Source organism: Musca domestica, unplaced genomic scaffold (assembly GCF_030504385.1).
Source record: "Musca domestica strain aabys unplaced genomic scaffold, Musca_domestica.polishedcontigs.V.1.1 6, whole genome shotgun sequence".
Lineage (NCBI taxonomy): Eukaryota > Metazoa > Arthropoda > Insecta > Diptera > Muscidae > Musca > Musca domestica.
Window position 1 is genome coordinate 23,760,693 of NW_026712363.1, and position 72,089 is coordinate 23,832,781.

Genomic DNA, 72,089 nt, shown 5'->3' on the forward strand with positions numbered 1-72,089 from the left:
ATTTGTATTTTTAATATAACCGAGGAAGATATAAATAAATAAAAAAGCTGAATGAATTTCAATTGTTTTTTTTTTTTAATTTTTTCATTTGAAACATTTCACTGAATAATTGTCCAACATTGAAAGACATCTTAATGTATTTCGTATCTATTTTTAAGGCGATACACAATTCACAATTTAATAAACAAGATTCATGTAATCCATGAAACAATTGTTTCCATATTTATTGCGGCAGTGAATAACTTATTTAAATACTTTAACTTGTTACATATTTTATTCCCTCATGCCTTCGCCTTAAATCCCCTTCCAAGAAATATCCTACAATTATAAATTTCCCTGAAAAGTTATAAAATTTTAAATACTCTCCAATTGAAAATGATCAAAATTGTCCTTAACGACCGAGCCGCACTACCTTACTAACTTTTCCGTATGTTGAATGGTTGTAGGCAATAACCACTGGCCTGTTATGATTGGTCCTTTAAAAGTTCTAGGTTTCTAATTGCACAAAATACTCGGAAAAGTTGCTGCCATCCATGAAATCTTGTAAATGGCATCTTCCCGGAGTGGTGTGAGTTGGCAATACGAAATTCTAGGCTATTACTGTGGTTATTCTCCATTTATCGCAATGGAATATTTGTCTACATCGAAAATAGAATTTGTTGTATAATTGGTTGCTGTCGCAGCAGACAAGAGCTTAACCGGATGGATGTACAGGAAAACATTTTATTATAACAATTTTGGGAGATTATGGTCAGTGATCTTTAAACGACTTTCTGAGGAAAATTTTCCAGATTGATTGGTAGGAAAATTGAGAAATTATTGATTTATTTTAATAATTGAAATGTAAGTAATATTTAATTTAATGATTTAGGTACTGGTTCATTTATGTCAGATATAAAAATAAATCATAAATCCATCTCATGATAAAAAGTTAAGGGCTCTAACTGTGTGAAATAAAAAAATCTTATAATAAAATACACATTTTTCTAGATAATAAATAAGGTTTGTGTTATCTATTATAAAATGGATTTCCTTTATAAAAATCACGATTTTTTTAATAATAATAATAATAATAATAATAATAATAATAATAATAATAATAACAATAATAATAATAATAATAATAATAATAATAATAATAATAATAATAATAATAATAATAATAATATAATAATAATAATAATAATAATAATAATAATAATAATAATAATAATAATAATAATAATATAATAATAATAATAATAATATAATAATAATAATAATAATAATAATATAATAATAATAATAATAATAATAATAATAATAATAATATAATAATAATATAATAATAATAATAATAATAATAATAATATAATAATAATAATAATAATAATAATAATAATAATAATAATAATAATAATATAATAATAATAATAATAATATAATAATAATAATATAATAATAATAATAATAATATATAATAATAATAATAATAATAATAATAATAATAATAATAATAATAATAATAATAATAATAATAATAATAATATAATAATAATAATAATAATAATAATAATAATAATAATAATAATATAATAATAATAATAATAATATAATAATAATAATAATACATAATAATAATAATAACAATAATAATAATAATAATAATAATAATAATAATAATAATAATAATAATAATAATAATAATAATAATAATAATATAATAATAATAATAATAATAATAATAATAATAATAATAATAATAATAATAATATAATAATAATAATAATAATAATAATAATAATAATAATAATAATATAATAATAATAATATAATAATAATAATAATAATAATAATAATAATAATAATAATAATAATAATAAATAAATATAATAATAATATAATAATAATAATAATAATAATAATAAATAATAATAATACAATAATATAATATATAATAATATAATAATATAATAATAATAATAATAATAATAATAATAAAATAATAATAATAATATATAATAATATATAATAATAATAATATAATAATAATATATAATAATAATAATAATAATAATAATAAAAAATAATAATAATAATAATAAATAATAATATAATAATAATATAATAATAATAATATAATAATAATAATAATAATAATAATAATATAATAATAATAAATAATAATAATAATAATAATAATAATAATAATAAAATAATAATAATAATAATAATAATAATAATAATAATAATAATAATAATAATAATAATAATAATAATAATAATAATAATAATAATAATAATAATAATAATAATAATAATAAAATATCTAAATATTTTTATCAAGGAATTTTTGAATAGAATGCCCTAAAACTTGTTAACCTTCAAAAGCCGAGCATTTTATGTTATGAAATCTTTAATAAATATTTAAATATATATTCATACAGAATCCACGATTTTAGGGCATAAAGTACCTTAAAATAGGTACCTGAATATCCAAAATTTTTAAAACATGATTTTTCTTTGGAAAAATCATAGGATTTTTTGGCCTGGAAATGTTTAGTATAATCTTGGAAACCCAAAATATTTACGAAAATTTCACCATCTTCGTCTTGGAGTCGTCTCCAGGGTTGTCCATATTCGACGGACCCATCTGGCAATGCCATAACTTTTGACAGAGATGTCGCATCGTTTGAAGCGTCAGTCCAAGCAGATTTTTACCCTGAACCAATACACGCCACGCGAAATAGTTGAAATTTACATTCAACAGAAGAAGTCAATTGTGAAAACTCAACGTGCTTTTAAAACATTAAAAAATGTGAGAAGTGCGCCTTCTAAGAACACCATTAAGCATTTATACGAAAAATTTTCGACTGGTAAGGCTCTTTCTAATCCGAAGAGGCCATATAAAAGTCGACCAAGGCGATCGGCTGAGAATATCGCTGCCGTACGAGCCAGTGTTGAGAGGTCCCCAAGAACATCCCAAAAACGCCGTTCTCAGCAGTTGGGCATGGCTCGGTCCACTTTACAACGGATTATTCGCATTGATTTGCATTTGTTCCCGTACAAAATTCAATTGGCGCAAAGAATTTTGCCTGCGGACAAGCCTCGTCGATTGGAATGGGCCCAAAGAGTCATGGGTCCGTCGAATATTGGCAACCCTATATTCTTAAAATATACACGACACTGATCACTGATCAGGAGGTCTTTATATTTATAATACAAACAGATTTCTCTCTACCCAATTTTGAACTTATTTTACTCAAAGTATATCCGAATTTTAAATATTAGGACGAGTCTTTCCTCTAAATCTCCTAAGCAAAATTCAGGATTTTATAAACAAGAATTAAGTTTCTTATAAAAACCAACGATCCACAACTTTTTGGCAAGAAATTTGAGAAGAACAGCAGACAGGTTTTTTGGAATTTGGAAATCCTATTTTTCTATATACCCTTACACCGCATAGTGGTTCAAATTAGATATACATAGCCCCCATATATATCTTCAACTGATTTCAGATTAATTGTGCACCAAACGGCCAATATTAGTCCAAATGACCTGAATTTTGGCACATCCCACCGAATTCAGCCTAGAAGCAAGAACAACAAATTTGGTGAAACATATATATAGCTATACACCCCATACATATGCTTCATCCGACTTGGTTTTTAAGTCTCTCACATGCGTAATATGCACTCTACAATAATGATATTTGGTACAAAGTATTAGATACAACAGAGAAGTACCTTTGTCAAATTTTATCGAGATCGGTTCAGATTAGGATATGGCACCCATATACAAGTTGAGACGAATAAACTGCAACCAACATCAGACTGCTGTTATTTTTAAGCCACAGCTCATTATATAATTTGCAGGGGTTCAAAAGCATTCTGGTGAGAATTTTCCGAAAAAAAGTTACTCGTGATGGAATTCAAGCGTGATTTTTTATATTTGGCTGGAAAGCCACAAGTGACTATCGTTAGAGCGGGAGTGCTGTTAAATGTAAATAAACCTTTTGTGTCTCGTAACATCGCTCGTTATAGTGTTACTTTTAGCGCAGCAACATCAGCAAAAATGGTTCGAGAAGTAAGGAAGCGACTTGATCGAAACCCGCGTTGCATTTGCCGAAAAATGGCTCGTGAGCTGAACATATCGCAATATTCCATTCCGCAAATATTAAAAAATGAGCTCGGGGTAAAGCCAATGAAATTTGCGAAAAGTGCAAGAACTTACACCGCAACAGAAAGAAAATAGACTCAAAAGAGCTAAAGAGTTGCTTCGCTTGGCCAAAAGTGGTGAACTGCAGAATTTGGTTTTCTCCGATGAGAAAACATTCGTTGTCCAGCAGTTACTTGCCAAGTTCAGCTGAAAATGGGCACCTTCGGTTGGCCCCAAGAACTCAAGCGCCGTTTGGGACAAGTGAATATTTGGGACGCCATAACAGCCAATGGTCGCTCTCTTCTCGTATTAGTCGACCGTGGCATCAGAATAAATGCCGAATATTATAGCGGAAATATTCTGGAGGGTGTATTGAAGCCATGGACACGCAAACATTTTTGTCGCAGACCCTGGACATTCCAAGAGGACTCATCACCATCGCACTCAGCACGTGCCACACAAGAATGGTTACAAAATTAGGTTCCTCGCTTCATATCCAGCGCACAATGGCCACCTAAATCTCCGGATACCAATCTGTTGGACTATTGTGTCTGGAGTTTTTTGGAAAGCAAGGTTGGCACCGAAAAATACCAAAGTGTCGATCACCTCAAGCAAGCGCTTTGCCGGGAATGGACCAAAAGACCGCAGAGCAAAATTCGGGCAACGTTTTCATTGGCCGTTTGAAGGCCATAATTCGTGCAAAAGGTGACCAATTCGAACAAATCTAAACTTATTCCAAAATTTGATGCAATATCTTTATGAGATTGAGGTATTGTGCTTCAAATGGCTAATATCAGGCCAAATCGAATTTTGTCCATTACGAGTTTTGACAATTACGACTAAATTCATCCTAAAAACCAGTACTTCAAATTTGATGTAAATCGGTTCAAATATAGCTATAGCTCCCATGTATATGTTTTATCCGATATGGGTTTTGAAGTCCCTTATAAGAAATACCTCGGGTTGATTGTGCACCAAATGGCCAATATCTGTCCAAAAGTCCTAAATCGACCGAATTCAGTCTAAAAGCAAGTACATCGAATTCGGAGGAAATCGCTTCAGATATAGCTATAGCTTCCATGTATATGTTTGATCCGATTTAGTGTTTCAGTCAGTCAAATTCGTAATTTTAGTCAGTCAAGTTCACATTCGACAATAATACAAATATTAGATATTTTCTAAAGCTCGGAATTACCTTTGCCAAATTTTGTTGAGAACGGCTAAGATTTGGATATAGCTCCCGTATATATCCATAATCCGATTTCAGGTTTATTGTGCAACTAATGGCTTATATCAGCCCAAATGGCAGCCCATTTTGTGCATCTCGGCTCCGTTATATATTTTTACCCTACAACACTATGTGTGGGGGGTATTATACATTTGATTGGGCCAAAAATTATGTAACACCTCGAAATATTGGTTTCCCACATAGGAAAGTATACATGGATCTTCCTATCTCGCCAAGCTGAGACGATTAAGCTCTGTCCATGTTAATTTGTAATCACGCTACAGTACGCAATTATTCACGAAATTTAGAATGGAGGTGGGACTAGGGCCACGATAGAAACCTATTGCCCTTGGAGATGATCGCATAATATTTAGCCCCGCACGACTATAGCCTTTGCTTACTTGTTTTTATACCCTACACCACAAGGTGGTCAGGGTATTATGTCTTTGTGCATTTGTTTGTAACAGGCAAAAGGAAACGATATAGACCCATACTTCCTTTTGATGATCTGCATAGAATCACATTCTGAGTCGATTTATGCATGTCCGTCTGTCCGTCCGTCCGTCCGTCTGTCCATGTATCTTTGTAAACAAAGTACAGTTCACATTTATTGTCCTAATCAGATGAAATTTTGCACAAAGCACTTGTTTTGCCCAAGGACGAACCCTATTGAAATTGGAGATAATCGGTCAAAATTTAGATATAGCTCCCATATATAACTTCGTCCGATTTTCCTTTTATTGGGCACCAAACGTGTAATATCATTCCGAATAGTATGGAATTTTGCACGTACGATCAGATTGGACCTGAAAATAAGTATGCCAAATTTGATCGAAATCGGTTTAGATATAGCTATAGCTCCCATATATATTGTTCATCCGATTTGCTATTTTTGTCCTCCGCAGCCGTAATATGCACTCTGTAACAACAATATTTGGGGAAATATATCAAATACAGCTCAGAAATACATTTGCTATATTTTATCGAGATCGGTTCAGATTTGGATATAGCTCCCATATATAACTTCGTCCGATTTACCTTTTATTGTGCACCAAACATATAATATTTGTCCAAATGGGATGGAATTTGGCACTTACGACCGAATTGAGTCTAGAAGCTAGTAAGTCAAATTTGGTGAAGATCGGTTTAGATATAGCTATAGCTCCCATATATAATGTTCATCCGATTTGTTAAATTTGTTACCCACAACCGTAATATGTACCCCGTAACAACGATATTCAGGGAAATATATGAAATACAGCTCAGAAATATCTTTGCCAAATTTTATCAAGATCGGTTCAGATTTGGATATAGCTCCCATATATATCTTTATCCGATTTCAAATTAATTGTGCACCAAATGGACAATACAAGTTCGAATTTAAAAGATACAAATGCTTCGACGTATTTAGTCCTTTGAACTTTAAAATATAATTATAATCATAGGGTGTATGATTTAATTCTCCCGTAAAAACATTTAATTGTTATGCGGAGCTCTACTGAATTAGCAAAGTGGTGTAGGGTATTACAAAGTCGGCCCCGCCCGACTTTAAGACTTTCTTTACTGGTTTTAATATAATCCTTCCCCAAGTTAAATCATGTACTCTATAGCACACTATAACTACTCTAAAACCAATTTGTCGGTGTCAATGACGTTGTTGCCTGTTTTCTACGTCAGCGCTATACATTTACTTTGATTTAACATAAACACTGTATTTACTTTCCTTTAGCTTTAACAACGCATTCATCAACCACACATATCTGAGTTTTCACAAAACACAAACCACGGAGCCTTAGGGTCCGTTCGATTCTCTTTACGAAATCTCTGGGAAAGGCATAATTTACGTTGTCACCCTCGAGCAATATTCAGCTATGGTATTTTTTTGGGAAAATTCTTTATCTTCCATTTCGTTAGGCACTTTTTCTTTCCGCCTTTATCACTTTTCCTTAACACAGCATCCGTCTATGTTCGGACCCCTATAATAAAATTCTCGAGTTTTTAATTAAATAAAAACCCCTAGAATTCTGCAGGGACAGTCCTAATATTATTTTTTCTTTTTCATATAAAGAAATCAAATATTGAAATATATTCAAATGTTTTGTTGTAGTTATTTCTTTTTCTTTGATTATTTGCCCAATGGTTAAAAAACATGGTCTTTAGTAATATGTGTGAGTTTGGCAAAAAAAAAAATCGGCTACATCCCCCATATACCTCAGAGGCATATTTATGCTCATTTAAACAAATTTCCCCTTGGCTTCGTTGACTTGTCGTTGAAAACACAAATTTTCCATTGAATATTCAATTAAGTATTGGGAAATATGATTTTACACATGACTAGCTCTGTCCACCCCTCCAGCTGGCTGACAGGCTGATGGTGATTACGCGAAGTTTATATTTTCGATTTTCGTTCACAATTTTTCCTTTTTTCTTAGATTTTATTTGTTACTGATTGCCTCGGGCTGAAGGCCGTCTTTTTGCAAGTCAACGAATTTCGGGCGTCGCAAAAAAAAAACATCATAAATTAAATGATTCGTTAATGTTGTGCTAGCAAATGAATCTGACACGCTATTGTAATTGTATCTGGTTTACTGAGAATTGGAATTTTCAAAAAAAAAAAAAAAAAAAAAAAAAAAAAAAAAAAAAACAGTAAAAAAAAGTCCTAAAGTCGGGCGAGGCCGACTTTTTTATACCTTACACCACTTTGCTAATTTAGTAGAGCTCCACATAACAATTAAAAGTTTTTATAGGAGAACTTAATCATACACGCGATGATTATAATTATAATTTAAAGTTCAAAGGACTAAATATGCCGAAGCATTTGTATATTTTTAAATTCGGACTTGTATTGCCCATTTGGTGCACAATTAATTTAAAATCGGATAAAGATATATAAAGATATATATAACCATATATATGGGAGCTATAGCTATATCTGAACCGATTTCGATCATATGTGGCATACTTATTTTTAGGCTTAATTTGATATATTTCCCTGAATATCGTTGTTACGGTGTGCATATTTCGGCTGTGGGTAACAAATACTACAAATCGTATGATCAATATATATATAGGAGCTATAGCTATATCTGAACCGATCTTCACCAAATTTGACATACTAGCTTCTATACTCAATTCGGTCGTAAGTACAAAATTTCATCCAATTTGGGCAAATATTAGACGTTTGGTGCACAATAAAAGGTAAATCGGACGAAGTTATATATGGGAGCTATATCCAAATCTGAACCGATCTCGATAAAATTTAGCAAAGGTATTTCTGAGCTGTATTTGATATATTTCCTCAAATATTGTTGTTACAGAGTGCATATTACGACTGCGGAGGACAAAAATAACTAATCGGATGAACAATATATATGGGAGCTATAGCTATATCTGAACCGATTTCGATCAAATTTGGCATACATATTTTCAGGCCTAATTTGGGTGTATATGCAAAAATCCATACAATTCGGGCTGATATTACGCGTTTGGTGCACAATAAAAGGCAAATCGGACGAAGATATATATGGGAGCTATATCTAAATTTTTACCGATTATCTCCAATTTCAATAGGGTTCGTCCTTGGGCCAAACAAATGATTTGTGCAAAATTTCATCTGGATCGGGCAATAAATGCGAACTGTACTTTGTTTACAAAAATACAGGACAGACGGACGGACGGACATGCAGAAATCGACTCAGAATGCGATTCTATGCAGATCATCAAAAGGAACTATGGGTCTATCTCGTTTCCTTCTGCCTGTTACAAACAAATGCACAAAGACATAATACCCTGACCACCTTGTGGTGTAGGGTATAAATAGACGGTATTTTACATAGAACTAGAGTTTAGGGCAGACCAGACAAATACAAATACCGATGTTTTAATTTTTAAAATCTTAACAGCTGCTCGTAGGTTTTTAGAAAACATTGGCTTCGGGTCTACAAGGATTATTCGAACTGTAATAACGGTTTTAGAGCCTAGGTCTCTTTGGATCAAATCCGTTTCAGGGCATTTTGAATAACTTTTATTCTTATAAAAGGTGATGTAAGTGTCCGATTATCTTCAAATCACACATATCGCAATATGTTTATTAATCCAAGGTCTGGTGTGAACATAGAATATTGTGGTACCACCCCCACTAAGGATCAACATTTTGAATATTCATGAAGCTCATAAAACACGAAATTAACATCCGATATCTTGGCACACATCAATATTTGGATCAACACAAAATTACCAGTTTGAATAACCATAACTCAAGGCTGGTGGTATACATGTGTCGGAAAAAACGACTGATACTTTTTTACTTGTTAAATTGATAAGCTTTAAACCGTATAAATCGAAAAATAGAGAAGGAGCCTTGATATTTTCGAATTACACCAATTATGTGTCAAAATTTGGAATTCGGTCGTTCTATTTCCAGGGTATCACAACTACAGAAGCGGTTCGGATATAGTTATAGCTCGCATACATGCAAGGTGAGATAAAAAAACTGCAACAAAGTCAAACGTCATCATTTTTACATTTTTTTTTTTAATTTTTTTTTTTTTTGAATGAATGAAAAATGTCGGAGATAGCATCACATTTTAGAATAATTTTAGATTTGTTCGAATTGGTCACCTTTGGTTCAAACGGTCAATGAAACCGTAACTCGCAGTCCAAATGTTGCTTTGCGGTATTTTGGCCCATTTCCGGCGAAGCGCTTGTTTGAGGTGATCTACACTTTGGTATTTTTTAGTGACAACCTTGCTTTCCAAAATACTCTAGAACCAATAGTACAACGGATTGGTATCCGGAGATTTTGGTGGCCATTGTGCGCTGCAAATGAAGCGAGGAACCTCATTTTGTACCCATTCTTGGATGGCGCGTGCCGAGTGCGTGGTGCTGAGTCCTGTTGGAATATCCAAGGTCTGCGGCCAAAATGTTTGTGTACCCAAGGCTCTAATGCACCCTCCAGAATATTTTCGCGATATTATTCGGCATTTATTCTTATCCCACGGTCGATTAATACGAGCGGAGAGCGACCATCGGCTGTTATGGCGGCCCACACCATAACCATGGACGACGCTTGAGTTCTGGCGGCCAACCGAAGGTGCATTTTTATACCCTACACCACAAGGTGGTCAGGGTATTATGTCTTTGTGCAAAAGGAAACGAGATAGACCCATAGTTCCTTTTGATGATCTGCAAAGAAACACTTTCTGAGTTGATTTATGCATGTCAGTCCGTCTGTCCGTCCGTCCGTCCGTCTGTCCATTTATTCTTGTGAACAAAATGCAGGTCGCATTTATTATACGATTGAGATGAAATTTTCCAAACAACATTTGTTTGGCCCAAGGACGAACCCTATTGAAATTGGAGATAATCGGTAAAAATTTAGATATAGCTCCCATATATATCTTCGCCCGATTTGCTTTTTATTGTGTACCAAACGGGTAATATCAGCCCGAATAGTATGGAAATTTGCTCATACAACCAAATTAGGCCTGAAAATAAGTATGTCAAATTTTATCGAAATCGGTTCAGATATAGCTATAGCAACCATATATATTGTTCATCCGATTTGTTATTTTTGTCCTCCGCAGCCGTAATATGCACTCTGTAACAACAATATTTGGGGAAATATATCAAATGCAGCTCAAAAATACCTTTGCTAAATTTTATCGAGATCGGTATAGATTTGGATATAGCTCCCATATATAACTTCGTCCGATTTACCATTTATTGTGCACCAAACGTCTAATATTTGTCCTAATCGGATGGAATTTGGCACATACGACCGAATTTAGTCTAGAAGGTAGTATGCCAAATTTGGTGAAGATCGGTTCAGATATAGTTATAGCTCCCATATATATTGTTCATCCGATTTATTGTATTTGTTACCCACAGCCGTAATATGCACTCCGTAACAACGATATTCAGGGAAATATATCAAATTCAGCTCAGAAATATCTTTGCAAAATGTTATCGAGATCGGTTCAGATTTGAATATAGTTCCCATATATATTTTTATCCGATTTCAAATTAATTTCGCACCAAATGGGCAATACAAGTCCGAATTTAAAAGATACAAATGCTTCGGCATATTTAGTCCTTTGAATTTTAAATTATAATCAAAGGGTGTATGATTGAATTCTCCCATAAAAACTTTTAATTATTAAGTGGAGCTCAACTAAATTAGCAAAGTGGTGTAGGGTATCATAAAATCGGCCCCGCCCGACTTTAGGACTTTCTTTACTGGTTTAAAAATAATTCTCAATCGATATGTTTTTTTAACCAATTTTCCAATGGTCATCAGATAGTGGTTTGTTAATTTTTTTCAATTATTTAATTTTTAAGCCTCGCTATGCTAATTTCTTAAATCCATCTTAATGAGCGCGAACATCTGACCCCCAGTTGTGCTCTACTTCGAAGAAAGTAAATCATGATGAACTTAATCTCTCGCTGGCGCATATGTTAAACTACCAACAGTTTAGCTTGTCGTGGTTTTTCTCGCACCACCGCAGAAATGGAGATCTTTCATGCTGTTTCTAGTTGTTGCTATTGTTGTTGTTGTTATGGTCGCCCCATTATGCCTATGCGTTGCGTTTTAACTTTCAACCAATTTTTATTATGACCAGAATTGTAGCATACCGCATTGTGGTCGAGATTCTACTGCAGCTGTTGTGGTTTTATGGCCGCAATAAGACCGGCCCCATCGCTGCTACTTGAAATTTAACATAAATTTTCACAGCTTTAGCTGCTGCTGTTTTTTATGACCAATTGTTCGTTAGTTTAGTAATCCTAGTACAGCTGGCCAGCCGGTTGTAAATTTTCTGAAGCGATGGGGATATTTTATATCTTTGCTTAGGCAATGGAGAAAAGAAAAAGAGGGGGGGGGGAGAGGGAAGGTTTGAAGGCTATTGGTCACAGAAGGAAAGTAAAAGTGTATTCATAAATCCAAGGCAAGCAAATCTAATGAGGTTTGCTAGAATTTAACTTATGACTTTTAAAATCATTTGGGACATTTCCCTCTTCTCAACCACTAAATCGTTAATGAATGACAATTTAAATGTTGCAATGTTAACAAAAAAAATTTTTTTTTGATAAATTGCCCTGCATCACTAGAGCTCCCGTAACAAAAGAATTTATTTGAAGTATATCGTACCACCTATCACCATTTGGTTTTAGAGCGGTCACAATTTGGTTTCACAAGAAGGCATATCCAAGTCTGAACCGATTTTCACTACATCTTACGGAGACATATTCGTCTTTTATAACAAATAAGATTGCCATAGAGTGCATAATACCACTTCGAGAAGGATAATATTAAAACAAGAAGGCAAAGGCTAGTCGTGCGGGGCCAACCATGAGATGCCTTACAACAATACAATTTGTTGAAATCGAAAATCAAAATGTCAAAATCGAATTTAGAAGATTACGAAGAATGATGTTATACATCCATGGCCAGATGCTACCCTTAGCTTTTTAACGGGGACATTTGCAAAACATTTACGCACTCCCTCGTGTTGTTATATTATTATTCAAAAGAATTTTACACAAAAGTTGTGGTCCTTTTTACAGCTAAATGTTATGCTGTACTTCTTCTTTGTCCTTAACTCTCTTCTCATGTAAAATCCGTGTCGATTGGTTTCCAATGGTGACCTGTAGAGCGACTGCAATTCAGGAAAATTTTATTATTCCATTTCTCCCCATTTTCCATTTCATGAGGATCGGGTCAACTTTCTGAGTCTGTTTTTTTTTTTGTGAACTAAGTGCAGGTCGCATTTATTATCCGACTGAAATGAAATTTTCCAAGCAATATTTGTTTGACCCAAAGACGAGTCCTACTGAAATCGGTCCAAATTTCAGGTTAATTGTGTCAATATCAGCCCAAACGACGCGGGGTTTGGCACATTCGACTGAATTTGGTTTAGAACCAAGTATAAAAAAATTTGGTGAAAATCTGCTCAGATATAACTGTAGCTCCCATAAATATGTTTCATCTGATTTGGGGATTTAAGCCCTCACATGCGTAATATGCACTCCACAATAATGATTTTTGGTATAACATAGCAGGTTTAGAGATCGGTTCAGATTTTTATGTAGCTTCGATGCATTCGATTTTATCCGATTTCATTCGGTTTTACGATTATTGCTTAACAAATAAATAATATCAGCCCAAATTGAATAGATTTTTATTTATTCGAGAGGAGGGTATATTAACTTTGCCATTCCGTTTGTATCATCCCTAAATATTCATTGTAGACCCCATAAAGTATATATACAGGGTGAGATGAAAAAACAGCAATCAACTACACACTGCTGCTATTTCCACACCACTCTTCCGACAGCTGTTAAAATTATTCCAGTGACAGCTCATTATATTGTATACAAGCGTACAAAAGCATTTTGGTGAGAATTTTCCAGAAAAAAGTTAATCGTGATAGAATTCAAGCGTGATAGTGTGATTTCATAATATTTGGCTGGAAAACCACAAGTGGCTATGGTGAGAGCACTCCAGCATTCAAATGTGAATAAATCTTTTGTGTATCGTACCATCGCTCGTTACCGTGAAACTGGTAGCGTAGCCCGACATCAAGGAAGTGGACGGAAGAAATAGCAACATCAGCAGAAATGGTTCGAAAATAAAGAAGCGACTTGATCTAAATCCCGTTCGCAGTGGCCGAAAAATGGCTCGTGACCTGAACATATCGCAATAGTCCATTCGGCAAATATTAAAAAGTGAACTCGGGGTAAAGCCATTAAAATTCTAAAAAGTGCAAGAACTTACACCGCCACAGAAAGAAAACAGACTCAAAAGAGCTAAAGAGTTGCTTTGCTTGGCCGAAAGTGGTGAACTGCCGAATTTGGTTTACTCCGATGAGAAAACATTCGTTGTCCAACAGTTTGTAAACAAACAAAATGATCGTGTTTACTTGCCATGATCGGTTGGCCACCAGAATTCAAACGCCGGCCATGCTGAGGATATAGGCCACCATAAAAGCCTATGGTCGCTCTCCGCTCGTATTAGTCGACCGTGGAATTAGAATAAAGGTCGAATATTATTGCGAAAATATTCTGGAAGGTGTATTAAAGCCTTGGAACGCAACCATTTTGGCCGCAGACCTTGCACATTCCAACAGGACTCAGCACGTCCCACCCAAGAATGGTTACAAAAAGAGATTCCTCACTTCATTTCCAGCGCACAATGGCCACCAAAATATCCGGATACCAATCCTAATGCAGACTATTGTGTCTGGAGTATTTTGGAAAGAACGGTTAGCACTAAAAAATACGAAAGTGTTGATCACCTCAAGCAAGAGCTTAGCCGGAATTGTGACGTAATACCGCAGAGCAACATTCGGGCAGCGTGTGACGGTTTCATTGGCCGTTTGAAGGCCATAATTCAAGCCAAAGGTGACCAATTCAAAAAAATCTAAATTTGATGATGCTATTTCCGACATTTTTGCGTTCATTCGAAAAAATTTAAAAAAAAAAAATGTAAAAATTATGGAGTTTGACTTTGTTGTAGTTTTTTTTTATCTCACCCTGTATATGCTTTATGCGATTTGGGTTTTAAAGTCGTAATATGCATTCCACAACAATGATCTTTGATATCAAATATCAGACACAGCTCTGAAATAAGTGTATTAAATTTTTTTCAAGGTCGGTTCAGATTTGGATTTAGGTCCCATATATATCCCCAACCGATTTCGGGTTAGTTATACACCAAATAGCCAACATTGTGGCATATCCGACCGAATCCAGTCCAGAAGCAAGTACATCAAATTTCTGGTCAGATATAGTCCCTCACATGCGTAATATGCAATCCACAACGATGATATTTGATACCGGGCATCAGATACTGCTCGAAAATACCTTTGACAAATTTATCGAAATCGGTTCAGATTTTGGTATAGCTTCGATATATTCTACATTCATCCGATTTTTCGTTTATTGCTCACTATATATGTAATATTATCCAAAATTGAATAGATTTCTTCATATTCAACCTAATTTTACCGTTTGATGAAACTCGGTTCGGTATATCTATTGTTCCAATAAATATTTTTATACCCTACAACACTATGTGTTGGGGGTATTATAAGTTTGATTGGGCCAAAAATTATGTAACACCTCGAAATATTGGTTCCCACATAGGAAAGTATATATGGATCTTCCTATCTCGCCGAGCTCGAGTGTATCTAGCTATGTATGTCCGTCCGTCCGCCTGTCCGTCTATCCATGTTAATTTGTAATCACTCTACAGGTCGCAATTATGGCCCGATATTCACGAAATTGAGAATGGAGTTGGGGCTAGGGTCAGAATAGAACCCTATTTATTTTGGAGATGATCGCATAATATTTAGGGCTTGAAATGGACCAAAAACTGAAAAAATCCTGATTTTGCAGTTGCTCTACAGGTCGCAATTATAGACCAATCAAAGCGGAAGTTAACATGTGGCTAGTGCTTAGGGCTGGGCAGAAGCCTTCCAATTTTGATGGTCATCGGGTGATATTTAGTGGGTGAAATAGGCCACAACATTTGTGTTAAATAAAAGTCAAATTTTATTAACCGTGAATATTTTTAATCCCGGCGAATTCACAAATAGACGAACAGGTCAATTCTGACCGTTACGTAGATACCGGATATATATATAGCGAAATATATACAATGTGTATATACAAAGGAAGGGGATGTTAGTTAGAATGCTTATATCTCAAGAATGGCTGGGCCGATTTTGGCAAATTTTGTCAATTCAGAATGCCTTCTTGTTATAAAAGTATAAAATCTAAAAAAATCGCAGAAAAAATGCCAATAATGATGTTAGTATAGATTTTTTAATATTTTGTGACATTTTTTTATCGCATGCGATTTTTTCAATTTCCTTATAACATTTTTTACCATGCAACACAGGTAGGATTTATTATATAAGGATTGCAAATATCGTCCGATCCTCACGAAAATTTTCACAAGGGTAGGGTTGGGCTCAGACGGGCTAGGCCTATTGTTTTCAAAGATGTCCGGGGGTTGAAATGGACCAACAACTAAAAATTTTCATGATTTTGTCACAAATAGAAAATAGAGGACACGAAATCTCGCATAAAGTTAGAGTTTAGGACAGCGGGTACAATAAACCACTAATTTTATGTGAAAAAATACCAGCATTACTTGAAGGCGATATCCGAAATACACAAATATAGCCAAATATCGTAGACTAGCAAATCATATAGATGAGTGTAAATTTGGAGATACAGAGAGGCTTCTTGCTTTTGGAGATGATTGCAAAATATTTAGGGGTTTAAATTAACCAAAAACAGAAATGTTTTTCCGATCACACAATTGAAGCCAATCGGCACGCCTGTGAAGAGAGCTAAGGACAGGGAAGAATTTTAGCATTTTGGATGAACATTGGATTATATTTAGCTGTAAAATGGATTACAACAACTAACAGCCCGACGTAGTGCAGAAATATTGGGCAAATGTCCCTAGTCAAAATCCTAATTTTAGAAGCGAAATCTTCCAAAATGGATTTGGACATAAGGGGGCTTCTAACATATTGTAGTGTTGTAGGGTATAACATAGCCGCACGACTATAGCCTTTGCATAATTGTTTTAAATAAAAATGTTTTTTTACCAAATAAAAATTAGGCCCGGCCGGACTTAATGTTTTTTTTTTTTTAATTATTTCATATAATCCTTATCAAAGTCATATAATACTCTACACAGCAATGCAATTTGGTTCATAGTTGGTATGATCTACTTCACATAGATTCCCAATATGTACAAACATTTTTCTTACGGGAGGTCTACTAGAGGTGTAGGGTATCATATAGTCGGCATCGCCCATTTTTTAAATTTTCTTAATGTTTTTTTATTGTACATTTTGATTGATTTTTGTGCATTGATTTAATCTAGCCTTCAATATCAGATTATTTCAATTTCCTCTATTAATCCTCCTCTATCGTATATAAGAAGATTGATTTTTTTTCATTCTGATAAGTTGCACTGTTCTCAGATAAAATATATATAACATATAACTGCCGTCTGATAACATGTATTAAAAATTATATTTAGAAGTTCTTTGGAATTGTCTTAAGTAACGAAATTTTTAAAAAAGAATTACAAGGGCCATCCAGCTTACATTGTGTTTTTTTTTTCTTTTTTCTAATCCCACAACCCATTCCCTCCTTCTTGTGATTTATTTTCAGCCGGTGATTAACATTTCATTTCGCAGAATTCCCTCATAATTCATAAATGTTTTATAACTACGTCTACTCCTAAAAAAGGAGCGGCTTTTTAAATCACCATGGCCTACCACGCGGCGTTCTTTCTTTTCCATCACTAAGGGTGAATGGAATTTTTATTTATTCCATATTGTAGAATAAAGCATTCATGGATATTTTTTTTTTTTCAAACGGCAATTTTATTTTATTTTCTACTCCTTCTTCTGCTTCTTCGTTGTCGGTTTTTTTTCTCTCTCTCTCTCTCTCTCTCTCTCTCTCTCTCTCTCTCAATTGCCTATAAAGGCATTTAGACTGCCATCATCGAAGGAATATAATGTTGACTGCTGCAAAAGGAATTAATTGGTGCTCAAGCATTTGCAAGTACTCGAGAATTGGAGCATTTAAATATATCCTTGGCAACAAATCAAAATGGCTTTAGGTTGTTATAAAGTGCTTTTGCTAAATATTAAAGGTGCATTGTTATTAATATTGCTCTTGCTCTCTTGAGAGAAAATTTTGTTTGGTAGAAGAACAAAGGAAATTGGAAACAAAGGCCCACAACAGAGAGTTGGAAAAGTGGAGTAAAGAGGTATTGATTTTGTTTGTTGAAAATGTTTGAATTAATAGAGAAGTTTAAAGGGTTAGGATAACTTCAAGCTAAATACATAGAAGATTTTTGAAGGAAATCAACGCCCAGACAAAATGGCCAAAGTCAGAATATTAAAAATTTTCAGGAGGGTGCAAAAGTACTGAAATTTATTAAAAATGTAATACTTTGTATTTGACAAACGGAATGAAATCTGAAATGAGAGTCACTGATGGACTGCAGGATAGATGTACCAAAGGGTTTTTGAAAATTCAACCTTTAGGGTTACCAAAATATCTAAAATGGCACTTAATATCTAAAATGGTACCATTTGGTATTATGTGAACGGATAGAGGTAAAAATCTGAAATTTGGTATGAGAATCAAGATTTCATGTGTGGCCTTAATAAATGGGGGTAGGTTTGGAAGTGTTATTTTAATTGTACGAAAAGTACTATATGGTACTAAATTTTTTGTTGGTTGAAGGGATAGAGATAAAATTCTGAAAATTGATATTAACATAATTTTTGGCATGTAAGGTTATGATTTGATGGTCGGCTTGGAAATGTGTCCAATGTTTGTACGAAAAGTACAAAATGGTACTAAATTTGGTATTGGGTGAAGAGATACGGTGGAAACCACAAATTTGATATAAAAGTCTCTGTTGGTGTCTGGAGGTGGTTTTGGAAATATGTAGTATAATTGTACAAAAGTACTAACTGGTACCATTTCTTTTTTTTTTGGTTGAAGGGATAGAGATCAAATTCTGAAATTTGATATTTGGATAACTGTTGGTATCTAAGGTTGAAATTTTGAGGTGAGTTTGGAAATGCGTCCCATATTTGAACGAAAAGTACTAAATGGTACTAAATTGGGATTAAGCTGAAATCCTCAAATTTAAAATTGTGGTTGGTGTCTGGAATTGAGGTATGGAGGTGGTTTTGGAAATATGTACTATAATTGTACAAAAAATACTAAATGGTACTATTTATTTATTTATTTATTTATTATTTTTTTTTTTTTGGTTGAAGGGATAGAGATAAAATTCGGAAATTTGATATTTAGACAACTGTTAGTATCTAAGGTTGAAATTTTGAGGTGAGTTTGGAAATGAGTCCCAAATTTGAACGAAAAGTACTAAATGGTATCAATTTAGGATAGAGCTGAAATCCTCAAATTTGTAATTGTGGTCTCTGTTGGTGTCTGGAATTGAGGTATGGAGGAGGCTTTGGTTTTGGTATTACGTAAAGGAATAGAGTAGAAATTCTGAAATGTGACATATATGTCATTGTTGATGTCTGTTGTTGATATATGAAGCTGGTTTTGGAAATATGTACTATAATTGTACAAAAAGTACTAAATGGTACCAAATTCAGTATTGGGTGAAGGGATGGAGCTGGAATCCTAAAATTTAATTTTGATCTCTTTGTTAGTTTCCGGAATTAAGGTATAGAGTTTGTTTTGGAAATGCGTCCTACATATATTTGTACGAAGAGTACTAAATGGTACTAAATTTGGTACTAGGTGAAGGGATAGAGTCCAAATCCTAAAATTTGAGATTGAACTCTTTGTTGGTATCTAGAATTAAGGTATGGAGGTGGTTTTGGAAATGTGTACTATAATTAATGGAAAAGTACTAAATAGTACTAAATTAGATATTGTGTGAAGTGGTTAAGGTGGAATCCTCAAATTTGTTATTGAGGTCTCTGTTGGTATCTGAATTTGAGCTGTGGAGGTGGTTTTGGAAATATATACTATAATTGTACGAAAAGCACCAAATATTAATATGCTTGGTATTGGGTGAAAAACAGAGCTGAAGTCCTGAAATTTCACATGAATGTCACTGTTGTTGTTAGGAGGATAGAGTTAAGTACCGTTTTGGCCATTTTATATGGCTATCGAATAATATACAGGGTGCGATGAAAAAACTGCAACCAACTTCAGACTGCTGTCATTTCTAAGCCACTCGTCCAGCAGCTGTTAAAATCATTCCAGTGACAGTTCATTATATTCTTTACAAGCATACAAAAGCATTGTAGTGAGAATATTTTAGAAAAAAAATTATTCGTGATGGAATTCAAGCGTGATAGTGTGATTTCTTTATATTTGTCTGGAAAACCACATGTTTTCGTTACAGCACTCCAGCCCGACGTCAAGGAAGTGGACGGAAGAAAACAGCAACAGCAACAGAAATGGTTCGAAAAGTAAAGAACCGACTTGATCGAAACCCGTGTCGCAGTGGCCGAAAAATGGCTCGTGAGCTGAATATATCGTAATATTACATTCGACAAATATTGAAAAATGAGTTCGGGGTAAAGCCATTGAAATTCCAAAAGGTGCAAGAACTTACACCGCAACAGAAGGAGAATAGACTCAAAAGAGCTAAAGAGTTGCTTCGCCTGGCCGGACGTGGTGAACTGCCTAATTTGGTTTTCTCCGATGAGAAAAACATTCGTTGTCCAGCAGTTTGTAAACACACAAAATGATCGTGTTTACTTGCCAAAGAGGTCAGCTGAAAATGTGAACCTTCGGTTGGCAACCAGAACTCAAGCGCCGGCCATGGTGATCATGTGAGCCGCCATAACAGCCGATGATCGCTCTCCGTTCGTATTAATCGGCCGTGGCATCAAAATAAATTCCGATTATTATTGCGAAAACATTCAGCACTCGCCACCCAGGAAGGTGGTTCTCCGATTCATTTCCAACGCACAATGGCCACCGAAATCTCCAGATACCAATCCGTTGGACTATTGTGCCTGGAGTATTTTGGAAAGCAAGGTTTGCACAAAAAAATACCAAAGTGTCGATCACCTCAAGCAAGCGCTTCGCCGGGAATGGGCCAAGATATCGTAGAGTAACATTCGGGCAGCGTGTGACGGTTTATTTGGCCGTTTGAAGGCCATAATTCGTGCCAAAGGTGGCCATTTCGGACAAATCTAAACTTCTTCTAAAATTCGATGCTATTTCCGACATTTTCTGCTTTCATTCAATAAAATTAAAAAATGTGTAAATTATTTGTTGTTTTTTATCTCACCCTGTATACCCTACAACACTATGTGTTGGGGGTATTATAAGTTTGTTTGGATCAAACATTTTGTAACACCTCGAAATATTAGTTTCTTACATAGGAATGCATATATGAAACTTCCTACCTCGCCAAGCTGAGTCGATCTAGCTATGTATGTCCGTCCGTCTGCCCGTGTTATTTTGTATTCACGCTACAGGTGGCAATTATGACCCGATCCGCACGAAATTGAAAATAGAGGTGGGGTTAGGGTCAGAATAGAACCCTATTGTTTGTGGAGATGATCACAAAATATTAAATGGACCAAAAACCGAAAATTTTCCTGATGTTGCTGTTGCTCTATAGGCCATAATTATAAACCAATCAATGCGGAACTTTGCTTGGAGTAAGTATTTAGGGCTGGGCAGGTGCCTACCAATTTGGACGGTTATCGCATAATATTAAATGGATAAAATATTATCTTATTCCAATTTTCTCCAAAATTATTTTTCTTTTTTGTCAAAAAAGAATTTAGGATGAATATAAAATATATTATTTCATTTCTCGCAATATCTCCCCCGCCCTCAAGAAAATCAATTTTTTTAAAGTAGCCCCGGTTGTCCAACCTTGAAATCGAATATGTCACTCTTAAGTCAGGTGCAAATTTGTACTTTCTTCTTTTTTCTATTAGATGAACATCTCCTTGGAAAGATTGTGAAGGCACAACTTCCTACTGTCTATATTATATTACAACTCCCACTCACCTTTAGCCCCACTTTATTTTCGACATAGTCTACCACAAACAAAAAGGGAAGAAATTCCAAAGAATTTCTTCTTTTGTAACTTTTTCGAGAACATTAATTATATCTGCACTAAATTAATAAGAAATTTAGAATAGTTTCTTATTCAGAGTTTTCTTAGCGTTCTGTTTTTCTTTTCCCCGGTTATTTATGTTACAAATAGTTTCCAACGCGCAAAGAACAAATGAAAGATGAAAAAAAAAAAACTGAACTGAAAACAAAAATGGAAAGAAAAACGCATTTCATAATTTATGTATAACTTGTAGCGGAATTCCAAGTAACACTTTGCCATGTTCAAATATTTTTCTCTTCCATTTCTGCTCATCCTCCATATCTCGTTCGTTGGAGGGTTAAGGGTTTTATGCCTAAACTAAGTAAAATTTGATTTGCCACCGAGAGAACTCACACTCAAGCAATTACTTGTTTTTTGTTGTTGTTGCTGAAGTTTGTTGAGGATATTTGCGGCAGTGCTATTTGTATAAATAAATTATTTGAAAAAATATTTTTCTTTGCCTGCTTCTGGCAGTTTGTTTCAGTTTTTTTTTTTTTCTGTTTGAGTTTCGATTCCTTCTTTTTTTGGGATTAAGAAAAATTTTTTATTTCTTCTTTGAGTTGGACTTAGTTGGTTTTTTTTCTTTCCATGGCATCTTTTTTCATTTTTTTATCTGGTGGATACCATAATTTGGTTTGAACATTAATGAATATTTAATAAAAAGAAATATGGTCCTGCTAAAAGTTAACCAAAATTTGATTAGTTTAACAATAATTTAATTTTGAATAATATACGAATATAATGTAGGCTTGTGGAGGTATTAATTTCAGTTTAATTTTAATCAATACAGGGGTCAAAGCAGTGTCAAAAATTTCCACCGTGGGTAATTAATAAATCTATTTAAAAAAGTAAAAGGAAAATCCATGATATTTTTAATGAAAGTTCTCCGGAAAATTTTTAAATAACAAAGGCTTAATTACCAATTGATACCTTGTACAAGTTATATGTAAGTTACACTGTAAACTTCTTTTAAAATCAATGACTTGGGTACTAAAATGTCTTAAAAATCTTTAAAAAGATAAATAGAAACCAATATTTCGCAGTGCTACTAACATTTGTCCCAATCAAACCTAAAATGTACATATCAATGATATAAGTCAAAATAATAAATTGCATGCAATACTAAATATATGAAAATATAAAAATGTGGCCAGAGAGGGTATATATCATTTGATACGACCAAAACGGGTCTCATTGAACTAAATTGGGACCAAATCAATTTCAGGATATTTGGAGTCGATCCAGCGATGTCCGTCCGTCTGTCTATCCGGCTGGCGGGTGTGCACGAAAACTCTCGAAGAGAGTATTCGATTTGGTCCAAATCGATTATGTATCAAACTTCGATCGAGTTCGGAGATGGGAAATATCAGTCCACTCCCTTTGGTACCTTCCCCAAAAAAGGTCAAAATTTTGTAAAAAAAAAGATATATATATATATATTTTACTGCACATAAAGAGAAAGGATAATCCTAAAATAACCATTAGTGCTACGTCAAGTGCGAAAATGAACAATATTGGTCCACTCCATCGAATACCTCCCCCACAAAGGGTCAACATTTTGAATAGTTATAACTCTTACAAAATGTGATATAAGAATCCTATTGTCTTCAAGATACACACATCACAATATTTTTATTAACCCAAGATCTGGTGTGAAGACAGAATATATCGGCCGACTCTTTCTAGTACCTCCTCTAGAAAGGCTCAAAATTTTGAATATCCATGAAGCTCATAAAACGCGAAATTAACATTCGATTCCATTCAGGCTTGGTACATCTCAATACTTCAATCAACACATGATCTGTTATGAAAAGGTAGAGATCAGACCATTCCTTCTGGTACCTCCCACACAAAGGGTCAAATTTTTGGATAACCAAATCGATCATAAAATCCGAAATATGCATCCGGTTCTCTTCGAATTACACACATCACAATGTTTTTATTAAACTCAAGATCTGGTGTGAAGATGGAATATATCGGCCCACTCTTTCTAGTAACTCCTTTACAAAGGCTCAAAATTTTGAATATCCATGAAGCTCATAAAACGCAAAATTAACATTCGATTCCATTCAGGCTTGGTACATCTCAATGCTTCCATCAACACAAGATCTGTTATAAAGATGGTAGAGATTGGAGCATATCTTCTGGTACCTCCCCACATAGGGTTCAAGATTTTGAAAAACAAAACGCTCACGAACATTTTCATAAGGGTAGAGAAAGGCTCAGAAGAGCTAGGCCCATTAATTTTAAAGATGTCCTTAAATAGGGGTTGGAATGGACCGACATCAAAAAAGGTTCATGATTTTGCAGCCGTTTTAAAGATCACAAATCTCGCATGAAGTTAGAGTTTACGATAGCGGGTAGAATGGACCACTGCTTTTGTCTGAAAAAAAACACTTCCATTCTACCGAAACGCTGAAAGTAACTTACAGGTGAAATCCAAAATACATAAAAGGCGAATTTCTGTTTTTTATGACGAAAATAGCCAATTATCGTAGACATGCCAATTATACAGATGAGTTTAAATTTAATGGTACAGAGGGGCCTCTTACATTTGGAGATGATCGCAAAATATTTAGGGGTTCAAATGAATCAAAAACAGATAAATTTTCCTGATCACGCAATTGCAATGGAATTTTGTATGAGAAGAGAGTGGAGGACAGCGAAAACGTCCAGCATTTTGAATGACCATTGGATTATATTTAGCTTTAAAATGGACCAGAACAACTAACAGCAGGGCGGAGTGCGTAAATATTGGGTAAATGTGCCTGGTCAGAAAGCTAAGGGTAATATGTGGGCAGTGCTCCATGAAAAAAAAATTGTAAAGTGAAATATTCCAAAATAGATTTGGACATAAGGGGGCTTCTAACATATTGTAGACGCGAACGACTGTAGCCTTTGCTTACTTGCTATTTAAAAGGATTAAAAATATTTCTGATATTTTTTAAAAATTCAGATTTTTTTACCGTATTAAAAAGCTGATGTCTTTGTACTTATAGCTGTGCTGAAAAATAATCTAAAAAGGATGTAAAATCTGGGGAAAACATTTTACAAATCACAATTTCAAATTTTCAATGGTCCATATTAAAAACCCAAAAATTTATATGGCATGAATAAATTACGTTTCACATTTTAAAACACGGTGGAAACCTGACTTTTTAATAACGCTTCCAGAAATCAGCTTTGATGGCAAAAAGTAGCTTATTCTTATTTCTAAACAAGTAAGCAAAGGCTATAGACGTGCGGGGCCGACCGTGTGATACCCTACAACGCTACAATATGTTGGAAGCACCCTTATGTCCAAATTCAATTTGGAAGATCTCGATATTAAATAATGTCATAGAGGCCTGCCCAGATGTTACCCATATTTACGCACGCCGCTTATTGTTATGTATTCGAAAAAAAAATTCACAAAAGTCATGCTCCATTTTACAACTAAATATAATGCAATGGTCATCCAATATGCTCGACTTTTTTCCTCCTTCAGGAAATTTATTTTTTTTGTCCATTTGAATCCCTGAATTTAAATCTCCATAACAAAATTTCGTGAGGATCGGACGATAATTGCGACCTGTATATAACACCTTCAACCATAGTGTTGGAGGTGTAGAAAAACTTTATAAATTTACAATTCAAAATTGAAACAAGTAAGCAAAGGCTATAGTCGTGCGGGGCCGACCATGTGATACCCTACAACACTACAATATGTTAGAAGCCCCCTTATGTCCAAATCCATTTTGGAAGATTTTGCTTTTGAAATGATGTGACAGAGCACTGCCCAGATATTACCCTTAGCATTTTGACCAGGGACATTTGCCCAATATTTACGCACTCCGTCGTATTTTGCGATCATCTCTGAAAGCAAGAGGCTCTATATCTCCTCTCCTATACGATCTTCTCTTAGACTCTCCTATACGATCTTCTTGTCTACGAAATTTGGCTATATTCGTCCAAGAAATCAGCAAAATAAGACAGAACTTCGCATTTTGTGTATTTCGGCTATCGTCTGTAAGTATGTTGGTATTTTTCAGACAAAAGTAGTAGTCCATTATACCCGCTGTCCTAAACTCTAACTTCATGCGAGATTTCGTGTCCTTTGGTTTCTATTTATGACCTTTATAACGGCTGCAAAATCAGGAAAATTTTTAGTTGTTGGTCCATTTTAACCCCTAAATATATTGCGGACATCTTTGAAAACAATAGGCCTAGCCCTTCTGAGCCTAACCCTACCCTTTTCGTGAGAATCGGATGATAATTGCAATCTGTATATAATATCCTAAACCTGTGTTGTAAAGTGGAAAAATATTACAAAATGAACACCTTAATTATAAGTCAAATTGAAAAAAATCGCATGCGATAAAATATATGAAATAATAAAAATATGTCACAAAATGCTATAACATCTATATTAAGATCATTTTTGACTTATTTTTATGCGATTTTTTTAGATTTTATACTTTTATGTCAAGAGGGCATTCTGAATTGACAAAATTTGTCAAAATCGGTCCAGCCATTCTTGAGATATAAGCATTCTAGCCAACATCTCCTTCCTTTGTATATACACATTGTATATATTTCGTTACATATATCCGATATATTTACTATCGGCATCTACGTAACGATCAGAATTGACTTGTTCGTCTATTTGTGATTTCACCGGGATTAAAAATATTCGCGGTTTAATGGAAATTTGACTTATTTATCACAAATATTATTGTCTTTTTCACCCACTAAATATAATCCGATGACCATCAAAATTGGAAGACTTCTGCCCAGCCTGAAGCTTTAGCCCCATGCTAATTTCCGTGTCGATTGGTCCATAATTGCGACCTGTAGAGCAACTGCAAAATCAGGATTTATTGTGCGACCATCTCCAAAAGAAATAGGGTTCTATTCTGACCTTATCCCACCTCCATTCTAAATTTCGTGAAGATCGGGCCATAATTGCGACCTGTAGAGTGATTACAAATTAACATGGACAGACGGACAGACGGACGGACGGACGGACTTACATAGCTAGATCGACTCATCTCGGCGAGATAGGAAGATCCATATATACTTTCCTATGTGGGAAACCAATATTTCGTGGTGTTCATAATTTTTGACCCAATCAAACTTATAATACCCCCAACACATAGTGTTATAGGGTATAAAAATCGCATTCGATAAAAAATGTGACAAAAATTTAAAATAAAAGTGACAAAAGCTATTCACTTTTTATTGATATATTTTTACGCGATTTTCTTTGATGTTATCCTTTTCTGGCAAGAGACCATTCCAAAATGATGAGAATTGTGAAAATCAATCCAGCGGTTCTTGGCGATCTCACTAACATTTCCTTCTTTGATATATGAGATTGTATATATTTTGTTATATATGCGAGATTTTGTCAATGTAACGGTCAGAAGTGATATTTCCGTGTATTTTTAATTTCGCCAGGATTAAAAATAATCGCGGTTTAGTGAAAATTTTCGTATTTTTTACATAAAAGTTATGAACTACTTTTTTCCGATGACCATCCAAATTTGTACGCTTCTGCCCAGTCCTAAACTCTAACTCCATGCAAAGTGGCCTGTAGAGCAACAGAAAAATCAAGTGTTTTTTTCTGTTTTTGGTCCATTTCAACCCCCAAAATATTTTGCGAGCATCTCCAAAAACAAAAGGGGTCTATTCTGACCCTAAACCCACCTCCATTTTTAATTTCATAAGGATCGGGCCATAATTGCGACCTGTAGCGTGATTACAAATTAACATGGACAGACGGACAGACGGACGGTCGGACATACATAGCTAGATCGACTCAGCTCGGCGAGCTAGGAAGATCCATATATACTTTCCTATATGGGAAACCAATATTTCGAGATGTTACATAAATTCTGGCCCAATCAAACTTATAACAACACTATGTGTTGGGGGTATAAACATTTCAACTCAAAACAAGTAAGCAAAGGCTATAGTCGTGCGGGGCCGACCATGTGATACCCTACAACACTACCATATGTTAGAAGCCCCTTTATGTCCAAATCCTTTTTGGAAGATTTCGCTTTTGAAATTATGTCACGGAGCAGCTAAATATGATCTAATAGTTATCCAAAATGATAGAATTCTCCCCTGTCCTTAACTTTCTTCTTAACTTTCTTCTCAGGCGTGTCGATTGGCTTAAATTTTTTCGGTTTTTGGTTCATTTGAACCCCTAAATATTGTGCGATCACCTCCAAGTGCAAGAGGCCTCTCTGTATCTCCAAATTTAGACTCATCTATATGATTTGCTTGTCTACGATGTTTGGCTATTGTCGTCAACGAAATCAGCAAAAAAGCCAGAAGTTCGCCTTTTTGTGTATTTCGGAGATCGCCTGTAAGTAATGCTGATATTTTTTCACACAAAAGTAGTGGTCCATTCTACCCGCTCTTCTGAACTCTAACTTCATGCGAGATTTCGTGTCCTTTGGTTTTTATTTGTGGCCTTTATAACGGCTGTAAAATCAGGAACATTTTAAGTTGTTGGTTCATTCCAACCCCTAAATATATGGCGGGCATATTTAAAAAGAATTGGCCTAGCCCTTCTAAGCCTAACCCTACCCCTATGAAAATTTTCATAAGGATTGGACGATAATTGCAATATTAATATTGTTTAGGGGGAGAGGGAATGAAACGATGTTGTTGAGTGTTTGACGAGAACTGATTCTTTATTCAATCGAAAAACTAAATCTAGCCTTAACATCTAACATAAAAATACACATGAGCTTATTTACTAATGCACGCTGTCCCAAAATACATAATGCACTCCACGCACACAATACGTTGCGGGAGAAACGAAACATACCTACTGTGTGATCGACCCTTTCTTATCTTCTATTTGTGGCCGTGCCATTAATTACATTATTTATTACCGACGATAAACATAGCATATAGAAAGCACATGCATCTTTAAGTGTTTTCTTTATTTAACTAATTTACATTCTTCGGAAAAGACAAATAAGAATGAGATAAGAATCTAAAGAAGTATATTAAACATACAAAACTATTTATACAACAAGTACAGTTTCTACAAAACTAAACATACTCCCGGCCTTAAAAGATCCTAATCTTTTAACAAACTGAGATCGATCACCTTTTAACATTTCAATTGCGTGCTTCATAAATTTCATTATTATTTATTTAAAGTAAATGGTGCAAATCTAAATTAATTCTGAAATCATTTCTCAAATTACACTAATTCATATTGAAATATAATTAACGTATTCTATTGTTACGGATTTACCTACATACCTTAAAAATACCCTAACTAAAGTCGAGGAGGTGCGATGGCTATCGGCAGGTAGCGGCTGGACAGATGGTAGAGTCTTCGGAGAACCAAGTATAACACTGTGATTATACCAACGATGAAAACACAAGTCGTAAGGCTCAGGCTGTAATGCGTAAGGTGATGCGTGTCTAGGTGAATAGGGAAACCCAGAAATCGTTTAGCTTGCGGGATATCTGGCTACTTGTAGACTTCGACTTCGTTCTTCAGACTTAGATGGGTGAGAGGTGGCAGGGATGCGGAAATGTTGAATTGCGGGAATTTGTAGCTTATCTCGCTGTTGTAGTTCTCGTGCGCCCATAACTTCATCTCTTCAGTTTCTAGCGTACAACCCGGCTGCATGCGTAATATTCCTTGATCTCGGATTCTGACGTTTTGACGTTTACCATCACATTTGACTTCAGTGACAGTACCTTTTTCAACCGAAAATACCCATGTATTCGGTGTGTGAAGTTGCTTCCAGACGTTGCGGAATTTTGAAATGGCGAATTCGCAACTATCTGGTATCGTATTAGGTTTCAAGTATAGCCTTACTTCACAGTCAGCCGGTTCTCTAGTGTTGTAAATGGGGTGCGTCTGCTGGCATATCAATAGTTTCTCCATTTTCTGACATCTAGCAAATTCATCTTCCTTGAGGGTGTAGAATGACGTCTTTCCCTCATCTATCAGAAGATACTCGCTTTTTGCTTTGAACTGTATTGACAATCCATTCTGTTTGATTGGATAAGACTGGATTGCATAAGCAGCAAACAGGTCAGTATTAATCAGAGGTATGCGAATGTTAAATAACATATATTCTTCCGTTGTTCGGGTCGTTACCTCAGCAATCTTGGCGAGTTCTATTGGAGATTCTGCTGGTAGATGCAATCTTTTTGCCACTGCAGCATTTATCATCTGGATCTGCTTCTTGAAGACCTTCACGGGAAGAATTTCGTGAAGGAAGCTACCCCGAATGTTGACCATTGCGCCAATTAAATCTCTTTGGACTACTTCCGCCTCTTGTACTGTAGCAAGAAGCTCTGAACTCTTTAACGTCATCGCGCCTCGATCTTTCATTGCGTTAATCTCAGACTGCACCACGCCTAAGGAATCACTTAGATTGGAAATGCTTTTAAATACCGCTTTGTTTTGTTCCTTGATTACTTGCGCGGTAATGTCCTGGAGAGATGTCTGGTTATTTAGCAACTCTACCAAGGAATCCTGGTTTTCTTCAACCTTAGTGATCCTCTTCACTAACTCTTCAGCGTGCTCCTCGTCCATTAAACCAAATAGAGAACGAAACAGACCACCGACGAACGGCAATGCAGACCTTCTCACCCTTGCAGCTGGAGCTGATGCCATTATCAGTTCATGTTGATTCCTCATGCGGTCATGGGCTTCTTGCAACCGCTGAATTAACCTCAATTCTTTCATCTCGGGCACCGTTGCTACGTCCATGTTGAATTTCTCCACGGCTTCATCAAGCGCCTTCATCCCCGACACATATTCCGCCATCTTCACGTGCGCCACAATATTCCATGATGTCTTAGTCAGCCCAACAGCAGCCACTTCTTCGAAAAACACGCCAGCCCTATCTTCAAATTTTATTACATTTACCTGGGCTTTCCCAGGTCTGCTTATTACAAGAATAAATAATATATGGAAAAATACATTTTTTGACTTAAATCTACTTTTCACATTATCCTTAATCATTATATCTTTTTTTACTATTGGAGTCGATTGGACCGACCCCTCATCGTGATTTTCATCATCCTCATTATCGTCGATAGGAAAGGGACAAACATTGTGGACCGATCTTTTGGTTTCACCATTGCTTGTCCTTACGTCTATCATCCGACATAATCCATCCGAACCCATTATAGTTCGGATGACCCTCCCCCGCCTCCAGCAAAGCGGAGGAAGGTTGTCTTCTTTTAATAAAACCAGAGTGCCTGGTTTAATATTAGCACATTTTTTAGCCCACTTGTACCTCTTTTGAAGTTCGGACAAATATTCGTTAGACCATCTTTCCCAAAATTCTTTCGTTATTGCCTGCACATCTTTCCAATGTCCCCGCAGCCCTACATAACTTTTATTTTTCTCGGTATCAGTAAATGTAGAAAAGCATTCCCCTATCAGAAAATGAGCTGGCGTCAGAACACTGAAATCATTTGGATCGTCTGACAATGGCGTTAACGGACGTGAATTCAAAACGGACTCTATTTGCGCCATGAGTGTGCACATTTCCTCAAACGTCATGATCCCACTTGCGACCCTATTCATATGCCGTTTTACAGATTTCACACAGCTTTCCCATAATCCTCCTACATGAGGAGACCTAGCTGGAATATTAATCCACTCAATGTCTCGTTGTGTGCAATAGCTGTCTAGTTCTTTTGTTAGATCTCTGCTACGAAACAACTCATATACCTCATGCAAACTATTGGCAGCTCCGACAAAATTTGTGCCGTTATCAGAATAAATTTTCAGTGGACAACCCCTTCTGGCCACAAATCTTTTCAAAGCCCCAATAAATGCTGCTGCTGTTAAGTCTGCTACAACTTCCAAATGAACAGCTTTTGTCGCAAAGCATACAAAAACGCAGACGTAGGCTTTGTCCGTTCGTTTTCCCCTGATTTTGTGATGAATCATAAGCGGTCCCAGAAAATCAACACCTGTATTTAAGAAAGGGCGAGTCCTTATTACCCTATCCTGTGGAAGATCACCCATTTGTTGATACAAATTCCTGGGCTCCGCTCTGAAACATCTATAACACTTGCTAATTACTTTCTTGGCGAGTTGCCTACCGCGAAGAGGCCAGAATTGCTGCCTGAATATCGCTAGCAATCCTTGAGCTCCGATATGTAGTTTCTCTTGATGTATTTGTTCCATCATTAACTCGACTATTTTATTTTTGTATGGTAGTAAAATAGGATGTTTGGCCTCAAATGATAAATGACTATTTTTCAGTCTCCCACCTACTCTTAAAGTTCCCTTTTCGTCCACAAATGGGCACAACGTTCTGATTTGTGAAGATTTTGTTACATTCCCACCTTTTTTCAGAACTGAGATCTCCTCTGCAAAATTATCTCTTTGGATGTCTTGCACTAATACTATCAGAGCTTCTTTTCTGTAAGTCATTAATGACTTAGAAGGACCTTTCCTTGTTATATTGACAAACTTCAACACCCAAGCCATAACATTTTGTAAAAATCTAAATTTATTTCGGTGATTTATTTTTTCCCATACAGATGTTAGTTTTACCCCGACGCTCACTTTTACTAACTTTTTAATTTCTGGTATAAAAACCAAAGGTTCCGCTTCCCTCACCATTGGTGAATTCTCTCTTAAGAAGTCTGGTCCTTCAAACCAATGCTTATTTTTTATTATTTCTTGGGGAAGTACACCTCTAGACAACAAGTCTGCCGGATTCTGGCTTGAGGGCACATGTCTCCAGTTCTCTATTATACTCTTGGTTTGTATTTCATTTACTCGATTCGAGACAAATATCTGCAGTCTACCCGGATCCATTTTTATCCAACTCAGCACAATTGCAGAATCGGTATAATAATGCACTACGTCAACTTCCATCTTTAAACCTTCCCTAACTTTTTCCACTAGGTCAACTAACAGCACTGCTGCACACAACTCTAATCTTGGAAGTGTGACTATCTTGGTTGGTGCTACCCTTGACTTGGAACACACTAACCGTACTGTAATATCCCCTGTTACATTCTTCGATCGCAAATATACCACCGCTCCATATGCTCTCATTGAGGCGTCAGCGAAACCTACTAGTTCCACTCGCGTTGGATCGTTACAGATGATATAACGATCTACTTTTACGTCGTTGAGCTTACCTAGCTCTTGCCGTATTCTTGTCCAGGTGGAACATATATCCTGGGGAACTTCGTCATCCCAGTCTATCTTCTGTTTCCATAGATCCTGAAGCAACATTTTTGCAGTCACTGTGACTGGACCAACGAACCCTAAAGGATCAAATAACTTCGCGATCTCGCTCAATATTGATCGTTTCGAAATTCTTGTATCCTCTGTTGCTTTGTACCTAAGAGAAAACACATCCTTCCGTGGATACCATACAACCCCCAGTGTTTTCACCGAAACTTCTTCCTTTTCAATATCAAGGCTCTCTTCTATATTTTCCTTCTCCACACCTTCTAAAATTGTACTATTATTTGCACACCACTTTCTTAGTGGCATGCCAAACTCGTCCAATATTCTTTCAATATTTCTCCTCATTTGTATGACATGCTGCAGAGTATCTCCACCCGTCATTAGATCATCCATGTAGAAGTCACTTCTTATCGCCAGTGACTCCAATGGATACGACATTTCCTCTATATCTGCTATTCTTTGCAGACATTTTACTGCTAAATATGGAGCAGATGCAGTTCCGTATGTAACTGTGTTTAATGCATACGTTTTAATTTCACTATTTGTATTAAACCTCCAGTAAATCAACTGGAACTTCCTGTCAGCATCTGCCACCCATATTTGCCGATACATTTTTTCAATATCGGCAGAAAACACATACCTGTGCTTCCTAAATCTGAGCAAAATGCTAAACAGCTCATCTTGGATCCTAGGCCCAGTATGTAGTATGTCGTTTAATGACGAACCTGTGGACGTCTTACACGATGCGTCAAATACTACCCTCAATTTTGTTGTTGAGCTGTCTGGTCTGAGGACGCAATGATGAGGTAAATAATACCCACCTTCTCCATCTTGTAGATTCCTCACCAGACTCATGTGTCCCAACTTTAAATACTGACTAAGAAACTCATCGTATTGCATTTTTAGGTCACTATTTTTATTAAGCTTCCTCTCCAATGCCATGAACCTTCTCCTTGCAACTATTTTAGAGTCGCCTAATGTTTCCACATTTTGTTTGAATGGCAATTGAACTTCGAATTTACCATCAGGTGTCCTTTTTATACCTTCTTCAAACAACTCCTCACATCTTTTTTCATCTAATGTGAGCTTTACTTTTTTAGGGATCTCTTCAATCTCCCAAAACTTTTGCAACAACTCATCGCACGGAGTTTGCACTGCTGCTACAACTTTTCTGTCATTGGTAGATGTATCAATAATCGCAGGACCGCTGACTATCCATCCCAGCTTTGTATTCTGTATAATCGTAGTCCCTGATTTGATTTTCCCATCTACCAATATGTCATAAAAAATTTCAGCCCCCAACAGCATATCTATTCCACTTGGAATATTGTACCTGGGGTCCGCTAGTGCGATTTCTTGTGGAACTTTTTCCGCTATGACTTTTGTCTCTGGCACATTTGATAATATGGTTGGTATTACTAACACTTCCATATTCGTATTATATTTTGAAGTTGTTGACTTCATCTTTACCTCTACCTTTTCTTGGCAAAGGGACTTATTTCTGGACAAACCCTCAATTTCTACTTCAGATTTCGTCCCAGTCAATTTCAATTTGTCCATGAACATTTTCGTCATTAGACAAACCTGAGAGCCGCTATCTAGCAAGGCTCTGCAACTAGTCCATTTATTCTCCCTGTTCTTAACTAAAACAGTGGCTGTTGATAACAATACGCATGCTTTCTCACTCTGCCTATTGTTTATAACTGTAATTTTTGAGCAACCTTTTCTTTGTGTAACAAAGAGTTGTGCTCGCCTTGACAAGTTCTACAACTTACCGCACTAGTGCACATTTTTTTATAGTGCCCACTAGCTAGACACTTAGAACATATGTTATTTTCTACTACTATGTTCCATTTCTTATCCACGGGAAGGATACGAAATTTGGTACATCTATTTAAATGATGACCAATAGAGCAACCAAGGGGACATTTTTCCTTTTGTATATATTGCCCTTTTGTATTTCTATCAGATCGCCATTCTTTCACATCTTGTGATTGCGATCTTGACTGACCTCCCCGTGAGCATGGGCCAACGGAGTTTTGCTTACCGTTATACCCTGAAAATTGTTGACTCGCCTCTAATGAAAATTGCATTTGCTTTAGGAATTTCATGAGGTCGTCAACTTTCGGAAGCTTTTTCTGCGCTCCTACAGACTGCTCAAACTGGATTCTTAACTGTTCATCCAGTTTTCTTTGCAGTAAATAGCACACGAATCCTTGATACATTTCTTCTGTATCAATTCGTGTTGCTTCTAAGGCTTGTAAGCTTTCCCCTACAGTATCTACAAATTTTTTCACACTTTGTGAATTGTAGTATACATTTGGGGCATCTAAAATCGACCTGAAGTATATTGACGTCGTAGCCCTCTTATTTGAGTAGTGCTCTTTCAATATATTCCAAGCCGTTTCTAAATATTCCTCAGTGGCTGGCAATTTAGAAATTTTTCTACGCGCCTCGCCACTTACCTTTGCCTTTAACATACACATTTTTTGTGTTTTTGTTATTGGCTGATCGAGTACAAGCTGCTCGAATAGTTCCCGAAATGATTCCCATTCTTCCATCTTTCCATTGAACACTGGGATTTCAATGGATGGAAGTTTAAATGGAAAAGACGTAGCCTTTGCCTCTGTCCTAGGAATCATTACGTACCTATCTTTTAAATTGAAGAAGAGACCGGTTAGCTCATCTTCCCCGAATTCCTTAGAATATTCGAAATAGAATCTTTCGGCTGTGTTAAACCGATCTCGTATCTCTTCACGAGAAATTTTCTTTTCGTTTGCCTCGTTGATGTTGTATTCTAGATCGTCGAGAGCGTACTGGAAATGTCCTATCAAATAAGACGAATCCTTCCCTGTTTTTCTCTCTGACGACGACTTATTTTCTCCACCTATCATATTCGTGTTCTCAACTAATTTCTTTGATGTTGAGGGAATTGGATATCCCGAATATGCAGGAGGAGCATTTGCTCCAGGAAATTCGTTTAGAGTCAGAGTAGAAACTCTTTTTGACTCTTCTAGTTTGCCACCAATTTCCTTTTGCAAAATGGCAAACTTTTCAATCACATCCCTTACGTCAGATACGAATTTACTCGTGTAGTATCTGTTTTTGCTTAACACATGGGATGGTGATTGGAGTTTCCCGTCGTTTTCCTCAAACTTGGCTTGATAGTCCGTGAAGGACTCACACATTGCGTTCACTTGTTCTATAACTAATTCCCCCCATAAGGCCTTTTTTACAATTTTGTGTAAATCATTGTATATATTACACATAGCCTGTCCTAACTCAAATTGTTTTTCAATTGTTTTAGAAAAATCCATTTTTTTTGTTTACAAGTGAACGATGTTAATGAAAATTTTTTTTTTTTATATAAAAATAATGAATGAGTTTAAAATAAAAATATAAATAAAGACTTACCGATTTTTGAATCTTTAACTTTTATTATTATTTATTTATTTATTTATTTTTTTTTTTGATTTACACGGCGCGAGTTCGGTTTGTTATAATCTATCTATTTATTTTTTTATTTTTTTTTAAAGGTATATATATTAAAAAATATATATTTTTTTATTACTTTTTTTTACAAATATTAATTTTGGAATTTTCACAACTTTTTTTTTTTTTTTTGTTATTATTATATTATATTTTTCATTAAGTTCCAAAATTTCACCAATTTTTTTTTTCACTTTCACACAGGCACGCGTTCAAAATACTAGGGGTCACCAATGTTTAGGGGGAGAGGGAATGAAACGATGTTGTTGAGTGTTTGACGAGAACTGATTCTTTATTCAATCGAAAAACTAAATCTAGCCTTAACATCTAACATAAAAATACACATGAGCTTATTTACTAATGCACGCTGTCCCAAAATACATAATGCACTCCACGCACACAATACGTTGCGGGAGAAACGAAACATACCTACTGTGTGATCGACCCTTTCTTATCTTCTATTTGTGGCCGTGCCATTAATTACATTATTTATTACCGACGATAAACATAGCATATAGAAAGCACATGCATCTTTAAGTGTTTTCTTTATTTAACTAATTTACATTCTTCGGAAAAGACAAATAAGAATGAGATAAGAATCTAAAGAAGTATATTAAACATACAAAACTATTTATACAACAAGTACAGTTTCTACAAAACTAAACAAATATAATAACCCCAATCTGTGTTGTAAGGGGAAAAAATATTACAAAATATACACCTCAATATTATGAATCAAAATGAAAAAATCGCATGCGATAAAAAATATGACAAAAATAAAAATATGTCACAAAATACTACAAAAACTATATTAACATCATTATTGGCATCTTTTTATGCGATATTTTTTGATTTTATACTTTTATGCCAAGAGGACATTCTGAATTAACGCAATTTGTCAAAATCGGCCCAGCCATTCTTGAGATATAAGTATTCTAGCTAACATTCCCTTCTTTGGAATATATATATTGTATATATTTCGCTATATACATCCGATATATTTGTAATCGGCATCTACGTAACGGCCAGAATTGACCTCTTCGTCTATTTGTAATTTCGCCAGGATTAAAAATATTCGCGGTTTAATGGAAAATTTGACTTTTATTTAACACAAATGTTATGGTCTATTTCACTCACTAAATATTACCCGATGACCATCAAAATTAGAAGGCTTCTGCCCAGCCCTAAGCTCTAGCCCCATACCAACTTCCGCTTCGATTGGTCTATAATTGCGACCTGTAGAGCAATTGCAAAATCAGGATTTTTTTCAGTTTTTGGTCCATTTCAACCCCTAAATATTATGCGATCATCTCCATCTATTCATCATCTATTCTGACCGTAGCCCCACCTCCATTCTAAATTTCGTGAAGATCAGGCTATAATTGCGACCTGTAGGGTGATTACAAATTAACATGGACAGACGGACGGACGGACATACATAGCTAGATCAACTCAGCTCGGCGAGATAGGAAGATCCATATATACTTTTCTATGTGGGAAATCAATATTTCGAGGTGTTACATAATTTGTGGCCCAATCAAAGTTATAATACCCCCAACACAAAGTGTGGTAAGGTATAATGAAACAACAGAAATAATATAATAAGAATATATATTTTCTAGATGATTGTGTGTTTTCGATATCTTTAATTTATCTCCACATACACATCTTCTGTTTGTTTTGTACTTCCTGGTCAATATTGTTATTCGCCATCTCTGCAATACGACATTGTTGCTTAGTTATGTCATTGTTTTTGTTCTGGTGCACAATATAGAAAAACATTTTTTTTTTGTTCACAATTTCTGTTCTCCCATTTTTTATTGTCATTATTTTGCATATTTTATCAATAAAAATCAACTCTGGCTACAAACAGATGATTGTTCTCTTTTCTTGTACGTAGTCAGCTTTGGGTTATGGTGCTAGCACAGTTTCACCTCTCTTTTTCCGGTATTGGTCTCTGTGAAATCGTTTTGATTTTATGGCTACCAAATAGAAATGACAACAAAAAGGTGTACAAAAGAAAAATGTGAAAGGGAGGGGGTGGTGTGTATTCTATTGATAGATGAATATAAGCCATATCTCCAACATCCGCATTCAGCTGTCAACTGTATGGAAAGAAAATAGTGTTTTGCATGTATGAAACAGGTGATATCGAGGGCCCTTGTAGAAGTTTGGATGATGTTGAAAACATCACTAAGAAAAACTTAAGATAACCCAAGGTTGGCTACTGATAGCCTTAAGTATTGAACGTAAAACTCGTGGCAGAAATATCGGTCTTACTAAATTTTCATCTCGCGAAATTCTCACCAGACCCCTATTCCATATTCCTTCCCATCTATTTCTGCTTCTTAACATATAAATGTTGTTTGTCAGGTACGTTTTTTCTCTTTGGTTTGTCATCATAGCTCCTGACACTAGATGCAAGTACACGTAAGCTTTGCCGGGACACGTAAAGTCTATAAATTGTTATTTTTATCTGCTGTCCATACAGGCGGACATTAAAAGCTAAAGAACAGAGTCTGCAGCATAAAATGGGATGTTCAACATTGTTCCTATCACAGTAACAATAACGAATAGATGTTTGTGTGTATGTATGTCTATCGATTGCCATATGTGAGCCAATCAATAAAGTATTAACCTAAGTAATCGCTCACAATGTCAACCTCGATTATGTCGTAAAAGATTAACAATTTCAACATCAAATTTTATTTTTGGGGGAGGGAGGAAAAACTGTCTCAACTTGTTTCGGGTTTTGTTTTGGGACAAAGGAATAATGTCTGATAATAATGAGGGGTAATGGCGATGGGGTTCATCTTGTAAATCATGGGGATATTAAGGAATATCGTGGAGTGTTCGTTACTCCGAGGTAACTGGAAGGGATATTGAAATTTTTTCAGGATATGGTCAACAAGCGATGTATTCAGAAATACTTTTTGGACAATTTTGAGAGGGGAGATCAAGCTAAAAACAAGTAAAAGAGTATCGGTCGGTTTTTCCGACAGATATATACCCTCAGCCAATGTTTTTAAAAACACTTTGACTTCATTTGTGATTATTCAAATGTTTAACTTCTTATGCAGTAGGTTCCGAAGGAATGGGCCAATATTGGCCATTTCGTATCGGACATAAATAAATACGATATAAATATTGGGACGTGCTAGGTTGAACTGTGATGTATAGATGGAAATGTAGGTATGTACCAAGTCTTCAATGAAATCTGATGCCAATTTCGCTTTTTATGAGCTTCATGGATATTCAAAATCTTCAGAACGGATCTTTTGTTAGTGCAAATAATGGGATGTGTGAAATATAAAGAGAACCTGATGCTTATTTCGGATTTTATTATTTAAAACTTTGACCCTTTGTGGGGGAGGTACCAGAAGGAATGACCCGATCTCTGCTGTTTTTTTTTAACAGATCCTGTGTCGATAGAAATATTCAGATGTGCCAAGTCTAAATGGAATCCGATATTAATTTCGCGTTTTATGAGTTTAATGGATATTGAAAATTTCGACCTTTTGTGGAGGATATACCAGAAGGAATGGACCGAAATATTCCATCTTAGGATCAGATCTTGGGTTAATATATATATATATATATATATATATATATTGGGATGTGTGAAATTTCAAGACAATCGGACATCATCATCACATTTTATAAGAGTTGTAATTATTTAAAATTTTGACCTCTTGTGGGGGAGGTACTTGATGGAGTGGACAGATATTGTCCATTTTCGCACCTGAAAAATGGACCGTAGCACTGACGCAAATATTAGGATTTGCAAAGCTGGAGCAAAATTGGATTATTTTTTTTTGTGCAAAACCTATTTTCTGAAAATTTCGACTTTTTGTGGGGGAGGTGCCAGAAGGAGTGGACCGATATGTTCCATCTTAACACCAGGCCTTGGGTTAACACAAATATTCGGATGTGAGAAATTTGAAGACAATCGTACGCTTACGTCATATTTAATAAGAGTTGAAATTATTCCACATTTTTTACTTTGTGGGGTAGGTACTTGATAGAGAGGACCGACATTGTCTTTTTTCATACCTGATCCAGCTTTAATGCAAATATTAGGATTTGCAAAGTTTTAGTAAAATCGGCGTATCATTTCTCGTTCTGTGGTGATATTGTCCATGTCCAGTGGACCGATATTGCCCATCTCCGAACTCGATCTCAGTTTGACAAAAATATTACGACATACCAAGTTTGAACAAAATCGGATACTCCCATCGAGAGTTATCGTGCGCACCAACCAGCCAGACGTACGGACGGACGGACATCGCTAGATCGACTCCAAATGTTCGGAATCGGATTTGGTCCAAAGAGACCTAGGGTCTAAAACCGTTATTTCGACTAGGCACGGTTTGTCCGTATCAAATATAATATATATCCTCTCTAGCCATATAGCTGAGGGTATAATTAATATTTCAAAGTAAAATAGCTGTAAGTTCAGCCGCTCTGAAGTTTGAATACTCTCCACCATTTGGAACGAATTCGTCAATTTTCAAAAAATAAAATCCGCTAAAAATTCTGTTAAAATCTTAAAAAATACCGAAAGTAGCCCCGTCTACACCACGACGTGAACCTGCATAGGCAACTTTTGTCAAAAGCCATTACAAAGTAGCAGTAGACGTGGATTTTTTAAAAAGATATTTTTTCAAAGCAGCAGTAGACCTGGATTTAAAAAAAAAATATATATATATTTTTTAAAAATAGCAATAGGATTGGATTTTTATAATAAAAATATTTTTTCAAAGTAGCAATAGGCTTGGATTTTTATAAATTTTTTTTTTCAAAGTAGCAACAGATATGGATTTTTTAAAAAAATATTTTTTTTTCAAAGTTGCAATAGACGTGGATTTTTTAAAAAATATTTTTCAAAGTAGCAAAAGACGTAGATTTTATTTCAAGGATTAACAGAAACGTGGAATTTTTAAAGAATATTTTTTCAAGGACCAACAGAAACGTGGATTTTTTAAAGAATATTTTTTCAAGGATTAACTGAAACGTGGATTTATTAAAGAATATTTTTTCAAGGATTAATTAAAACGTGGATTTATTAAAGAATATTTTTTCAACGATTAACTGAAACGTGGATTTTTTAAAGAATATTTTTTCAACGATTGACTGAAACGTGGATTTTTTAAAGAATATTTTTTCAAGGATTAACTGAAACGTGGATTTTTTAAAGAATATTTTTTCAAGGATTAACTGAAACGTGGATATTTTAAAGAATATTTTTTCAACGATTAACTGAAACGTGGATTTTTTAAAGAATATTTTTTCAACGATTAACTGAAACGTGGATTTTTTAAAGTATGTTTTTTCAAGGACCAACAGGAACGTGGAATTTTTAAAGAATATTTTTTCAACGATTAACTGAAACGTGGAATTTTTAGAGAATATTTTTTCAACAATTAACTGAAACGTGGATTTTTTAAAGAATATTTTTTCAACGATTAACTGAAACGTGGATTTTTCAAAGAATGTTTTTTCAACGATTACTGAAACGTGGATTTTTCAAAGAATATTTTTTCAACGATTAACTGAAACGTGGATTTTTTAAAGAATATTTTTTCAACGATTAACTGAAACGTGGATTTTTCAAAGAATATTTTTTCAACGATTAACTGAAACGTGGATTTTTCAAAGAATATTTTTTCAACGATTAACTGAAACGTGGATTTTTCAAAGAATATTTTTTCAACGATTAACTGAAACGTGGATTTTTCAAAGAATATTTTTTTAACGATTAACTGAAACGTGGATTTTTCAAAGAATATTTTTTCAACGATTAACTGAAACGTGGATTTTTCAAAGAATATTTTTTCAACGATTAACTGAAACGTGGATTTTTCAAAGAATATTTTTTCAACGATTAACTGAAACGTGGATTTTTCAAAGAATATTTTTTCAACGATTAACTGAAACGTGGATTTTTCAAAGAATTTTTTTTGCAAGGATTAACTGAAACGTGGATTTTTCAAAGAATTTTTTTTGCAAGGATTAACTGAAACGTGGATTTTTCAAAGATTATTTTTTCAAACTTGAAAACAAAAATTCGGTGAATAATGTTGCTAAAATCATAAAAATACCGAATATAGGGGGCTATATGAAGACGTAGACCTGCACAGACAGTTTTCTGTCTTAGGCTTTATTATCCATAACGAACTTCAAATGCGAAATTTGAAACAATTACAGTGAATAATATCGTTAAATCATTTAAATATCGAATTTCGGGAGGTACCGTTGTATGAGGGCTATACAAAATCGTGCTCTTCCATAGCTCATTTTCAATACCAAAAGTCCTGCAGACATAATATATATTTGAGTAAAATTTTATCAATCTACTTCATTTTGTTCGGAAGCTAGAGTGATTTCCACAGACGGATTGAGATCGCTAAATCGACATAGAATTTTATGCTGATCAAGAATATATATATACTTTGTGTGGTCTAAAATGTATATTTCGAGGTATACTATGGTGGAGGGTATAAAAAGAGATATTAAATATAATATAGTGTACATAAGTTACTCTTAATGGCGGGAATTTATAGTTTAAGTGTAGACCCATTCTTCCCTAACTCGCTCACATATGAAGTAATTTGAAACAAAAAATTCCAATACCTCCCCCCATTCTATTGCAATGCAAAGACAGGCATAGCTGTAAATGCATCTATTTGCCGTTGTACATGTAACTGCACCAACACACTCACACACACACACATACCGAACGAACAACACATTACCTTTGTAGTTCACAATGATTTTAGAAATCATTGACTTTGGTAATGTGATACAATACAAATGTGATACAATTTCTACAATTGGAAAAATCTGAACAGATTTCTACCTCTTCTTCGTCGTCATCGTCGTCGACGTCGTTGTCTTTCTCTCCACCTTTATCCAGTCTATTGTCAATTGACACTTGACTAACTCAATTTGTAGTTGTCTTTGAGAATTTAGTTATTCTGTTGCCAGTAGTGATGTCTGCACGTAGGCAACACTGGCTGCTGATCAAAGATTTTTAATTAAATCCCGTTATGTAATGTGAAATTTGAGTAGTCTCCGTGTGTGTGGGAGAGTATGTGTACTTGATTATGAAAATAATTGATTTGACAGTGTTATCATAATGAATAGTGAAAGGGTGGTGCATTGTGACGTATGATTTATGCTGCTGTTGTAAGATATTATGTATACGATATGAGATCCTATTGCAAAATGGAATATTTCATTAAAGAAAATGTATTATAAAAAAGATTCTCCTAAGAGCCTATTATAAAGGAGTTTTTTTTTTATACCCTACACCATATAGTGGTAAGGGTATTATGTTTTTGTGCATTTGTTCGTAACATGGAGAAGGAATCGAGATAGACCCATAGTCACTTTTGAGGATCTTCATAGAATCACTTTCTGAGTCGATTTATTCCTGTCAGGCCGTCTGTCTATCCATGCATTCCTGTGAACAAAATACAGGTCGCATTTATCATCCGAATGAAATTAAATTTTGCAAACAACATTGGTTAGGTCCAACGACGAACCTTGTAGAAATTGGTAATAATCGACTAAGATTTAAAATAGCTCCAATATATCCTCTACCGATCTCGGGTTAATTGTGCACAAAATAGCTAAATGGACTAAATTTTGGCAATTACGACGCAATTCATCCTATAAACCTGAGCTTCAAATTTGGTGTAAATCGGTTCAGATATAGCTATAGCTCCCATATATATGTTTTATCCGATTTGGGAAGTCCCTCACAAGCGTAATATGTATTCCACAACAATGATCTTTGGTAACAGATATCAGATACAGCTCTGAAATAAGTATATTAAATTTTGTCGAGATCCTTCCAGATTTCGATATAGCTCCCGATATCGGGGTATTTGTTCCCCAAATGGCCAATTTCAGTCCGAAAGTCCTGAATTTTGGTACATCCGACCAAATAGAGTCTGCAAGAGAATACATTAAATTTGGTGAAAATCGATTCAGATATAGATATCGGTTCATCTAATTTGGATTTAAGTCCCTCAAATTCATAATATGCATTCGACAACAATGATATTTGGTACCAATTATCACATACAGTCCAGAAATACTTCAGCATAATTTTATCAAGATCGATTTAGATAAAGCTCCCATATATATCTTCAACCGATTTCAGGTTAATTGTGCACCAAATGGTCAATTTCAGTCCGAAAGTCCTGAATTTAGATACATCCGACCGAATTCAGTCTAGAAGGAAGTACATCGAATTCGGCGGAAATCTGTTAAAAAATAGATATAGCCCCCATATATATGTTTCATCCGATTCGGTGTTTAAGTCCCTCAAATTCGTAATAAGCACTCCACGAGAAAGATATTTTGTACCAGATATCAGATACAGCCCAAGAATACCTCTGCCAAATTTTGTCGAGGTCAGTTCAGATTTGGACATAGCTCCCATATATATCTTCAACCGGTTTCGGTTTAATTGTTAATTGTGCTCTAAATGGCTAATATCAGTCCAAATGACCACATTGGCGCATCCGACCGAATTCAGTCTAGAAGCAAATACATCAAACAATATTTTAGTACTCCCAGGCCATATTGTAATGGAGCTTGTTACAATATATTTTTTTTAAAAATTCCCAGGACATATAAACAAGATTTTGTACGAATATTTAAACGTCCACATTTTAAGAATATTTGTCGAAGTTCTCCCAGTCCATTTCATATGAATTTATAAGGAATTTCTTTAAGTACTCCCAGATCTTTAAACGTCTTTGTTTTAAGAATATTATTTGAGGTACTCTTAGACCTTTAAACGTCGAAGAATTAACTATATTTGTAGAAGGCCTACCAGCCCATTAAACGCGGATTTTTATACGCTCAGTCATTTGGCTAGAGAGGGTATATATCATTTGATACGGCCAAAACCTGCCTCACCGAAATTAAGGTTTTTAGACCCTAAGTCTCTTTGGACCAAATCCGTTTCAGGACATTTGGAGTCGATCTAGCGATGTCCGTCCGTCTGTCTGGATGGTGCACACGATAACTCTCGAAGGGAGTATCCGATTCGATCCAAACTTGGTATATCGTAATATTATTGCCAAACTTAGATCGAGTTCAGAGATGGGCAATATCGTTCCACTCCTTCTGGTACCTCCCCCAAAAAATGTCCAAATTTTCAAAGAAAATTAAATACTGGACAGAAAAATAAAGTACAATCCGATTATTTATTATTATTTTTATTACCACAGGGTCTGGTGTGAAGACGAAATATATCTGTCCTCTCTTTCTTGTACCTCCCCCACAAAAGGGTCAAAATTTTGAATATCCATGAAGCTCATTAAATGCGAAATTAACTTCCGATTCCTTTTAGACTTGGCACGTCTCAATATTTCCATCAACGCAAGATCTGTTATAAAGATGGTATATATCGGACCATTCCTTCTGGTTATTATTAATTGTGCTCTAAATGGCTTATATCAGTCCAAATGACCACATTGGCGCATCCGACCGAATTCAGTCTAAAGACAAGTACATCAAATTTGGTATAAAAGATAAAAATGTCAACGTCAATGTTAGTGAAAATCGATTAAGAATTTGATATGCCTCCCATATATTAGTTCCCTCTGATATCAAATTATTTCAGCTCTAAAGCCAAATGTAGATAGGTGGTATGATCTACTTGAAATAAATTCTTTTGTTACGGGAGCTCTAATAAATATGCATAGTTGTTTCGGGAATCATATATTCGCCTCGCCCGACTTTTGACCTTTCTTCAGTGGTTTAATTATACAAAAAAGACCAATCCCATCATATGATTTTACTTTCGTTTTGCCATATATATTTTTAATACCGTCACTTTCATCTTAAATTCCCCGCAGAATCTCTTAATTAAAACATTTTAAGCCAAAAATAACATCGTAATGAAGATTGCATATATTTTTTTATTGTTTCGTGTTGTTATTGCTTTTCTTCCAATAGTTTTCCCGTTCGCAGCTTCTTTTGTGGGGTGCACATTCAAAAGAAATCATCAATAACTAAAATGAAGAGATAATTCTGAGAATAGAAAAAATAACACCGACAAGAATTCATCTATCAATGATTTATAATGAAGCGTTCATGTTGTTCGATTCGCTTGCTTTGCAGCTATCTCTGATGGTAGATTAAATAATTGTAAATTACAATGTACTTCTATCGGCGGTTGTTGGTAAGAGGATATGGATTGCCATGCATTTCGATGAAATTCAAAGTGACCTAAGCTGTGTTTGTTTTAAGAAGACATTTTGAATGCATTCTGCGTAACGAAGACAATTTTAAGTTTTTTATAATAGAAGCTATTTTGAAGGTCTAAAAAAACTTTTGACTGTGCTCCATACAACATCTTTAGAAGGTTTTCTGTATTTGGAATACCTTTCGAAATAACTGTCTTCAGGAAACCTATTAACGGTCTTCTATGCGTAAGAAAAAACTTTTGAAGGTCTTCTCCAGTCAGACCGTATCTTGTTATACCCTACACCACATAGTGGTAAGGGTATTATGTCTTTGTGCATTTGTTTGTAACATGGAGAAGGAAGCGAGATAGACCCATAGTTACTTTTAAGGATCTTCATAGAATCACTTACTGGGTCGATTTATGCATGTCAGTCTGCCTGTCCATATATTTTTGTGAATAAAACGCTGCTCGCTTTGATTATCCGAATGAGATGAAATTTTCCACAAATTATTGGTTTGGGCTCAGCACGGCCCGTATTGAAATTGGTGAGAATCGGTTAAAATTTTAATATAGCTCCCATATATATTTTCAACCGATTTCGTGTTAATTGAGCACCAGATGGCCAATATAAGTCCAAATGACCGAATTCAGTCTAGAAGCAAGTACAAAATTTGAAGAAAATCGGTTCAGTTATAGCTATAGCTTCCACATTTATGTCACATCCAATTTGGGGTGTTAAATCCCTCACAAGCGTAATATACACTTCATAACAACTTTTGGTACGAGGTACGAGCCCAGAATAAAGTGCCTAAAATTTTGTCAAGATCGGTTCAGATTTGGATATAGCTCCCACCTTAACAGGGTGAGATAAAAAATGCAACGCCATAATTTTTACATATTTTTAATTTTTATTATATAAAAGCAAAAAATTTCGGAAATAGCATAAAATTTTAAAATAAGTTTAGATTTGTTCGAATTGGTCACCTTTGGTACGATATATGGCCTTCAAACGGAAAATGAAACCGTCACACGCTGCCCGAATGTTGCTCTGCGGTATTTTGGCCCATTCCCTGCGAAGCGCTTGCTTGAGGTGATCGACACTTTGGTATTTTTTAGTGCTAACCTTCCTTTCCAAAATTCTCCAGACACAAGAGTCCAACGGATTGGTATCCCAAGATTTTGGTAGCCATTGTGCGCTGGAAATGAAGGCGGCCCACACCATCACCATGTTTTCTCATCGGAGAAAACCAAATCCGGCAGTTCACCACTTTCGGCCAAGCGAAGCAACTCTTCACTCTTTTGAGTCTATTTTCTTTCTGTTGAAGTGTAAGTTCTTGCACTTTTCCGAATTTCAATGGCTTTACCCCTAGCTCATTTTCCAATATTTGCCGACTGGAATGTGATATGTTCTGCTCACAAGCCATTTTTCGGCCACTGCGACGCGGGTTTCGATCAAGTCGCTTCTTTACTTTTCGAACCACTTCTGCTGATGTTGCTGTTTTCTTCCGTCTATTTTCTTGACGTCGGGCTACGCTACCAGTATCACGGTAACGAGCGATGGTACGAGACACAAAAGACTTATGTGAATAAAAAAATGCTGGGGTCCTCTAACGATAACCACTTGTTGTTTTCCAGCCAAATATAACGAAATCACACTGTCACGCTTGAATTCCATCACGGATAACATCGTTTCTGAAAAATTCTCACCAAAAATGCTTTTGTACGCTTGTTAACAATATAATGAGCTGTCACTGGAACAATTTTAATAGCTGTCGGACGAGTGGCTAAGAAATGACAGCAGTCTGAAGTTGGTTGCATTATTTTCATCTCACCCTCTATGCATTCGACAACAATGATATTTGGTACCAAATATCTTATAGAGCCCAAAAATGCCTCCTTTATATATCCTTAATCCGAATTCGGGTTTATTGTGCAAATAATGGCTAATATCAGCCCAAATGGAGTGAATTTCGGGTCATATGTTTGTATTCAGTGGAACTCGGTTCCGATATATATTTATACCATACACCACAAGGTGGTCAGGGTATTATGTCTTTGGGCACAGGTCGCATTTATTGCCCGATTCAGATGAAATTTTGCACAAATTATTTGTTTGACGCAAGGACGAACACTATTAAAATTGGAGATGATCGGTCAAACTTTAGGTATAGCTCCCATATATATATATATATATATATATATATATATATATATATATATATATATATATATATATATATATATCTTCGTCTGATTTGCCTTTTATTGTGCACCAAACGTGTAATATCAGCCCGAATAGTATGGAATTTTGCACATACAAACAAATTAGGCCTGAAAATAAGTATGCCAAATTTGATCGAAATCGGTTCAGATATAGCTATAGCTCCCATATATATTGTTCATCCGATTTGTTATTTTTGTCCTCCGCAGCCCTAATATGCACTCTCTAACAACAAGATTTGGAGAAATATATCAAATACAGCTCAGAAATACATTTGCTAAATTTTATCGAGATTAGTTCAGATTTGGATATAGCTCCCATATATAACTTCGTCCAATTTATCTTTTATTGTGCACCAAACGTCTAATATTTATCCAAATGGGATGGAATTTGGCACTTACGACCGAATTGTGTCTAGAAGCTAGTATGTCAAATTTGGTGAAGATCGGTTCAGATATAGCTATAGCTCCCATATATATTGTTCAGCCGATTTGTTGTACTTGTTACCCCCAGCCGTAATATGCACTCCGTAACAACGATATTCATTGAAATATATCAACTACAGCTCAGAAATATCTTTGCCAAATTTCATCGAGATCGGTTTAGATATAGCTCCCATATATATCTTTATCTGATATCAAATTAATTTTGCACCAAATGGGCAATACAAGTCCGAATTTAAAAGGTACAAATGCTTCAGGATATTTAGTCCTTTGAACCTTAAATTACAATTATAATCATAGTGTGTATAATTGAATTCTCCCATAAAATCGTTTAATTATTTTGTGGAGCTTTACTAAATTAGCAAGGTGGTGTAGGGTATCATAAAGTCGGCCCCGCCCGACTTTAGGACTTTCTTTACGGGTTTACTTTTCCTTACTGGTTTTAATATTATTCTTATCGAAGTCATATCATTCACATAAATTCCCAATAAAAACTTTTTGTTCCGAAAGCTCTACTAAATACACATAGTGGGTAGCATATAGCCGGTCCCGCCCGACTTTTGACTTCTGACCTTTCTTTCCGAGTTTTTATTCTATACCAATGTAAGTTTTACATGTCTATCCTTTTCTAAAATTAACCTCTTTTGCCTTTCACTTCTCATTCAACACAACATCACGATGTTTATGTTTCAGCTCGCTCTGATAATGATAAAGTTCATCCGAAATCCCGTATGTTGTTTTATGTGTATGTGTGTGTGTATTTTGATGGAATAATGATGTATGAAGCTATCATATTTTATGCTGACACATGACTGGGGAAAACATGCTGACCCATATATAAGTTTATTTTCCAAAAAAAAAAATCCATCAACTAAAAGAAAAGAGAAAATTTACTGTAAATAGGATAACAGATGAAAGTGACACTGAAATAATTTTCTATCCTTTATCTTTCGTCTATTTTAAAGGATAAGGTTTTTTTCTTTGCTGTGCTCTTAACTAACTAACTATATATAAATTACATTATTGCATTGTCCTTTTGACCATTAAAGACTTTATACAAGGATTTAAATAAAGTTAACTATTTTTGTTTAACTTTTCAAGAGAAGAAAAAAACTGAATATAAAACTTTGAATATTCATAGAAAACGAAAAAAAAAAAAATAAGCAAAATAAAAAATATCTGAAAAAACAGGGAGAATCCAATCTAAGTTACACCAAAGCTTCTTTTATCATCCCAGCAGCATCATCATCGCACATCCTCGTTGTCGTCGACGTCATCAAACGTGTGCATGCAGCTTTTATGTTGAGCTGAGCACTGTCATCAAACTTTCAAACGGACGGAAAGGACTGCAATCAGGGATGGATAGTAACCACCATAAAACACTTTCAATATTTCGTGTAACAACATACACACACACATTGAAACATAGACTGTCCTCCTGATATATAGAATAGTGGCACTTTTCTAAAACTTTTACCGAGAATTGACACTTTACAAAAAAAAAAGAACAACAACAACAAAAATGTATTTAACTTTTTATCACGTCTGCATATTCACCCAACTCCATGTTGAGAACAATGTTTTGTCTTAAACGACTTTAGTATACCCTGAGGCATTAGACATGCTAAATAAGAAGAAAACTGGACTGTCCTTGCAAGACATGAAATTTGACACAAGTTCGAAAAAAAATCTTTAAAAGTCTTCCAAGAAAATCAGTTGGGAAGGAAGAATTTTATCCCTTGGGTCATTTTTAAGTATTATGTGTTTTATTGGGCCAAAAAAAAATTGATATATTTTATTGACCAATTGAGTATTTTTTAAAGAATCCAATTTTTTGTGTATTAAAAACACAAATGTTTCAATATTTATACCCTACAACACTATGTGTTGAGGTATTATAAGTTTGATTGGGCAAAAAATTATGTAACACCACGAAATATTGGTCTCCCACATAGGAAAGTATTTATGGATCTTCATATCTCGCCGAGCTTTGTCGATCTAGCTATGTATGTCCGTCCGTCCGTCTGTCCATGTTAATTTGTAATCACTCTACAGGTCGCAATTATTGCCCGATCTTCACGAAATTTGGCACGAAGGTGGGGTTAGGGTCAGAATAGAAGCCTATTTTTGGAGATGATCGCCAAATCTTAAGGGGTTGAAATGGACCAAATACTGAAAAAATGTCGGATTTTGCAGTTGCTATACAGGTAGCAATTATAGACTAATCGACGCGGAATTTCGCATGTAGTTAGAGTTTAGGTCGCGGAAGAAGCCTACCAATTTGGGTGGTCATCGGATAATATTTAGCGGGTAAAATAGACCATATCTTTTGTGATGAAAAAAATCAAAATTTTTTATTAAACCGCGAATATATTAAATCCCGGCGAAATCACAAAGCCATGACAAGGTTACTTCTGACCTTTACATTGATGTTAACATCCAACAAATCGGATATATAGCAAAATATGTGCGATATATATGTCTATCAAAGAAGATATGCTTGAAAGATCTCTTATATGTCGAGAACGGCTGAACTGATTTCGACAGTTCTCATTAATTCAGAATTGCCTCTTGACAGGAAAGAAAAAACGTCTAAAAAAATCGCATAAAAATATCTCTCTAAAGATTGTCAGCAGGTCGTAATTATCGCCCGATCCTCACGAATATTTGAATGGGGGTTACCGGACATTGCAAAAGCCAAGCTGTTTTGGATAGCTATCTAAAAATATTCAATGTGTGAATAGTTTGCCAACTTTTGTAGACAAAATACGAAAAGGTCCATTCCAGTGACTTTTTGGAGAATTCACAAATACAGAAAAGACACACTTCTGACTATTTCGTTAACGCTGATTTCGTTGAAGAATATAGTCAAATGTCTGTATCTAAATGTTAATCTTTTGCCACTTCTGAGAGAAATATTGATTCCAGATCTAGGAAGACCATTTACGTGCAACATCTACCAATAAATTGGAAATGAGCAAATTAGTTTAAGTTGCTATTATTCGAAAATTAGAGAACGAAACCTGATGGGTTTCTTTTATTATTTGTCATAATATATTGTGGAATTCTTTCGAGTATCTCGTCTATATAAACTGTATCGTTTATTATAGTGTGGTAGGGTATTCAACGGTCGACCCCGATCGACTGTAGCCTTTGCTTACTTGTTTTTTTTTTTATAGAATTAATAATAGAATTAATGCCACCATACAGCTATTTTTATTTCGATATTCTGGTCATCAACGACACCTAAAATATTTATGGGGCTCAGTGGTAAACGTACGTCCCTAAGGTAGTTTCTATATATAAAGCCAAAACACTGTTTACTTTAGAAAACAGAAGTTCCCCTCGGGTATTATGTTTTACCAAATTATCTGAGAGAGCCCTTTTTTAACCCTTTTAATTTCTCTAGGCCTTCTAAAAATATGCTTTGTAGGATATTTTGGCATAAACACAAATAGAGTACGGCTCCAGCACTAAAATTTGTTTTTATGCCTTCAGTCATATGGCTAAAGAGGGTATATAACATTTGATACGGCCAAACGTCTCTTTGTACCAAATCCGTTTCAGGGAAATTTGGAGTCGATCTAGCGATGTCCGTCTGTCTATCTGGTTGGCTGGTTGGCTGGTGCGCACAATAACTCTCGGAAGAAGTACCCGATTTGGTAAAAACTTGATACCTCGTAATATTATTATCAGGCTTAGACCGAGTTCGGAGATGGGCAATATCGGTTCACTCTTTCAGGTACGTCTCCAACAAAAGGTCGACGTTTTCAAAAAATATTTTACTCCACAGAAAGGAAAAGGATTTTAAATTCAAAATACACATATCACAATATTTTTATTAACCCAACGTCTGGTGGGTCTGGTCTGAAGATGGTCCTCCCTCACAAGGCGTCAACATTTTGAAAATCCATGAAGTTCATGAAACGCGAAATTAACATCCGATTCCATTTAGTTTCCTAATATTTCTATCAAAGATGAATTTATAAATATGGTAGAGGTCGGACCGTTCCTTCTGGTACCCCCCCCCCCCCCCCAGGGGTTCAAGATTTTGAAAAACGAAAAGCGAAATCAGCATCCAACTCTCTTCAAATTTCACTCATGCAAACATTTTTGCTAAGACAAGATCTGTTGTGACGATTATATTTGTGTGCGAACCCCTTCTGTCACCTCACCTACAAAGGTCTCAATTTTCAATGCTTGTTATCTGTCAAAACTTGCGAAATAATTCAGCGATTCTTTACAACTTGCCACATCCAAATATTTCTCTCAAAATGAAATGAGCATAGAATGAGTATGGAATTTATGATTTCGCACAAAATTGGATTTAAATGTTCGATTTTCTTGTAATTTTGCCCATATCAATATTTTTTTTTACCTGTATTAGATGAATTTTTAAAATGGAGTACTTTGGTCGAAGATATCTGTAACCTCCCGCACATTTTAACATTTTCTAAAAATGATTACATATCTCACTGAAAGTGAAGTCCATACCTGGTACGCCACAATATTTATATCATATATATTTAAGTCCGATTCAAAATATTATACCCTACAACCACTAAGGGTATTATGTCTTTGTGCATTTGTTTATAACATGGAGAAGGAAGCGAGATAGGTCCATAGTTACTTTTGAGAATCTTTGTAGAATCACTTTCTGAGCCGATTGAGAAGAAATTTTCGAAACATTATTTGTTCAGCCCAAGTAGGAACCCTATTGAAATTGGTGAGAATCAGTTCAAATTTATGTATAGCTTCCATATACATCTTCAACTGATTTCGGGTTAATTGTGCCCAAAATGGTCAATATCAGTCCGAATGGCCTGACTTTTGGAACTTCCGGTGGGATTTAGCCCAGAAGCAAGTACAGGGTTGCCCATATTCGACGGACCCATCTGGCAACGCCATAACTTTTGACAGAGATGTCACATCGCTTAATAACATACCGCGTTTGAAGCGTCAGTCCAAGCAGATTTTTACCATGAATCAATACACGCCACGCGAAATAGTTAACATTTACATTCAACAGAAAACTTTTAAAACATTAAAAAATGTGAGAAATGCGCTTTCTAAGAACACCATTAAGCGTTTATACGAAAAATGTCCAAATGTCCGTCGAATTTGGTAACCCTGTACTTAATTTATTTGTTTCATCCGATTTGGTGTTAAAGCCCCTCACATTCGTAATATGCATTCCACAAAAATGACATTTGGTACCGGACATCAGATACAGCTCGAAAATACCTCTGCCAAATTTATTCGAGATCGGTTCAGATGAGGATATAGCTCCATATATATATATATACGATATCAGTTTTATTGTGCGCCAAATGGCTAATCTCAGTCCAAATTACCTGAATTTTGTCACTTCCCATGGAATTCAGCCCAGAAGCAAATATTTCATTTTGGTGAAAATCGGTTCAGATATAGATTTATTGGATAGATTTTTAATATTCAACCAATTTTTTTCCATTTGGTGAAACTCGCTCGGGTATATCTATTGCTTCAATAAATATTATTTAATATAATTCTTATCATAGTCATATCGTGCACTATGCAGCAATGTTATTTGGAACTAGAGGCACCAAAGCCTATGTCAAATATATTGAAATTGAACAGTGTGGCTTGTTTGTTCGGGATACAGTAGTATTTTGTTGTTGCAAAATGGTCAGGCTTATCCCTTTATTATTTTTTTTATAAAAACAACGTTTGTTTATTAGTGGAGAATGATGGTAATGTTTACCAGGGGGTAAGGCAGGGAATACCTAGGTTTCGGAAATAGCCACCAATCCTCATCAGTTCCCTTGTTTTTTGTCTGGGATATTCTCCCCAGAAGTTATTTTAAAAACAAGTAAGCAAAGGCTACAGTCGAGCGGGGCCGACCGTTGAATACCCTAAAACACTATAATATAGTTTATATAGGCGAGATACTCGAAAGAATTCCACAATATATTGTGACAAATAATAAAAGAAAACCATCAGGTTTCGTTCTGTAATTTTCAAATAATAGCAACTTAAACTAATTTACTCATTTCCAATTTATTGGTCGATGTTGCACGTAAATGGTCTTCCTAGATCTGGAACCAATATTTCCCAAAGACCTATAATCTCTCAGAAGTGGCAAAAGATTAACATTTATTATTGGCTTTTGACTGAAACGCATCTATATGAGATACAGACATTTGACTATATTCTTCAACGAAATCAGCGTTAACGAAATAGTCAGAAGTGCGTCTTTCCTGTATTTGTGAATTCTCCAAAAAGTCACTGGAATGGACATTTTCGTACTGTGTCTACAAAAGTTGGCAAACTATTTCACACATTGAATATTTTTGGATGGCCATCCAAAACTGCTTGGCTTTTGCAATGTCCGGTAACCCCCATTCAAATGTGCGCTAGGATCGGGCGATAATTACGACCTCTTGACAATTTTGCAGATTTTTGGTCCATTTCAACCCCTAAATATATAGCGATCATCTCCAAAAAGAGTAGGCTTCTTTTCTGACCCTCATCTTATCCCCATGCAAAATTTCGTAAGGATCGGGCCATAAATGCGATCTGTATATGATATCCTGATATTCTAACTACTTAGTTTTGTTAGCTGTAGAAATATTACCAAATGTTTAATTCAAAATGAAAATATGCCAAAAATATGACAAAATGGAAAAAATATGAGAAAATGTAAAAAAATCAATATTTTCATCTTTAGAGAGATATTTGTATGCGTTTTTTAGACGTTTTTGCTTTCCTGTCAAGAGACCATTCTGAATTAATGAGAACTGTCGAAATCAGTTCAGCCGTTCTCGACATATATGAGATCTTTCAAGCATATCTTCTTTGATAGACATATATATCGCATATATTTGCTATATATTTGATTTTTTGGATCTTAACATCAATGTAAAGATCAGAAGTAACCTTGTCATGGCTTTATGATTTCGCCGGGATTTAAAATATTTGCGGTTTAATGAAAATTTTGGAGTTTTTTCAACAAAAAAGATATGGTCTATTTTACCCGCTAAATATTATCCGATGACCACCAAAATTGGTAGGCTTCTTCCCCGCCCTAAACTCTAGCTACAGTCTATAATTGCGACCTGTATAGCTACTGCAAAATCCGACATTTTTCCAGTATTTGGTCCATTTCAACCCCTAAACATTTGGCGATCATCTCCAAAAGAAATAGGGTTCTATTCTGACCCTAGCCCCACCTCCATTCTAAATTTCGTGAGGATCGGGCCATAATTGCGACCTGTAGAGTGATTACAAATTAACATGGACAGACGGACAGACGGACAGACGGACGGACGGACATACATAGCTAGATCGACTCAGCTCGGCGAGATAGGAAGATCCATATATACTTTCCTATGTGGGAAATCAATATTTCGTGGTGTTACATAATTTTTGGCCCAATCAAACTTATAATACCCCCAACACAAAGTGTTGTAGGGTATAAAAAATAGATCAGTCCAGCCGATCTCAATTGATGAGTTACTTCACATTTTTAACACCATTTATACATATATATTTAATTTCTTAAATTCGCAGGTTTTTCTAAAGGCTTCCTAACAAAAAATAATTTTTTAAGGAGCTCTTCCAAAGATTTATTGTCGAAAACATGAAACCATAATATTTTTCAATTTATTTGTCAGTTATTTTATTTTGACAAATAAATATGTGAAATCCAGTTAATAACAATTAAGCATCCGGTACTCATACCAATACCCACTTAAAAGAAGGAGTTCCCAGCGACCACAAATTCAATTAACAATACCTCACAGAAAAAAATGACGTAGGGTATGCAAAAATATGACTTATTCAGCACAAACATCTTTCATCCTCGGCAGCAGTTGTCAGCTATTACAGCAACAGCAATGCTACTACAGGCATTCATTAAACATTCATTCGTCGCATTGAGGTGGAACTTCCTTCCAGACCTAAATACGTCTTTGTAGTAACCAGCAGCATGTGTGAGTGGGTGTGGAGGGGGAAAAACCGCACCCACACCGACGAAGTATTTCAATCAACCAAAGTAAAACAAATGAAACGATACGAAATTCCATAACAAAATATTTACAATTATCTGTTGTATCGCGAGAAAAAAATGTTGTTAAAGAGCATGGGGAACAATACCAAGCAAGTAATTGTCAACATGGAGAGTAGAAGGATTGATTCGAGGTATGGGCTTTTGTTTGTGTCTCTGTTTTTCATAACATTTAAAATGCGATAATAAATTGTTCCACTCGAAGGAGAAAACTGAAATATATGTTTACCCACACTCAACGTCATGTGTATCCTCCCAGGACCCATTGTCTGGCTGTGTGTGCGTACGTGAGTTAAGGAAACTAACGAGATGTGTCAGCATAAAGAGCAGGCAGTTGCAAAGACAAAGGCAAATCGAAAGAGAAAAACAGTTTTGATGGAAATAATGAAAGAAACTTCTATAAAATGCTGATGACAACAATAATTTTCAGACACATTTATGCATAAGTGTTAAGTGTGTGTGTGCAAGAGGAGAAGAGAGAGAGATAGAGTGTGTGTGTGAGTTTGACTGGGCAAAAACAAGATTTCAAAGTTATCCTTTCTCCCACGCTACAATGAACCCATTGCTGACAATGTACGTGCCTATACTTTGCTGCTGTGTGAGTTTGCATGTGTGTGAGTTATCATTGAAATAGTGCGTGTGTGTGTACTTTGGTGTGACTGAATTGTTACACGTTTCCTTGATGTGTAATGAGTCTGTTTGGAATATGAACAACTTCAAACATTTATTGGAGCGAACATTGCTGTTACATGGCAAGAGAAATAGAAACATGAATCATAAGATAATGGCTGGAATGTTATTCTTTTGTAACTCAGACACACACACATACATACCCACCTTCTCTTCCACACACACACACTCACTCACATTATGAATTCACACACGTAGCAGCCATCCATATTTGTACGTATCGTTAACTGCAGATTTTACAGCAAAAGCGATAGAAAGGAAGGAAGGATGTAACACCATTACAAGGTAATGCAGTGTTGAAAATTTATTTGAAATTGAAATCCTGTCCACTGACAGGAAGATATTACCTGTGATTCCTGCACACACACACACACCTCATTTTGTGTGTGTGTGTTTGTTTCGCCAAGTGCCGATGTGTAAATAATGCATGGATTTTAGTTTTAGTTGGATAGTCAAACTCTTTGTTAAATGTTTGATTTCGGATACTTCGATTTAAGAAACATATTTTAGCACGATCTTTAAAGTATTGGAAAATGCAAACTGGCGGGTATTGAATTTCAATAATTCACAACAAGCTTCAATAACACTTTCCAACATAGAAGAAAATTACAAGGAAACTCCAGCAGATCATGGAAGTAGCGCTAAGAGAAGAAAACAGGTGTATCTGCGTTTTGAAAGTTTACATCGCAAAGAAACCTAAATAAGGGGGAAATTTCGTTTTCAACTATTTTTTTCTTTTAATTTTCGGGTTGAAATTCCTTGAAAGCGTGCATTACAGATAACAATACTTGGACCATTTTGGCCAAGAACTTTGACCGTCAAGTAAGCCACCAAAGAAATGGTTTTGGTCTTTTTTTTTTCAAAATATTCAAAATATATGCCAAAAATTACGTTGAACCTCGAAACATTGGTCCTGCACGTAGAATATTGTAAATGGATCTTACTATCTCGCCGAGCTGAGTCGATTTAGCTACGTATGGCTGCCCGTCTCTTCCTCGGTCTATGTTAATTTGTAAATTGTTTGCGTTTACGGTCTGTTCCTTTCCAGCATGAAGGTGGGACTATGGTCAATAAAGTAGGCTATTGCTGTTGGAGATCATCGAAAAATATTTAGGATAAAAAACAGAAATAAATCCTGATTTTGGAGTGACTCTAAATTTACAGTCCAATCGATGCGGAATTTAGCATGGCGTTACAGTTTAGGGGTGGGAAAAAGCCTATCAATTTAGATGAATATTTAGCCGGATTCAGCGAAATCATAAATATACGAAAAGGTCCCTTCTGTAGGACGGATTTTGACAATTGTCACCAATTCAGAATGACCTTTTGGCAGAATAGCATAAAATCTAGAAAAATTGCATAAAAAAATTTAAAAATTGTGGATATTTCTTTGTTATATTTTGTGATATTTCATTATTTTTTGTCACATTAAAAAAAATTAGAAACCTAATCAGTAAGGAAAAGTAAAAAAGTCGGGCGGGCCGACTTTATGATACCCTACACCACTATGCATATTTAGTAGAGCGCCCATAACAAAACAATTTATTTGAAGTAGATCATACATACCACATATCAATATTAGGCTTTAGAGCAGTTACAGTTTGGTTTCAGAGGGAACTAATACATGGGAGGCATACTCAATGCTGAAACGATTTTCACTAAATTTGACTGAAACATATTACTATGTTATACCGAATAACATTACTATAGAGTGCATGATATCACTTCGAGAAGGATTATATTAAATAACATATATCGGAGCCGAGTTCCCCAATATGGAAACGTACGTCCGAAATTCACTCCATTGGGCGTGATATTAGCCATTATTTGCACAATAAACCTGAAATCGGATTAAGGATATATATGGGAGCTATATCCAAATCTTAGCCGTTCTCGAAGCCATAAGGTTCTAATGAAATAACAATTCGCCTTATGAACATTTTTTAATATCGGTCGGCTGTTAGTTGATATATAGGCTTCTCACTGGCTAGAATTTCCATGGCTGAAGATTGTTCACATTATACTCACTATTTACTGTGGGCCAACGGTACCTGTAGACTTTATGTATTTTGGATAATTGAAATACTGAGTTGGACAACTGCAAAAAATTTGCTTAGCTGATGGAACGAAATTTTGTTATTTTGAGAACGTATTGTGGGTAATATTACCACACAAATATGTTACAACTGCTGGCGAAGCCAACTAATTTGGATGTAAGTTTCCCATATGACACCGCTTGAAATACATAAATATTTTGGTTTTTCTGTACAAGGGTCGAGTAAAAAGTGAAAATAGACAATGACAACAGGGTAGCATCGGTTTCATCCCTCAGAGTTGCCATACCAAAAAATGTTATGAATTTCATCACATTCACGTAATCTTGACCTTAGAAGAACTTTTCTCTTTATTATGCCCTCCACCTGGTAAAGAAGGCGGAACTTAACTTTGTCATTCTATTTGTAACACCCCTAAATATTCGTCGTAAACCCCATAAAGTATACACAGAGTGAGATGAAAAAACTGCAACCAACTTCAGAGTCCTGTCATTTCTAAGCCACTCGCCCGACAGCTGTTAAAATTATTCCAGTTACAGCTCATTACATTGTTTACAAGCGTACAAAAGCATTTTGGTGAGAGTTTTCCATAAAAAAGCTATTCGTGATGGAATTTAAGCGTGATAGTGTGATTTCTTTATATTTGGCTGGAAAACCACAAGTGGCTATAGTTAGAGCACTCCAGCATTTAAATGTGAATAAATCTTTTGTGTCTCGTACCATCGCTCGTTGCCCTGATACTGCTAACGTAGCCCAACGTCAAGGAAGTTGGCGGAAGAAAACAGCAATATCAGCAGAAATGGTTCGAAGAAAGAAGCGAAACCCGCGTCGCAGTGGCCGAAAAATTGCTCGTGAGCTGAACATATCGCAATATTCCATTCGGAAAGTATTGAAAATTTTTTAATTTTTACATTTTTTTAATTTGAGTTGCAGTTGCAGTTTTTTCATCTCACCCTGTAATCTCTATATAATCTCATATAATGTTTCCTCGTTATTTAAAATATTTTAAAAATTTGAAACGAATGGAACGAACCGAAAAAATAACATATTTACACCTGGTTAAATGACAGCTTTTCTTAAAAAATATTCGGTATCAGTCCTCGTTTTGGCATAGGCCCCTAAAGTGGATCTGATAGATTTTTGGACGTTTTAGAGAAATATTTATAAGCAGAACTTATCTTTACAAAAACCTTGATTTTATGAAAAACTGGATACTTCATATTGATGTAAAAAAGCAAGTAAGCACATGCTATAGTCATGCGGGAACGTCATATAGTCATGTGTTGGAGGCCCCTTATGTCCAAATCCATTTGAAAGATTTCGTTTTTAAATTATGTCATAGAGCCCTGCCCAGATGTTATACTTAGCTTTTTGACCGGGGGTATATATACGCACTCAGTTGTGCTGCTCGGTATTCAAAACAACTTCATAGCTAAATGTAATCCAATGGTCATCCAAAAGGCTATACTTCTTCCCTGTCCTTAACTCTCTTCTCGTGCAAAATGCCATATCGATTGGTTTTCAATTGTGACGTGTAGAGCGACAGCAAAATAGGGAAAATTTAATTTTTTGTTTGATCTTCAAAAACAAAAAGCTTCAATTCTGACCCTTACCCTACCCCCAAAATCCAAAATTTGTAGGGATCGGACGATAATTGCTACCTGTATATAACACCCCAAAATCATGGTGTTGCGGGGTGTAGAAACACTTTACAAAATGTACAATTCAAAATTGTAAGTCAAATTGAAAAAATAGCATGCGATAAAAAATTTGACAAAATGGATCAAAATATATTCACTTTTTTATTGGTATGTTTTCCGCGATTTTCTTAGATTTTATCCTTTTCTGGCAAGAGGCCATTCCGAATTGATGAGAATTGTAAAAATCAGTCCAGTGATTCTTGACTTAAAAGCAGAATACCAAAGATCTGTTACTTTTACACATACATTGTACCTATTTTGTTATACATCCCTCATTTTGGCTCTCATCATCACTGGAATGATCAGAAGTGACTTTTTAGAGCATTTGTGTTTTGGCCGGGATTAAAAAAAATCGAGGTTCAGTGGAAATTTTAGTATTTTTTGACTTAAAAGGTATGGTAGTGTTACCCGCTAAAAATGATGCAATGACCGTCTAAATTGGTAGACTTCTGCCCAGCTCTAAGCTCTTACTCAATGCTAAATTCAGCGTCGATTAGTCCATAATTATGGTCTGCAAAATCAGGAAATTTTTCTGTTTAGGCTTCAGTTCTGACCCTAACCCCACCACCGTTTTCATTTTCATGTGGATCGGTCCAAAATTGCGACCTGTGGAGTGATTACAAATTGATATGGACAGATAGACAGATGGGCGGGCGGACAGAGATAGGAAGATACTTCCCTATGTGAGAAACCAATATTTCGAGGTGTTATATAAATGTTGGCCCTAATATAATCACCAAAGTCTATTTTGCCAACCATACAGCAAGTTTAGAGTTCAATGAAGGTCTACAGCAATACAACCTAATTGGGAACTTTGCTGTCATGTCAATCAATTTCTATTTGGCATATATTTTACAATTTAATCCTTCAAATATTTTTCATCTGTTTTTTTTTTTTCTCAACGAAAATGTCAACATGTCCGAGCAATGCTATTGTCCACCCTCAGCACGCATTGAAATTGTGTATTCCGTCGATGTGATTATGACCTCTTCGACATTCACGTGATCAGCAATTGAATTACATGTCAATTGCAGAAAATTACTGATTTGTTGGGTACTCCCCCCACCTTCCACCACTCCCATGTACAATTATGAACTTTTTGTTTCGTTGCGAAAACAACAAAAACGACGACGACATGTCTTGAAATTCATTAACCTAAAAATGTTGACCCTTGCGGTTAACTAATTAAATTCAGTTAAGATTTTTCCACAATTACATGAAGTGGTTTTCAATGGTATTTGGACTGTTGTGTGTGTGTGCGTACGTACGTACTACGTTCTATTCAATTGTGCAAACAGCCAGACCTAAATAAACTTGGAATGATAATCAAAAGCTCTGCGCAAATTGTTGGGGTCACAAAGGCAATTTTTTTGTCGATTGGTTTTCTATTGGCGGGTAAATAATGAAATTGTTTATGCACTTCACATTTTAGTTGCTTTTGTGAGTATTTTCTTCGATTCTATTCGGAATAATTTGGGGAGTAAATTAAGTTTTAAGAGAGGAAATCCATGGAGGTACAGGGATTTCATTGCGAACTGATTTTAATATAAAACACTATTTTATTTAAAGGATTTCCCAGACCCGGCAAACAACAAACAAATTTGATGTTCTGGAGCTTAACTAAAAAATGCTCCTTAATAAAGAAACCAAAGCAATATTAAATATTAACCAGTACAGAAAGTCTTAAAGTCGGGCGGGGTCGACTTTATGATACCCTACACCACTTTGCTATTTTAGTAGAGCTCCGCATAACAATTAAAAGTTTTTATGGGAGAATTCAATCATACACGCTATGATTATAATTTTAATTTAAAGTTCAAAGGACTAAATATGCCGAAGCATTTGTTTTTAAATTTTAAATTCGGACTTATATTGCCTATTTGGTGTACAATTAATTTAAAATCGGATAAAAATATATATAAGAGCTATATCCAAATCTGAACCGATCTCGATAAAATTTGGCAAAGATATTTCTGAGCTGTATTTGATATATTTCCCAAAATATTATTGTTACAGAGTGCATATTACGGCTGTGGGTAAAAAAAATGACAAATCGGATGAACAATATATATGGGAGCTATAGCTATATCTGAACCGATCTTCACCAAATTTGACATACTAGCTTCTAGACACAATTCGGTCGTAAGTGCCAAATTCCATCCCATTTGGATAAATATTAGACGTTTGGTGCACAATAAAAGATAAATTGGACGAAGTTATATATGGGAGCTATATCCAAATCTGAACTAATCTCGATAAAATTTAGCAAATGTATTTCTGAGCTGTATTTGATATATTTCTCCAAATCTTGTTGTTAGAGAGTGCATATTAGGGCTGCGGAGGACAAAAATAACAAATCGGATGAACAATATATATGGGAGCAATAGCTATATCTGAACCGATTTCGATCAAATTTGGCATACTTATTTTTAGGTCTAATTTGGTTGTATGTACAAAATTCCATACTATTCGGGCTGATATTACACGTTTGGTGCACAATAAAAGGCAAATTAGAAGAAGATATATATGGGAGCTATATCTATTTTTTTTACTGATTATCTCCAATATCAATAGGGTTCGTTCTTGGGCCAAGAAATGTTGTTTGGAAAACTTCATCTTAATCGGATAATAAATGCGACCTGCATTTTGTTCACAAAAATACATGGACAGACGGACGGACGGACGGACTGACATGCATAAATCAACTCAAAAAGTGATTCTATGCAGATCATCAAAAGGAACTATGGGTCTATATCGTTTCCTTCTGCCTGTTACAAACAAATGCACAAAGACATAATACCCTGACCACCTTGTGGTGTAGGGTATAAAAAGCTTTTAGTCAGTAGAGGGTGAGAAAAAAAGCCATAATTTTTATTTATTTTTTTTAATGTCGGAAATAGCATCAAATTTTAGATTATGTTTAGATTAGTTCGAATTGGTCACCTTTGGCACGAATTATGGTCCTCAAACGCCCAATGAAACCATCACACCCTGCCCGAATGCTGCTCTGCGGTATTTTGGCCAATTCCCGGCAAAACCCTTGCTTGAGGTGATCGACACTTTGGTATTTTTAAGTGCCAACCTTGCTTTCCAAAATACTCCAGACACAATAGTCCAGCGGATTGGTATTTGGAGATTTTGGCAACCATTGTGCCCTGGAAGTGATGTGAGGAACCTTAATTTGTAACCATTCTTGGGTGACACGTGCTGCGTATGCTGGTGCTGAGTCCTGTTGTAATTTCCAAGGTCTGCGGCCAAGATGTTTGCGTGCCCTCTTATACACCCTCCAGAATATTTTCGCGATAATATTCGGCATTTATTATGATGCGACGGTCCATCAATACGAGCGGAGAGCGACCATCGGCTGTTATGGCGGTCCACACACTCTCCAGAATATTTTCGCCTAAATTCTCGGTTTTTATTCTGATGCCACGGTCTATTAATATGAGCGGAGAGCGACCATCGGCTGTTATGGCGGACCACACACCCTCCAGAATATTTTCGCGATAATATTCGGCATTTATTATGATGCGACGGTCGATCAATACGAGCGGAGAGCGACCATCGGCTGTTATGGCGGTCCACACACTCTCCAGAATATTTTCGCTAAAATGTTCGGCTTTTATTCTGATGCGGCGGTCGATCAATACGAGCGGAGAGCGACCATCGGCTGTTATTGCGGTCCACACACTCTCCAGAATATTTTCGCTTTAGTTTTCGGCATTTATTCTGATGCCACGGTCGATTAATCGGCTGTTATGGCGGCCCATACCATCACCATGACCGGCGCTTGAGTTCTGGTGGCCAAACGAAGGTGCACATTTTCAGCTGACCTCTTTGGCAAGTAAACACGATCACTTTGTTTATTTACAAACTGCTGGACAACAAATGTTTTATCATCGGAGAAAACCAAATTCGGCAGTTCATCACTTTCGGCCAAGCGAAGCAACTCTTTAGCTCTTTTGAGTCTATTTTCTTTCTGTTGCGGTGTATGTTCTTGCACTTTTTGGAATTTCAATGGCTATACCCCGAGCTCATTTTTCAATATTTGCCGAATGGAATATTGTCATGTGTTCAGAGAGCCACGAGCCATTTTTCGGGCACTGCGACGCGGATTTCTATCAAGTCGCTACTTTACTTTTCGAACCATTTCTGCCGATGTTGCTTTTTTCTTCCGTCCAATTCCTTGACGTCGGGCTACGCTACGAGTCTACCATCACGGTAACGAGAAATAATACGAAACACAAAAGATTTATTCACATTTAAATGCTGGATTGCTCTAAGCGATAGCCACTTGTGGTTTTCCAGCCAAATATAAAGAAATCGCACTATCACGCTTGAATTCCATCACGAATAAATCTTTTTCTGGAAAATTCTCACCAAAATGCATTTGTTCGCTTGTAAACAATTTAATGAGCTGTCACTGGAATAATTTTAACAGCTGTCGGACGAGTGGCTTAGAAATAACAGCAGTCTGAAATTGATTGTAGTCTTTTCAAATTTAAATCTACTAATCTAATTGAGCCTCATAAATTAAACAGAATTTTCAAATTGCTATAGCCAAAGAGTTAGGTCTCCGGTTTATATTTTATACGTTGGGCGCCATATCCCTCCAAATATTTTGGTTACACAATTCCTGTTTATAAATAAAAATAAACCAGGTAGAACCGCATGGTTATAAAATATGAAGATGATTTCCCAGCATCGTTTCTAACACCCTCAAATAATGCAATTCAAAATTATTCTCACCCCATAAAATGTGTACGATATAATTTACAGTCACTTCCATCACAGAATGCCACTCAAAATCAATGCGTAAAAAATATTGAAATCAATTTTAAATATTAAAATTTTACAACCTCTATTAAATATTTATTAGCATATTATTTTATTTATAGATTTTGCGGGTGGTTTGGTCACGTGTGTGTATTGTCTATTACAGTAATTTTTTTTATTTGATTAACAAAGGGGGTGGCGATGTGAGTGTGTGTGTAATATTAAGTGGCAAGAACATAAAAAAATCCCAATACCAATAACAACAGTTGGCAATAAAACGAGTATAAATTTGCATTTAACACAACTTTTGATGTAACAAAAATGGAAATTAATGCCACATAGGAATGAGTAAACAACCAAACAAACAAACAAATACACAGGCAGTTGAACATTTTACAACAACACATAAAGTAAATTAATACATTTTACGCAAGTATAATTTCTGTGTAAATAATGGTAGTACACAGAAAAATTTTCGGAACAAAGGGTCTTCCATTGCCAAAAGAAGCCTTTTGAGGGCTATTTTCACAAAAGTATCTAAATGGCTTCCACGCTTTATAAAGGACCTTAAGGGCTTCTATGGTCTATAGACAGCCCTTAAGGGCTTCTATGGTCTATAGACAGCCCTTAAGGGCTTCTATGGTCTATAGACAGTCCTTAAGGGCTTCTATGGTCTATAGACAGCCCTTAAGGGCTTCTATGGTCTATAGACAGCCCTTAAGGGCTTCTATGGTCTATAGACAGCCCTTAAGGGCTTCTATGGTCCATAGACAGCCCTTAAGGGCTTCTATGGTCCATAGACAGCCCTTAAGGGCTTCTATGGTCCACAGACAGCCCTTAAAGGCTTCTATGGTCCACAGACAGCCCTTAAAGGCTTCTATGGTCTATAGACAGCCCTTAAGGGCTTCTATAATCTATAGACAGCCCTTAAGAGTTTCTATGGTCTATAGACAGCGCTTAAGGGTTTCTATGGTCTATAGACAGCCCTTAAGGGCTTCTATGTTCTACAGACAGCCCTTAAGGGCTTCTATGTTCTATAGACAGCCCTTAAGGGCTTCTATGTTCTATAGACAGCCCTTAAGGGCTTCTATGTTCTATAGACAGCCCTTAAGGGCTTCTATGTTCTATAGACAGCCCTTAAGGGCTTCTATGTTCTATACACAGCCCTTAAGGGCTTCTATGTTCTATAGACAGCCTTTAAGGGCTGCTATGATCTACAGACAGCCATTAGGGGCTTCTATGTTCTTTAGACAGCCCTTAAGTGCTTCTATGTTCTTTAGACAGCCATTAAGAGCTTCTATGTTCTATAGACAGCCCTTAAGGGCTTCTATGTTCTATAGACAGTCCTTAAGGGCTTCTATGTTCTATAGACAGCCCTTAAGGGCTTCTATGGTCTATAGACAGCCTTTAAGGGCTTCTATGATCTATAGACAGCCTTTAAGGGCTTCTATGTTCTATAGACAGCTCTTATGGGCTGCTATGTTCTACAGACAGCCATTGAGGGCTTCTATGTTCTTTAGACAGCCCTTAAGGGCTTCTATGTTCTATAGACAGCCCTTAAGGGCTTATATGTTCTACAGACAGCCCTTGAGGGCTTCTATGTTCTATAGGCAGCCCTTAAGGGCTTCTATGGTCTATATACAGCCCTTAGGGTCTTCTATGGTCTATAGACAGCACTTAAGGGCTTCTATGTTCTATAGACAGCCCTTAAGGGCTTCTATGTGCTATAGACAGCCCTTAAGGGCTTCTATGTGCTATAGACAGCCCTTAAGGGCTTCTATGTGCTATAGACAGCCCTTAAGGGCTTCTATGTGCTATAGACAGCCCTTAAGGGCTTCTATGTGCTATAGACAGCCCTTAAGGGCTTCTATGTGCTATAGACAGCCCTTAAGGGCTTCTATGTGCTATAGACAGCCCTTAAGGGCTTCTATGGCCTATGGACAGCGCTTAAGGGCTTCCATGGTCTATAGACAGCCCTTAGGGGCTTCTATGGTCTACAGACAGTCCTTAAGGGCTTCTATGTTCTATAGACAGCCCTTAAGGGCTTCTATGTTCTATAGACAGCCCTTAAGGGCTTCTATGTTCTATAGACAGCCCTTAAGGGCTTCTATGTTCTATACACAGCCCTTAAGGGCTTCTATGTTCTATAGACAGCCTTTAAGGGCTGCTATGTTCTACAGACAGCCATTAGGGGCTTCTATGTTCTTTAGACAGCCCTTAAGTGCTTCTATGTTCTTTAGACAGCCATTAAGAGCTTCTATGTTCTATAGACAGCCCTTAAGGGCTTCTATGTTCTATAGACAGCCCTTAAGGGCTTCTATGTTCTATAGACAGTCCTTAAGGGCTTCTATGTTCTATAGACAGTCCTTAAGGGCTTCTATGTTCTATAGACAGCCCTTAAGGGCTTCTATGGTCTATAGACAGCCTTTAAGGGCTTCTATGATCTATAGACAGCCTTTAAGGGCTTCTATGTTCTACAGACAGCCCTTGAGGGCTTCTATGTTCTATAGGCAGCCCTTAAGGGCTTCTATGGTCTATATACAGCCCTTAGGGTCTTCTATGGTCTATAGACAGCACTTAAGGGCTTCTATGTTCTATAGACAGCCCTTAAGGGCTTCTATGTGCTATAGACAGCCCTTAAGGGCTTCTATGTGCTATAGACAGCCCTTAAGGGCTTCTATGTGCTATAGACAGCCCTTAAGGGCTTCTATGTGCTATAGACAGCCCTTAAGGGCTTCTATGTGCTATAGACAGCCCTTAAGGGCTTCTATGTGCTATAGACAGCCCTTAAGGGCTTCTATGTGCTATAGACAGCCCTTAAGGGCTTCTATGGCCTATGGACAGCGCTTAAGGGCTTCCATGGTCTATAGACAGCCCTTAGGGGCTTCTATGGTCTACAGACAGTCCTTAAGGGCTTCTATGTTCTATAGACAGCCCTTAAGGGCTTCTATGTTCTATAGACAGCCCTTAAGGGCTTCTATGTTCTATAGACAGCCCTTAAGGGCTTCCATGTTCTATACACAGCCCTTAAGGGCTTCTATGTTCTATAGACAGCCTTTAAGGGCTGCTATGTTCTACAGACAGCCATTAGGGGCTTCTATGTTCTTTAGACAGCCCTTAAGTGCTTCTATGTTCTTTAGACAGCCATTAAGAGCTTCTATGTTCTATAGACAGCCCTTAAGGGCTTCTATGTTCTATAGACAGTCCTTAAGGGCTTCTATGTTCTATAGACAGTCCTTAAGGGCTTCTATGTTCTATAGACAGCCCTTAAGGGCTTCTATGGTCTATAGACAGCCTTTAAGGGCTTCTATGATCTATAGACAGCCTTTAAGGGCTTCTATGTTCTATAGACAGCTCTTATGAGCTGCTATGTTCTACAGACAGCCATTAAGGGCTTCTATGTTCTTTAGACAGCCCTTAAGGGCTTCTATGTTCTATAGACAGCCCTTAAGGGCTTATATGTTCTACAGGCAGCCCTTGAGGGCTTCTATGTTCTATAGACAGCCCTTAAGGGCTTCTATGTTCTATAGACAGTCCTTAAGGGCTTCTATGTTCTATAGACAGTCCTTAAGGGCTTCTATGTTCTATAGACAGCCCTTAAGGGCTTCTATGGTCTATAGACAGCCTTTAAGGGCTTCTATGATCTATAGACAGCCTTTAAGGGCTTCTATGTTCTATAGACAGCCCTTAAGGGCTTCTATGTGCTATAGACAGCCCTTAAGGGCTTCTATGTGCTATAGACAGCCCTTAAGGGCTTCTATGTGCTATAGACAGCCCTTAAGGGCTTCTATGTGCTATAGACAGCCCTTAAGGGCTTCTATGGCCTATGGACAGCGCTTAAGGGCTTCCATGGTCTATAGACAGCCCTTAGGGGCTTCTATGGTCTATAGACCGCCCTTAAGGGCTTTTATGGTCTTTAGGCAGCCCTTAAAGGCTTCTATGGTCTTCAGAAGCCACTTAAAGACTTTTTTGTCTCTGACATCTTTTAAAATAAATATTTTTTTATTCCAAGTAACCCCCATCCCATTTCCCTCAGTGTAAATCTGCGGCCAATCTACATTATGATGTTTATCATTATGTAAATTTATGAACACAAATTAATGTTTGTGTTGACTTTCAACAACATTGTTTAACACAAATTACAAAATTTGTATTTAGATTACACAACAAAGTGTATTGAAGAGATTTCAACAACGCATTGGATTATCTAAGGGTTGTTTACTTTACTCTACGATTGTTATCCCTAATGAAGGTGTTGACAGAAAATCTAACCACTCGTAAATAAATTAAGAGATTTAATTTAACGAATTTACATAGAAGTATGTTTGAATACAAATCAATTATTTTGCAACAAGGTTAGTGGGGCCAATGGTGATTATAGCAATTTTGTCATTCATATTTCAACAAATTGATATGTTTGTCTATGACTTGGTAATCTAGATGGCAGGAAAATGTATGTTCTTAAATAAGTTATTCTTGTATCACATTTCGAAAGTCGAAGTATTAAATTATATTTTTAGGTTTAGAAATGAATTGAATTAAAAAATACGCAATTTTCACTTGTGATATAATAAGTTGAATGTAATTTTCGTTAAAATTATTAAAACCTAAGTATATTGTTTATTCTAAGATTTATAGTGAAATTTTGTGTAGAATATTTATTATGTGGCACTTTTTACGTTAGACGTAATTAGATGTTACTTTCATGCATCAACTCGTAAAAAGGGCAAGGAAAATTTTATCAACAAATTAGGAAATATTGGAATATAAAAAAAGACTTCTGAAAGATACAACATTATTATATGTAACAACTTACCCTTTTATTCCTAAATGAGTCCCAAATGGTATCGATTGTCTTGGTTTTTCAAAACATATTCGATTTTAAATATATGTTTATTAAGAAAAAAGTTATAAGCGATTTATTAAAGTTACCCAAAATTAATATTAGTCATACGCCACCTTAGCTCAGTAATACATATTACGTATATGTATTAAATGCCTACATTAAAAACATTATTAAAATAAAAATATTAATATGATGATAACTTCTTCATTCAAATGCTGGTCCATACGCAGCGATATATTATCAAATTTCATAATTTAGTATAGGTTTTTTTGAATATATTAAATCTATTTTTGGCGAAATGTGCCCATATTTATTCATCCTAGAAAGAAAAGCTTCCTGCACTCAAAAGCAACGATACATATATTGTTTTGTAGATTATGAGTTCAAAAAATAATTACAC